The sequence below is a fragment of the Clytia hemisphaerica genome, unplaced genomic scaffold (assembly GCF_902728285.1).
Source record: "Clytia hemisphaerica strain Z4C2 unplaced genomic scaffold, Clytia hemisphaerica genome assembly, whole genome shotgun sequence".
Lineage (NCBI taxonomy): Eukaryota > Metazoa > Cnidaria > Hydrozoa > Leptothecata > Clytiidae > Clytia > Clytia hemisphaerica.
The window spans coordinates 69358-141446 of NW_027103473.1; the positions used below are offsets into that span (position 1 = coordinate 69358).

Consider the following 72089-nt stretch of genomic DNA (forward strand, 5'->3'; position numbering starts at 1 on the left):
GTGACATTTTTATTGACATTGTTCCTCTTATGGATAGATTATTTTACTTACTCTTATGAATGTATATTGTGTCAGCTTTTGTTATTTTTCATTTTTATTATTTTTACATGGTAACTCAATTTGTTCCTATTTTGGAATAAATGTGATTTTTGGTTCTTTACAATTTTTTAGCATCCATTTCTCTTTGTCCGTCACCTGTAACGTTTAATACATTCAGGAGAAAATTTAAAATGTTGTCAACAATTATAATCCCTTAACCCTTCCTGTTACTTACTTCAATATTAGGTAATTATGAGGTTTTCTGTTGATTTTGAGCATTTCATATTTCATTAAGTTTGACTAAGCATTTGATCCTAAAGTAGTCATTAGTGCGATTTCGATGTTATCTGATATAAAAACAAAATATTAAAAATTCTCAAAACAATTTTTCAAGCAAAGCATTTCGAAGTTTATTTCATCATCAGGCTTCTAAATATGATCTAGTATGTACAAATTCAAATATTTGTCTATACATCATTAAAATATAATTAAGTCGTAAAAGTAAATATACCTATGGGAAACAAAAATGCTGTAAATGCCCGAGAGACTACGCTAAGAAAAAAAAAAAGAGAAAGAAAGAAAACGCTGAGAGCAAAGAGGAGGGAAAACAGACACTAACCTATACCATTTCTGAACAGGACCAAGGTTTTTTAAATATGCTATGAAACATGCTTCTAGATTTTTTCTGTCTTTGTCAATTTTTGGCGCTCTGCACAAGATCTTCCATTCAAATTTATGCGAAATTTATGGAATGATAGTTTCTTCATTGATTTTGGTGCGAAAGGATTTAATGAAGCTATTAACTAAGCTTAAAGGGTATCCTGCTTTTGTGTATTTGTCTCTAATAATATTGACTTCTTTTTCAAAATTCGTAGAAATTCTATAGGCGCGGTGAAGTGCTCCATTGATTGCGTTTCGTTTATAGCGTTTCGGTGTTTTCGACGACCAATGAGGTAGTAGCATTGCAATTTTATGGTGCATTTCGGTTTCGAATCTGGAATTGGTTACTAGACTTTGGTATCAAGAAATTTGCTAGGCTTTGATTCAATCGTGAAACGGATTTTATCTGGTTTGTATTCATTCATTTTTGTTAAAAAATCATCTGGAACATTCTTCATTCTTATGGTAAACGAGTCGTCTACAAAACGTCTATAAAATTTAGGTTCCCTCGGGATTACGACTTCTTCCTCAAGTTTACTCATAGAGATATCTGATAAAATCACAGAAAGAGGACCACCCATTGTGCAACCATCACATTGTTTGTAAAACTTCCCTTGGAATATAAAGGTGCTCTCAGTGGTTAGTTTCTCCAACAGACGTGTAAAAATCAGCAGAGTACAAATTATAGGTAGTTTACTTTCTACGTAAATTTTCTGCACAATGTTGTTTTGATAGAAGTTGTCGATGTTGTTGAGCAGACGAAAACGATGAGACAGATTTTAATCGTATTTCGTTTGTTGTAGCTGTCGTAAGATAGGAATGGTCCTGCCAAATCCACTTGACTGTTGTAGAAGGCAGCTGCGATGGTTAGTGATGCATTGGACATCTTGCCCATTTCAACTTGAACCTTCTTCTTCTGAATGTGACGATAAATCTGGCATGATCGACGTACCATTTTCACGATGTCTCAAATTTGTTATCTCCATGATGTTATCTCCACTTTAGGTTTTAAACCTGAAATAGTCTAAGCATAAAGACCATTGTTTTTGTAGACATTAGTGTAGACTAAGCTCTTTTACAACCTACCTCGAAATGACTACCTTAGGAACAGAATATTAGGGGGGATCGGGCTCAATAATCCGAAATGATAAGCCGTCGTCGAACATAGAGGTCGTCGTCGCCGCGCATAGAGGCCGTGGTCGGACATAGAGGTCGTCGCCGGACATAGAGGTCGTGGTCGGACATAGAAGTCGTCGTCGTTCATAGAGGTCTCAGCCCAATTTTTTTCGGTCTTTATTTTATAAGTTCTGGTCTGGAAATTTGACAACACAGTCTTCAAAATAACACCTTATCGTATTTGTGTATAGCAAAGTCACGGCAGAAAGTCGTCTTCTTCGATAACATAGAGGTCTTGGCCAGACATAGAGGTCGTCGTCGAACATAGAGGTCTTGGCCGGACATAGAGGTCGTCGTCGAACATAGAGGTCTTGGCCGGACATAGAGGTCGTCGTCGAACATAGAGGTCGTCGTCGAACATAGAGGTCTTGGCCGGACATAAAGGTCTTGGCCGGACATAGAGGTCTTGGCTGGACATAGAGGTCTTGGCCGGACATAGGGACATAGAGGTCGTCGTCGAACATAGAATTCGCCGGGGCGGTTCGCATCAACGATTCCATTGTCAAAAAGTAGGTAAAATGGGCAGAAAATGGTACATATCGATTTTATGGATTTTTAGTATTCTGGCCAACCTGGTTCATACCAGTACCAGACCTCAAAACCTTACAGAAGCTAGTCAAGTCCCCAAGGGTCATATTGGAACCGTTTTGATGCAATAAAACGATATTTTACCTTCAAATTCAGAATTGAAAACCATCTGAAGCGTCATACAAAATTGCTTATTTTGGGGGTATTCTTTCCAACTTGGTGCATAGGATAGGAGGCTTAATTTTCGTTTTCAACCAAATTTAGTATGATTTTCGGAATCAGCACCCAAAAAATGTCCAAAATCAACTAAAAAATCTCAAAAAAAGTCGATTACCCCCCCTCTAGTTTAGGTTTAAAAATTTCTGGTGTTGATATACATTGTTTTATTATACATTGTTTTCTCCTCCTTTTCGTAACTTGATTTGTCATAACGCCCCATAATAAGCAATGATTTCGACGAGTTTGGGTCTCGGAGGAGAACTTAACCATTCGTGCAACTTCGTGCATATTCGTGCATTTGGTACTTTGCAGACCGGTCTGTAATACACACTCCCCTTTTCCGGAACTCAGGAACTATTGTACCTTTTGACTTGAAATTTTCACCAGTGATAGGTCTTGACCATCTGAGACAATGTGCAAAAGTCGGCCACCTGCGTGTTTAGCATTTTACAGACCGGTCAGTATTTCACCTAAAATGCTTACCATCTCCATAACTACTGGTCCGATCTCGCTAAAATTTTGGGAGCAAGCTTCTATTAACAATACTTATCAAGTCAATAGCATTTTCCAATCTTGAGATATAAAAATTTAGTACAAAAAAGGCAAATTTGGACCGGTCTGTAAAATACACGCCTACAGCAGGTGAGCGAAATTGACCCTGTGCCCCTCATATATATAATGTCAAATGGAGCTCCCGTACAAAATTTGAGGTAAAAATATGGAATGACAAAATTTTTTTAGAAGGTGTCAATCCATGATTTAGCCACACTGCCCAAGTTTCATGAAAAAAATTAAGTCTATCAAAAGTTATTAAAAATTTTCGGACAGGGCGGGGCTATAGGTCCTCCGAAGATGCACGACGGGTTAAAGTGTCATTGGGCTCTTCTAGAAAAAAAACGTTCATGGGGGTTAGAGGATAAATTATCTTTTCAGTGGACATTGGAAAATTCGCAAAAGTAAATGTCGTAAATTTCCCGACTTTTCGACCTCACGAAAGTCTCTGCTCGCGTTTGTACACTTAGAGTAATAAGATTCGTTTTATGTTTCAGGAAGAAAACAAGCAACATGTTATGCAGAGCATAGTTTTGGATGGTGTTTTCGGCAAGCGTAAGATTTTGTACGACCAAATTAGAGAGGGTCTAAAGATCACAGGTGTGTTGGAGATTTTATCCAACAACCCTGAAATGATGGGATACTTTTTCCTGTATGGTCATCACATCACAATTGATAATTTCTCCTTCGATGACTCCAGTGTAGAGTTGATACCATTTTTCAAGAAATTCATCGATGTCGAGTCGGAGGACACGGTATTGAAAGTTTGTTATTATATTTCGGGAAGAAGAGGCGTTTCTGCCACATCGAAATTGCATGTCGAATGTGAACATTCCGATGCATACAACGCTTCCACATGTGATGAAGGAATAACGATTCCTTCCGGAGTTAAAGGCAATTACGAATTATTCTCCGTTTGTTTGAAAGGCGTTATGGAAGGGCGCACTTTTAATGTAATTTGAGTATATTTTCCAAACGGACTTCTAGCTGTCCAATGTATTTAGTTTGGTCTTGGTGTTCTTTTTGGTTTGCTGTCATTTGGAAAGCTTTGATTATGTCTATGGTAATCAGACATACTTTAATTTTGTTCATGAAAGTGGATTTTGAGTACATGTTTTGTAATTTTGCTTCTCTTGTCGTAGAATAATTATACATCCGACGGCATTATCATACTTAGTCCATATTTAGTATATTAGATTCTTATTTTTAACAAAACTGAAGCTTTTTATGTTAATAGTTGTTAATATTTGTTAATATATGGGGCCGTCCACATAGTACGTACCCCCTCGTAGTAGTACGTACTTTTTCATTCACCCCCCCCCCCCCCCCGACTGAAAAAAAATTCAATTTCCAATAGTATGGTTCGAAAATATATTTCTTGTAGGAAACTCAATGTTTGAGAAATTTTTTTCTTTCTCCTTGGAGAATGAGTATACGAAGGGTAAAAGTTGTCCCCTTTTTCTAAGACAGAGAATGTGTAGAATACGTGTAAGACAAGAAAAACTTTCGTACGCAATGAAGTTCTCCTTTATCAAAACTTTACAAACCCTCGTATGGTACTTGCTAGTCACAGTCAAAAATATTTACCGTACATATGTATATTATATAGTAGTTTGTTATATTGAAAAACGAACAATATTTTTTTTCCTTTAAGATTGCGTATATGCCTTAAGGGAGAAATTTCGACAGAAAGAATATAAATTTATAAGCAATCGCCAAAATTAATTCTCGCCAAATTTATTTTCTTTCACACTAGTCTCTATTTCTTTAAAAAATCCTATTTTCATTCATTTTTTCAGCTAAAATATTGAACAAATAATATGCAGCTCACCGAATTGATTTTCGCCAACTTCAGAAATCTTAATAATCGCCAAAATGATTCCGCCCAATGCAACTAAATTCATTCGCCAAAATTTCTCTCTTAAGGTATCTTTATTTAAGAACGTCAAAAAGTTTTGTTAAAGCCTTTAGATGTTCTCAACCTTTCAAAGTTTTTTACGTTTAAACTTTATTTTTTAGCAAGTGTAAACCTTTTCTTATGTTAGTTACTGTTATGTCACAAGAAGAAATTGTTTTACTGTTTTAGACATCAAATTTTTGTCCAATTCATCATCATTTGCATGTGTATTTTACAAACTGGTCCTAATTTGCTTAGCCTTAGATTTTACGTCTCAGGACTGAAAATTACTTTTGAAAAGGTACAATAGTTTCGGAAAATTTTACAAACTGGTCCGTTTAGTACTAAATATCACCTAGAACCGTTTTTCGGTATATTTTGCCTTAATTTAAATTTAAACTGAATTTCCAGGGTGCTTTCCTATTTCAACAAATAGGAAATAGGTGGCTGAACTAAAATTTTGTAAATCAACTTATTGGTAAGCCCAGGAAAAACAGCGGATTGATCTAGAAAATACTTGCGGTACACATTTTTTATAAGCAACCGGGTTGCTAAGGGCTCAGGCCTCAAAATGGCCCAAAAAAATTAAGCAATTTGCTTAGCAATCCTGACGCCTCAAACCAAATTAGCAACTTTTTTTCCTCAGCAATAAAAAAAACTCGGGCACAATTTTAGAAGAGAGCCTTGCAAACATTCGAAAGATGCCTTTACTGTCCATTTTTAAATTGAAAAATTGTCGAAAAATTCAAAATTGTGCTTTTCAACTATTTTAAGTTTGAAATCTTTTGCCCTCCTGGATTCAAAAATCCTTAGCGAAAAATGGAAATTGCTTTTTAAAAAATTTGTAGACTAGGAGCTATTGACGCAAACGCCATTTTGACCAAAGTTTCAAAATAACAAAAAAACTTTTTAGAGTTGAAAACGAAGTAGCCAAGCAAGCTCGACGCTCGCTTGCTTCTTACTTCGCGCTCGATGGCAATTTCAAGACATCGAGTAAGAAGCATTAGCGAGCGTCGAGCTTGCTTGGCTAAAAACGAAGCGAAGAACCAACAGAAATGCCTGCAATGACTTATATTGAAAAAAAAATCATTACCCCATTCATTGATCATTGATTAATTTCCAAAACATCTGAAATCTTCCAGACGACTTTAGAGTCTGGCTGGGCAGAATAAAAATCAGAATGGCCACTTATCTGCGTCATCCAGTCTATCAAAAAGCTCTAAGTGACCTCCAGGCTAATGATCCCGTTGTTCGACGGCGACTTCTATGTTCGACGACGACCTCTATGTCCGGCCAAGACCTCTATGTTCGACGACGACCTCTATGTCCGGCCAAGACCTCTATGTCCGGCCAAGACCTCTATGTTCGACGACGACCTCTATGTCCGGCCAAGACCTCTATGTTCGACGACGACCTCTATGTCCGGCCAAGACCTCTATGTTATCGAAGAAGACGACGTTCTGCCGTGACTTTGCTATATACAAATACGATAAGGTGTTATTTTGAAGACTGTGTTGTCAAATTTCCAGACCAGAACTTATAAAGTAAAGACCGAAAAAAATTGGGCTGAGACCTCTATGAACGACGACGACTTCTATGTCCGACCACGACCTCTATGTCCGGCGACGACCTCTATGTCCGACCACGGCCTCTATGTTCGACGACGGCTTATCATTTCGGATTATTGAACCCGATCCCCCCTGATAACAGAACAGGGTATAATTTTTGAGAAATTTACAAGTCCAAAATATTCTCGATGAACGATTTAATGACCACTTTAGGTTTGACTAATCCTGGATCCTAAAGTAGTCACTGATGCGATTTCGATCATATAGCCACTTTAGGATCTAAAACTAAACAGAACAGATGACATTGCATTGCCTCAAAAAGGGTTTGTTGTTGTTTGGAAGGAACCAATTTGCGCACGAGAAGTATTATAGTATAAGAATGTAATCTTGCTAGCAGCTACGTATAAATTCTTTAGCGTAAACTATTATGTCTGCTATTCATTTAGCTTTTTGAAATAGTAGAAAATAATGTAGAAGGTACAAAATATCAAAATGAGCTGATTTGACTTTGAGCTAGTGGGAATCAAAAATCGATTTGGATCTTCCTGAAATAGCGCACCACGCTGAATCTAATGTTTAGCAATAACGAGTGCTAGTTTTGATGAACATTCATTTGTTTTTATAAAAGGGTTGAGCACTGCAAGCCAAATAACATTAGGAGTAACTTGTTAATGCTAAACATAAAAAAGGATTAAGGGTGGGAGAACAGTAGTTTGAATGTTTTTGAATTGCGTTCTTATTTATACATTCTTCTGCTTTGATAGAGTTCGACAGAATGAAAAATTCGCTGAGAACTTTATCGCTTAATTTGAAAGAGTTCGAAGAGAACAATAGTTTGTCTCGTAATATCGAAAGAATTGATCTCAAAAGAAGCAGTCATACATGAGTTAATCATAATTTGTGATTCAATTTGTGTATGTAAAAGCAGTGTCTCGTTGTTCGTTAAATCACGCTTTGCTTTGTATATCTCAATATAATTATACAAACGTTTTGGTAGCCCAACAATTTAACTTGAGAACTGTTTTCATTTAAGCTATCTTGAATCTAAAATAGGCGACTTTGATATTAATATTACTTTTAATATTATAAACTTCAACTTAAGACCGTTTTCAAACATCGGAATAGATCAGGCATGAACAAAACAACAAGCTTGTCAAAATTCGTAAAGGCACAGTTGGTTTGCTTTACAACCCCAAAGCCCTACTTAGATGGTCAGTCAGCAACCCCATCATTGCTGAGATGTGCGGAAGTGACCGTATCGCGTTGGATGAAAATGAAACTGATTTGAAACATCATGAAGATACTCCAGCATTCGAGAAGCAGTTTCGTAAGGATGTCAATTCACTTGTAGTCGCCGTTGAAGAAATAGGTAATCTGTTCATAGAAAAGGAAACAAACCCGTTCAAATCTCATCCAAAACTGTTCTACCGTGAGAGGCTACACACCAAGTAAAGCAGGCCGAGAAGACTGGTAAAGATCAATTTCAAATCTTCATCCAAGATCGACTCCAAAGGAAGAAGAAGTCCATGTATGACGTGATTCCAAAGAACAAGCTCCTCATTTTCAAGCAGCCCAATCTGTTCATGATAGCCAAATCCAAAGAAAGAATTCAAAGCTTAACTGCAGACAGCAGACTTTTTTCTCGCCTCTTTATCGCTTGCCAGTCACGAAAAGGAGATCTTCAAAACTTCTTTTTGCACGAGAATTATGGGTACCCTCTATTGCCATCTCAGAAATATGGCAGACTGAGGAAAATGCACTGCCAAGTCTGATTTTGTAACTTGTCTCAAGAAAGATGTTGGCGAACCAGACACGGAGGCACCTCAAGTCTACATGAAAGTTATCGATGGGCCAGCATTTTTTGTGAATATATGAACAGCTAAGATATCGACCACTTTCAATCGCTACTCCAACCAGCTGAAGATATTTTATGATCGTGAAATAATTTCTAAAGTAAACCATTTTGTTACCTAATCTGAAATTATTTTCTATCTCTTTATTTTCCATTGCGTCAGAGGATCTTTAATACCGTGGTTAGAGTATATAGTGTTAGTGATTAGCCCATTAGTATTAGGTTTCCGTCCGTTGTTTCAGTTTTGAAGAAAGAATAATGGCGAAAAGGTAGGGTTTCTTAGCGTAAATATTTTAATTGGTACTGTAGAAAGATACTGACTACTTTTGAAATAATGTCACAAGCGTCCACTTTGACGTCTATTTTTTATTGAATAGTTTTCATAAGCAAAAATGTATTCAGCATGAATTATCCTTTCCAACTTTATATACTGTAATACATGAGAAATTTTTTTATTGACGTCACAAGTCTTCTTTAACTTTTATTGACACCATTTTCAAAAAAAACTGTAAGCAAAAAAGTTGTTCAGGACGAAATTTCCTTTCCAACAGTATATAACACTTGATGGTTTGGATACCTTCAAAAATTTTCATGACGTCAGCAAAAAAGTGCTTATGTCAGCAGTCACGTGGTTTTCAGACGTGTCACTGTCAATTTTTTTGTTCAGAATACAATAGCATACCGCAGTGAATCTAAAAATAGACATTGATTTTTCTGTTTGACCGAAATTCAATCCCATCACCCTTCGCGTTAACTACGCCTGCATGCAAATTACACTCAACTACAAAGAAAAAGTAATGACTTTCACGACTTTTTAATTAAGGATTGTGGGATTGATTTTCGGTCAAGTGTTAAAAGTAATAATAATTATGACGTTTGCATAACGGTGTGCTATTGTGCATGTCTGTGCCAAGTTTCATGCTTTTTTCACAAACTGAAGTATTGTTATGATATTTTGGTCTAACAGACTAAACTATAATATTTTTATAATTATACGTTTTTTCCATTTGTTTTAAATTTTTCTAATTGTATAAATCAGACCAATCAAACATTCTGTCAAGAAATGAGAATTTTATGCAAAAAAGAACCAACAAACCAATAGACATACCCAGCCGGCACACAACGTTTTCAAAACGTTTTTTTAGGTTTAGATTACGTTGTGAAAAAAACGCGTTGCCAAAGAAAACGCGTTTTTTCATAACGCTTATAAAACGTTGTTGAAACGTTACAATCTAAACGTTTTTCAAAGGTTTTGCTAACAACGTTTAAGAAACGTTTTTTCTAAACTTGATTTAAACGTGATTTTGATCAACGTTTTTTAAACGTTTATAAAACGTTTTTTTGAGACGAAAGTGTAGTGCCCAAGATTTCTATTTGAAATATATAAATATAACCTCATCGACTCTCAGCTTTTATCCCAAGAAAATTTCTGAGACTTTACCTACCTGCTCTGAGATATAGGAGAGATATTCGATATATCTTTTTCTCTTTTACTTTATTGACTTCTCTTTAAGTGTTAAATATATTTTAATAAAACGCCCACTCCCTGTTTGAATACCTCGTAAGATCGCCCACCCGTAGAATAGAAACTTGTGAAATTCTCTCCGTCACGCCCTTTCCAAATTACAAACCACGCACCCGCTCCCCGTCCCATCTACTCGCCGCCCCCCCCCCCCCCATCGTCCGCCGAATTAACAATGGAATGGCTTCTTTTCTGGACAGCTTTCGAACGTTCGAACGTTCAAACGTTTGAATTCGAAATCACTTGTAGTTCAAAACAAAAATCAAACAAAGTAAAGGTTCTGTAAAAGTTGGATGTTTCATGCACGAAGACTGGAAGAAACTGGTTCTCTTACAAAAATCAACTAGATAATGTAAGTAGTTTACATTAAACTGAAAATGCTTTTGATATTTAAGTTAATTCTTAGAGGCTTTATCGGTGTAGCTTATTTCAGGTTTCAATTTCTGATGATATTTATTTTTGAGAGCAAACCTTGGAAAAATTTCGAAAAATTACGTAATCTTCAGTAAACTTAATGTTAAAACTTTTTATTTTAACTTCTTTTCCCTCAGATTCAAGCTGGAGTGTATTATTGGTTTCCTTATTGCAACTATCCTCAGCTGACTTTGTGTGGTCGCCAGCAGAAAGTACCGAAAATATGCTAGTAAAGGTAGGTGAAATGTAACAAGACTTTAATGATATCTTTCCAAAACTATGTTAATTTCTTGTTGATACCCCTGCATCACTGAGTGAGCTTGGTACTTCAAACTTCTGAAATTTGACTTGGAAACACCCCTGTCTCAACGACAATAATTTAGCAAAGTCCTTGGTAGAATACATTTCGTGAAACATAAAGTTTGGCCATGAAATTTAAGAAGTTTTTTCTTTATCCTCCTGGAGCATTCTTTTTCCCGTGGAAAGAAAAGATAGTTTTCAACGTCTCAACCGCAGCTAAAAAATCTTTAAACATCAAATTTACTATTCGTCTTTTATTTTTTCAGGATCGCAAATGTGTGAAGGAGACCAAAGAAATCGCAATCAAGATATCGTTTTTTAACACTTCAAATAGCAATCATACTGGAAACGTTTGGAATGATTATCACAAAGATGCCAGAAAGGAAGGACGGAAGAGAAAGAACATCAAATTTTTGATTTCATTACGTTTAATTTATACTTATTGTAGATTTTCATACCCAGAAAATTATATAGAAAAGAGCATTCAAAGAAAATTCAAATGTGCGTACGGTCTTTCTCATAATAGTGCAATGAATAGGAATTATTTTGGCAAAGAACGTCTTAGAGACGTGTTAAAACTAATCTAAAATAACTTTTCAAGACGTTTTTAAGTCGTCTCAGAAACGTACCATACCGAAATTAATAAAATTAAGACGTCTCGGAAACGTCATAGAGACGTCCATAATTCGTTCCAAAAAGACGTCTTTCAAGTGGCTAAAAGAAAACGTAGAAACAACGTTTTTCAAACGCCTTGCAAAAACGTAATCTATAAACGTTTGAAAAACGTTTTTTTGACGTTGTGAAAAAACGTTGTAAAGTGCGACAAATACAACCTGAAAAAAACGTTTTCCAAACGTTGTGAAAAACGTTTTTTAAACGTTTTTTTGCCGGCTGGGTAAAGTTTAAAAAGCCAAGCAGAAAAACACAGACACCAAAAACCACTCAAAAACCCAACCAATGCAATCTGGAGTCCCCGACTTGCGAGAGATGCAGCGGCTTTAAACATGTGTTAAGGACGTGCAACACTCAGCCTCCCCCAGATTCCATAACCCTGAACCGACCCGCAGTCCAAACAAACTAACAAAGATAGAGAAATAAACAAAAACTCCCACACAAATACAAAGAAAAAAAAAGGGTAGACAACAGACAAGAACAAGACAAACGACAAAATACAAGTATCAAAAAACCCAAACTTTCAAAAAGTAGGCCCAGAACCCGGTTCGACACCTAAAGTCCGTGCAGCCGTCTGCACGGGAAAGAACGAAAAAGAAAGTGACTGAGAAAACTAACATACAATACATAATATAAAAAAAAATGTTTTCAATTTTCAAAAATGCAGTTGCGCTAAAAACCCATTTAAAGATTCTTCGAATTTCAAAAAAGTCTCTGGAAATCTATCAAAACACTTAACAATTTGTTTTCGCAAGAAAGATCTTTCAGCTCCCTGATTGAGCATGCACTTGAAAAGTTCTGAAATTCTGGGCAGAACATCTTCAAAAAGAAGAGTGCATCTAGCAATGCATAGCACCTCAGAATATATAGAACTGTAAAAGATGATTGGTGGTAAATTACTACTATCTTTATGTGGCATTCTCACGATGAAAAAGGGAAAGGCGTCTCTCTTGTCAAACAATTTATAGCGAAAGATGTTATTTTCAATGCTTATATCTAGATCCAAAAACGTTGCATGTGTTCCATGATGTTCAACTTTCAACTGTAGCTCTTCTGGATAGATAAATGTATATAGAGGGGAACGTTTCGTTACAAGAGTCATAACAGTATACAACTTCGTTGTTATTAGATCAAGAGTAATGATCTAAATTTAAATAAGGAAATATCAATTCTTGTATATGTTTTTTTTAATAAGCAAGTATCTATCCCTTGGTCAGCCTAGTGTATGCTAAAGCTTTTAAATATGGCTTAGGGTAAACTGTTAGAAGCAGAAATCTGAAAATATAAAACTAAAAATATAAAACTAAAAACTTTTTTTTTAAAACACAACATCCTTATGTGAAAGTACAAAGATAAAATAGTTCCTATCCCGCCAACATATTATATCCCGCCTCATACAAAAGTTTTAATGTCACACTGGAGGTTCAACCCAGTCTAAACACTAGCTGTCAGATTCTGTTCAAAAACTCATTAATGAAAACAAAATTTAAATAGAAGTGAAGAAAAACTGAAGACATACGTATCGAAAAATATGTTTGCAATTAAATACTAACAAAAATGTTGAAAAGGTTGAAAATAAAACAGTAGATTGTGTATCGCAATTCAGTACAATAAATAAAGTACACAAAAAGTGCTCAAAGTTTCTCAACATTTAGAACAGAAGAAAATTGAATTGACTTAACTTTTTTTATTTTTTTTATTCTATTTATTTGATAAAGCAGGTTAAAAAAAACGCAGACTAAGCTGATGTGGACCTGCAACTAAGGACTATATTACAAATGAAAAATAGTTAAAATGTATTAAAATTATGTATATGCTGTAAATAGAGATAAAAGAATTATTAGTGCAGAGATTTCTGAAGGATAGTTAACCAGAGAAAAAAGTAAAAGCTTGATAAGCTTATGTGGCTTAAGTGAGATTTAGTTTTGTTATAGGAGTTAATTAGAACTAGACTTGAGCTAACCTAATGTAACCTATGAGTCATAAAAACCTACGCATGTGCAATATAAAATTAAAAGCTATGTATCTGAAAAAATAAATAAAATTTTAAAATCTAGGTCGTCAAAGTGAGATAGGGAAATTAAGCAAACGAATTGTTTTGTTTACCAAGAATATAGCTAGGACTTCAAAGTTTATGTTTCATAATCAAAGAATTTAATGTAACGCAAAGTTCATGGGAAATGATGTGTAAGTTGTTTGATAAAGATTAACTAAATAAATACATAGTCATCTCTAATAATGTATGAATTATATGTAAAAGAAAATTTATTGATCTTATCTCTAAAATCTTTCAATCTATTCCTAAAGATGTCAAATTTTGATACATTGGTAAGTTCATTCGGCATTGCATTCCATATCTTGGAAGCTCTATCTAACAACAAAAGTATTTTGATTTGTTGTTTTGAATTGTTTAGCAATTTTTACTTGATTGTCCCTCCGTTGAGGAGTAGATTTTGAGTTCAAAATACAAAACATATTTGATAGTTCTGAATCAATATTTCTGTAAAATATTTTGTGCATAAGACATAACAGTCTTCGTTTATACAAATATTCAATACTCATCCACCCAGCTGCCTTTAGTACCTCACCGTCAGACAAATGGTCTGGTGGTTGGAATATTCGTCTAGCAGCTCGTACGTGCAGAATTTCTAGCTTTTTCAAGATAACATCATTATTGCCCCATACTGTTATATTATAAGTAACGGATGGGATAATCGTTGCAAAGTAAAATTTTGACATGACAACATTACCAAGAATAACCATACGTTTCACTATTTTGATTTTTGTGCGATAGTGCTTTGAGAATTCATACGCATAACTTATGTTATGCTAGGGAAATCTGAGCCTTCATGCTTATAGGCCTTTCATGCTTATAAAGAAAACATAAGTGAAAAAAAAAACACTACCTAAAAATTTCCTTAAAGAAGAGAAAATTGTTTTCAGCTCTGAAGTTTGTACAAATATTTCAAAATTTAGCCTGACTTTGCAAAATACAAATAAAAAAATGTAGTGTTTCCGGAATGCGGGTAAAGTAAAAAAGCTTTCAAAAAAATTCAATAGAGTTTTAGCATTTTAAAACTTTCAGTTAAGATAGCAAATGTACTCCTTGTTATCAAAAGAAGAGTACCTTATTTAATCAACCTCAAGTGATTTAACAAATATAACAAATAAAATAGAAATTTACAAGTTACCTAAAATTGAAACAAAAGTAAATTCAACATGCCGTAGAAATCATGGGCATTCTAATGAAAAAGAATCATCCTTAAAACAAAATAAAAATGTATGAATCAAAGTTCAGAGTTAACTCACGCATTAGTGAAGCGGAAGGTATTAGGGAAAAGTAAAATGTTAGTGAAATCTTCTGTTAGTTCACTCAAGTACGTATAGTCTCTTGATAGTATTAACACACAACTACACGTCTGGGATCGTGACATTCTGTGTTCTTGATTCTCTGGGAATTCAACAATAATTGACTCTGACAGCAAATCTCCTCCAGTGACAAAGCGTAAAAACATAGATAAGTTTTTTTTTATCCAATGTTTTGAGGAATTTTGTCAAGAACCCGTACACTCGAATCTCGTCCAGCAGTAGAGGGATTGGCTAGAAAACACGAAATCACCTTTTTTACAGTTGGCATCTTGTTGTTGTAAAAATCTAAAAGATTTTTCTTGCAATCAAAGGGTGGGATCGGACATCTCTTTAGAACATCACCCAAGCAATTAGAGATGTACTTTGGTTTTTGAAGAAGCTCAGCGTGAGCGATTTCAGCCAGCAGATCATGAATATTGTCTTTTGAAGGTAGGCTTTTGAAGTTGTAGTCACTCAACAAATCAACCAAGTCAGGTTCTAATTGCTCGAAATCTACCCTTCCAACTTTTTCAATGAGATCCTTTTCGTCAAGTGACACATAGTTCTTAAAAGATGACAACAAATCTTCTTTAGTGATTTCGTTTTCTCTAAACACAGTGGAAAGCAAAAACACCGAGGAAAATCCAATCAGGAAATAACCAATATCTCGTTTAAGAAGGTACACAAGTATTTTGCCAGTGGCAGTCCATTCTTCCCTTGCCATGTCGTGACGAATCGTAGGAATCTTCTCCTCTCTTCCAGTGGCACTGATCAGGAGCTCTTCAAAAAATAAACAGAGCATTCTCTAACAACACCTATTCCAGAACGCTGTTCAATTTGACCGTTGGGTGCCATTATTTGTATATCCAGTTCATGTGTCAAAATGTTTGGTTCTTTGAACAGTTCAATCAACTGATTTTTTGTGTTCAATCTATTAATGACCTCATCTTGATCAAACTGTTGTTTAAACCTAAAATGGCCAAAGATAAATAAATTGAGAATACTTATGGTCAAACTGAAACCTTAATTTAGAAAACATTCTAAAATCAAACAAAATTGAAAGTAAATTCCAGTCAGATATTGTGTTAGTCCTTGAAAAAGGGTTCTCAAAAATATCAGCTGCAAACAGCATTTAAAGCCTCAAATGTAGTTTATGACTAGATTTTCAGTTCCAAAACAACCAGTGACAAAATGTCCTATGTTATTTATCTTTGACATCAGTAAATTTTACCTAAAGCTGCAATTCTATGTTGTCGCAAGGAATCTGGTGATAATGGAGGACTTGATAGAGGTGAATTATGTGAATTTGGTGCTACTTTGCTTGGACTAGGCGGTGGACTGACTGAAATTGAATCCTTTGGAGGTTCCAATTGACGTGTGGAAACAGCAGATAAACCAGAGTCGTTGGTTTTCTGCTGATCATTTCTTAATGACTCATCGAAAGCATCATTTTGAGAACAAATCGAGCAATCTTTATCTGGTCTCTTTGTACAGTGACAATTGTCACAAACAACAAGATCAGCCTTCGAAAACCTGTATTTGAAAAAATTAATAAAGTAAACTTGAATATGTAGACAATAATAAGTTATTGTTGCTCATAAACAACAAAAAGGGTTGATTTTGGTAAAAAAACCTCATTTATTTTGAATTGAATTTCACAAACTCAATATTAGATTGGCTGGTATTACGCGATTTTCGCGAATTTTGGCCCTTTTCGCGAAAGTAAATGTCTTTAGAAATTCTAGGAAGGGCCATTCGCGAAAGTTTATGCTCGCAAAATATTCTCGATAAAATAGAAAATCTGTAAAACTTCAAACTTTGAATAAAATGTAACGTTTATGGCACTTTTAAGCCTGCTAAAAGACTAATAAGTCAAAGGACAAATATTTCAAGCCAGTCCAAGAAGTATTTGTCTCTCGAAGCCATTTTTTCATGTTTAAATTCTCAACTTTAAGTCTTGATTCACGAAAGTTTATGCTCGCGAAAAATATTTTTCCGTTAAAATCGCGAAAGTAAATGTCGTGAATTTCGCGATTTTTTGTCCTCGCGAAAGTTTCTGCTCGCGAAAGTTTGTACGCCTAAAGTAGCCTGGATATCCAGCCCATAAATTTTTTTCTTGACTTTGATATTTCTTATGTTTACGGTCTGGTTTACCTAGATCGTCTGCATTCTCATCTGAGGATGATTATGCGAATATTCTGATTGGTTGGTCCAAGCGAATCAGAAATCTGAATGGTGGCACGTGTATAAGAAATTATATTTGGATGGACCGCACGGGCGATCAGCAAGGCGTAGGCCACAATTTAAGAAGTGGGAACCACCTAGAAAGAATGCAAAAAATCCTGTGCTGAAGGAGGAAGAAAGAATTACAAACTTCTTGAACGATTTATTGGACAATAAGAAAATCACCGCGAAACTACATGAAAAGTTTAGACCTACAGGTAGTCAGCCACCCAGATTATATGGTTTAGCCAAGGTACATAAAGATGATATACCTCTACGCCCAGTATTGTCAATGCCAGGCTCAGCGTATTACAAAATCGCCAAAAAGACTGCAGATTGGTTAAAAGTCGTCCCTGAGTGCAACGTCAACACCTCATCTCAAAGGATTTCGTCGGGTCTGAGTGAAATTGAACTACCCGAAGGTCACGAAATCATAAGTTTTGATATTGTGTCTCTTTACACTAATGTACCGGTCAATGAAACTATCGATGATTGTACCGAATTATTATTCTCTGGTAGATACGAAAAACCTCCTGTTGATAAAGAAACATTTAGAGAGATGCTAAATATTTGTAGTTGCGATGTAATCATGCTCACACTCAACGGTTACTATCAACAAACAAATGGGTTGGCGATGGGGAGTCCTCCTGCACCGATGCTTGCTAATGGTTGGCTCAGCAAGTTCGATCCTATAACCAAAGGAGAGGCAATGATCTATGAACGTTATGCTGATGCTATCCTTATGGATATCTTGAGAACTAGTGCCACTACAAAGCTTGAAAGCATCAACTCGCTACATGTTTCATTAAGGTTCACAGAAGAAAGAGAACATAACGGTAACATTACTTTTCTTGACATGTTGATTCAACGCAACGCGCGAAAACTGTCTTCTACCTGGTACACAAAAAGAACTGATACAGGTTTAATGATGAATTTTCTAGTACTTGCTCCAGTTAGGTACAAAAAAGCTGTTATTTTAGGAATGATTCACGGTATTTACCAGGCATGTAGCTCTTGGAAATCTTTTCACGAGAGTTTAGAAAAAGCCAAAACAATCTTGATAAACAATCAATATCCTCGATCTTTTTATGATCCTATCATTGAGAAGACGCTCAATAAAATCATCGAAAAACCAGAAAAAGAAGAAGATGATAAGGATCTCACAAAGTTCTATATTCAATACCGTGGAAAAGTTTCTGATAAATTTGAAAAATCGCTAAGGCAATTAAATGAACCATGCAAAGTTGTTTTCACCACACGCAAGTTAAAAACGATCCTACCTTCTTTAAAACCTAAGGTCGAAAAGCATCTACGAAGCAGTGGCGGCCTGGCAGGGGGTGCAGGGTGTGCAGTGCACCACCCAGAAAGATCTGAGAGGGGCGCCAAAAGAGCTTTTCAAAGGGGCGCCAAAATTTAGTTGATGTTTGATTGGGCGATTTGGCACCTTTCGACAAGTTTATAGCGCCTTCTATAAGTGCAATGTTTATTTTTTTTGCCTGCGGCGCTTTGTTTTATTTTACGCTCTTGCATCCTTTCTCTTGAATTTTTTCAAAAATACTATCAACATTGAATCGCAAAAAGTCAAAGCAAGAGAAGTGTTGTGTATCAACCAGGGGTTAAAGAGGATGCTCACCCCCCCCCCCCAAAAAATTAGAGATTGCCAAAAAAGAAAAAGATCGAAACTTGTTGATGCTCGCTGTGGTGTTTTGTGGTCTTATGCTGACTAACTTTCTCCTTTTTAGAAGATCTTTTAAGCTTTTTGACCTTTTGTATACAAAAAAATTTTGCCTGCGGCGCAAAAATTACTAATAACTCTTACTCCTGCCAACCTTCCTCAATCTTCGACTTTTGGGGCCTCTTTCATCCATTTTATCTTTAATCGACAGTAAAAGTAACACTAGTGCCGCAAAATTTTAAGATTATCAGGTATGAATTTTTCGGAAAAAGTTTTAGAAAATAAAAATATTGAGCAAATCGACTAGGTATAAAACTTCCATTTCAAGTATCAACAGCTCATGTTTTTTATTTTAGGAGCTTTATTTTTGATGCTAAATCGGTATAAATTGGGGCATTTTTAGACATTTTAAAAGTTGAAAATTTAAAAATTTTTCTTGTTCGGAAAACTATATGAGTATGACATTTCAAATTATAACAAGGAAACAGATATCAAGTTATCATTACCACCACCACATATAAATAAAAGTTTTTTTAACTCAAAGCACTACTAGGTCTGAAAACATCAATTGTGGACACGGTTGATGTTTTTTATCCACAGTCGATCGTTTTTATGGACAGTTTTTTCTTTTTCTTGACAGTCGATGTCTGGAAATAGACAGTCAATACTTTTCATGAACTGCCGAGATTATTTAATTGACTGTCGATATCTGATATCCACTGTCGATTAGCTGATCTCGGCAGTCGATAGCTGATCTCGGCTGTCGATAGCTGATCTCGACGGTCGATAGCTGATCTTGACTGTCGATTAGCTGATCTCGGCAGTCGATTCTTACCTTGACCGTCGATTAGCTTTTATCTCGACTGTCGATGGCTGATCTTTTACTGGCCAAGAAATTCTAACTTTCAAAGGATCAGATTCTTTTTTAGGTTACGTCATATCTTCCTTCGTTTCGAGCGTAAAAACTCCTACACTTCGTAAGAAAGGTCTAAAAGCCTGGAGTTGTTTATTGTGTGGACTACACTTTTTTTTTAAGAAACTAGTTTTACCAAGCAGCCTCAATGTTTCTTAAGAAATCGGCCTTTTGAGCCTTAAATGTTTCTTACATGTTTCTAAACTTTTTGACATAATCAGCCTATTTTTCATGCAAAGAAAAAGCATTTGTTTTGATTGGAAGGTTCTTAAAAAACCGAATTAAAAAATGCTATTTTCTAACATGTTTCTCAGTTTTTAGGCATTCTGAGCCTCCTGTTTCTTAAAAGTGTGTTTCTTAAAAAAAGAAAAAACGTGTAATTCTTTTCCTCACGCTACGAAAATTATGTTTTGTTTTGACACGTGATTACCAATTAGCCAATCAACATTCGGAAGAAGGGAGCTGAAATGGTTAGGATAATGGATAATTTGTTTGGATTACTTTATTCAACGGGCTCGGATGGTGCTCAAATAGTTGGGACCAAAGTTCGTAAATATGGATTCAAACGGTTAGGATTGGAAATGATTATCAAGGGGTTCGGGACTGGTCAAACGATTAGGAGCAAAGTGAAGAGAAACGGTGCACATGAGGATGCTCGAGGTCACTACTCAAGAAAACACAAGATTGGTATTTTCATCAAAGGATGCAAGATTTTTTAGCCGTATATATCCAGGATGTTTGCTGTTTGAGTCTTCCAATTTGAGGAAAGGAAAAGAAAAGGCAAAGGTAAATATTTTTTGACACTTTTGCTTTAAAAGGATAAACAGTTAAATATGAAATTCAGTCCAGAGATTTCTTTTTTATGGTCCTTAGCAAAACCTCCAAGTTTTTCAAAATTGAGATATTTAGGTTTGAGATTTACTAATTCTGCTTGAAAAGAAATAATTTTAACGTGATGTGAGGTAAGATAACCTCATATCTTTTCAAAAGTCATATATATTATATTGACTTCAGGGTGTTAGTTCCTAAAGAATATTTGGAAGACTTTGAGTGGAATCTTTTAGCCAAGTTTCATTTTTTAATTGGTTATTCCTTTTAAAGCAAGGCTTTATTTTTATTACCACACTCCTTACACAATAATAACAATAGCCTGATTAAATTCTAATCATACATATTGGGCCATTCAAGAATTTGTCTGTATGTAACAACACGCAAGGGCGGGGGGGAAGACGACACAAGAATTTCAAAATTACCAAGGCAAGAGAACAAACTATTAATTTCCATTAAAAACATAAAAAAAGAGTGGAATTTTCAATGCATTTTGCGTCGTTCGACAGGTGGGTTACAAATATTTTCTGTAATGGCCCATTTCAAGTATATACACATTTTTTTATAAAAGAACAAACTATTTTATAAAAGAACAAACTATATAAGAACATATAAGACTTTGATAGCCAAAATCTTAAGAACAAGTTAAGAATATTTTTAAGGTTTTGTGGGCTTAAAACTGATCACTCAGAAAAATAAACAAAGATACTAAAAAAATGCTGAATAATATAACATAGTAATAGTAATAACATATTAAACATTTTTAGGCTTGAAATTGAAAAGTTAAGAACATCTGAAGCCTTCAAAAATTTTGGACATATTGTTATAAAATGTGTAGCTATCAGTGAACTATAAGACCAATGCAAATATCTAACATAACAAAACGAATACCTTAAAGGGACATAAAAGTAGTAAAATGTAAACAATTAAAATCACGTGTCCAAAACAAACTTGTAAAACAATTGAAACAATCATTTTTTTATTTTGATTTTGTATCCCGCTGCATACGGTTTGTTTACAAATATCGTCAGTACTTTTATGTCCCTTTAAGTGGGTAAATTTTTGTGTGTACTAATTTTTGCAAGACAAGATTAAATGAGTTAAATTTCCCGAAATGACCTTCTTTATTTAATTTTGCGACTATATAAATTGTAACTAGAAAAGAGATGTGTGTTTTTTAAAGGAACAAAGGCAGACAAAGTCACTCAAAAGCTTTCAAAAAAATTTTAGGAGGTTAATTGAGTTTACAATTGAAATGAAGGGTTGAACTCGTAATATAATAATTTGATTTCTTTCTTTCATTTCGCGAACTTCTATTTTCGTGATTGTAAAATTCCAAATAATTTCTTGTGGACTAATTTTCACAAATCAAAGGCCTTCAAATTTTTTGCGTGGACTAAATTTTGCAAAAATGGCCAAAATTCACGAAAACTGCGAAAATTTATCCATTTTAAGGTACGTAATAAATAATAAATTGATAATCTCTGAAATTTAAGGAAATCTTTGAAACAATCCAAGTCACTCGTTTTCAACAATTATAAAAAATATTAGTTTAATGATAGATATTCTGATATCGAAGTATAAAAACAAAACAAAACAACTAAAGCTTAATGTGTGCTTTTATCCAATGAAATTCTTCAGACTGCTCATGCCCAATAAACCAAATGTTATCGTTCTCAATGGCAACAATCATTGGTCTTGTAAGAGAACTAAGCAACACAGGATCTTCAATAGTGCCAACATTATTCCCATACCATAGGCCAGTTTCTTGATCTTTGAAAGCATTGAAGCTTGTTATCTCTGCATATACTTCATTTTCAATTTTGATCAACTTATTGATCTGAACAAACAGTTCTTTGGTTTTAAAATAACAAAATTCTCCAACTTTATAAAAAACATGATCCTCAATCTCATCACAATCTTGTCCAATTTTCTTGAAACTTTTAGCTGTCAAGCTGTTTGTTTTGAAAAATGTTTGTTGTTCTTTGGTTAATGAAAACTCTTTTCCTCGATCAACATGTTCAATCACCCCTTCACGTTGAAAAACAGCATTACTCAGTGCACACAGGGTATTATTCCGATCGTATAAATGGCTGAATTTTCCCATGAACTGTGAAAACAGAACCCAGTCAAGAATCTAAAAGTGGAAGAAACATTATTTATCAATACCCCTATTCTATCAGTCTAACCATTTTTTATAAACAACTCCATTTTTTGTCATGCCTGGATTTGCTAAAGATTTTTCGAAATAATTTTTGCAGAAATTACTTTTCACTTTTTTCATGGGTTTTCGGCAAAATCCTGAAAATTTGAACCCACGAAATATAATTTTTGCCAATTTAATTGAAAAAGGTTTTTAGATATCAAATACTTGGGTAATCTTACTTGTGTAGTTTCCATGATACATTCCTCCATTTTTGATCGATTCATGACTCGTCTTGTTATCCAGCTATTCATCCTCTCAAAGGCGTACATCCAAAAGGCGTAGAGTGGACCATTATCCCTGATCTTGTTGATGATATGATGTAGTAAATGGGTTGTTATGTTCGCAATTTGGATTGTACAATCCCTTTCAAGTAAAGTTAGTGCAACTTCCATATCTTCTTCTAGTGCTGTCAGTTCTTCTTCATCAAACTGCCTGGCATGACTTCTAGCCAGCACGTCAAAGAAGAATACCAGAGTGCGCCGTTGTTTCAACTCCAGCATATCCTTCAGGAGATACGTCCAAACACGATTTGCGGTGTACTAGAAGTAAAGGTTACGACATGTAATTGTAATTTCAAATCTTTGTTATTGGGAACTCTTTGTGGACATGTTGAGAATGAACAAACTCAAAATTATTCTACAGCTCATCTGGTAGTCTATTACACAATATTTAAAACATCCAAAAGTTTGCTCCACCATTAAAACATAAAAGTCATTAAATTAATTCATAAATATTGATCTTATTTGCTACATACCTCTGTACAACCATGTGTATTTTTCAACGCAACTTTTGGTGCAGTGAAAACATCCCCAGTGAACCCAGAGCAATGACTTGGAAACCTTAGCTCCTTTTTACACCTGTTAGAAAAAGATAATTCATTCAGTTCTAAGAAATTAAACATTAGGCGTACAAACTTTCTTCACGAGCAGAGATTTTCCAAATTTCAAAGTACACCCTAAATCTAGGCAAAAGAGTTTATGTAAAAAATTTGTCTTTACCTGCTAATTAAGAGGGAACGATTTTTGTTTCAATACTTGGTAGATAGCACTCACCTGTGATTTCCAATGTTAATATCATTTTCAGTCAATGTTTTGAATTTTTTTGGACGACAATTCTTCTTCGATATGGCAAGTTCATCCTCAGCATATTGCATTTTCTGTTCATCCACTTTACCTAAAGTCAAAAGGAAAATTGCATAGTGTGCCTAGCAGTGCATAGGGGTCTGAACTCCCTTTTTTTCATACCAGTCTGTACCAGTAGGGTATAAAAAAGAAATTCTGCCCAAAGATATGGAAGGAATCTGGAATTTCAAATCGTCATATCTTTAGTTCTTGAAAATATTTGGAGATGTTACTTCAGACCATGGAAGGCTATTTTATTCTGCCCATCCAATTTTGATAACAAGATGATGCAAATTTATGTGATAAATATTTTACCTATCAGCCAGTTAATTATTGTGTGAACAACATCAGTGATCGTGTGCATACCATCTGGTTGATAATGTTCATGGTAGCGATGGTAGCTCAATTTCATGAAGCAGTATGTTCCTGAAAAGAAAATCAATTTCAGATGTAGTCTTTCACAATTTACTTCTACAAGTGACAAAAAATTAAGAGCCTCTAGCTCCCTGATGAGAACGAAATGACTAAATTAGCATTTTTACATTATATTATTATCATTTACCTTTAGTGCCTTTGTCTTTGGCGTAATTCTTTTTTTGGTTTTTTGATTTCAGAGATTCAAATTTCTTCCTTGTATCAGCTTCTTCCTCTGGTGTAAACGAAACAGGTTTTTCTCTGTTCTCAATTTTGCCATATGATTTGCTTTTCCGGAGACAATGAGTTGCTTCTAGATATCTGGAAGACGAATGAAAAATAGGAAAAGTCAAATTGAAATTAATTGTTGGGGACCTTTTGCAATATTTGGGGAAAAATCGCCATATATCACTTTAGAAAGAGCACCTCTACTTTATGATATTTTTTTTTCTAAAAAAGTCAGGAAAAGTATGGCGCAAAAAATGCTAAGAATTAACATTCTGCGGTACTCAAATCTAATTTAATCGACTTAGGTTGACAAATTATTTTACATACCTCCTATTGTCTTGGTAAACAGTTTTGCTCAATGCATGGCAGTAGCAACCTTCGATTTTACACCATGGACAAGGCATCCGACCACCAGTACCTATAAAAGAATGAGATAAATTTTAAAAACAAACAATTTAACAAATATTTTTGCAAATTTTTCATTTCTCTCAAAGGTGTGAAAAAGGCTTAAAATTTCAGGGTAGCTCAGAAACTTTTATGCTTATATAAAAATAGTGTAGAGCAAGAGAGAACCAATTTAAAATATTTTTTTTCAGATCTCAAAATTACCAACCTGGCTGTTGCAGAACTTTACCAATAGCAGGGAAGTCCAGGATGTACTGTAAAAGGCGCACTTTGATCTCAATAGGAGCAGCCATATACTCTGGTTGGTACATTTGACAATGGGATAGAACCATCAACTCGTCAACTAAGATGTCTAGGTACGGGTCTACATGAAAAGCTTCTTTTCGGCCATTGCCTGGGATTATGCCAACAAGCATGATACCACCAACTGACTTTCTTAGTGCACTGGGGAAGTTCAGCAAGGAAATCATCAGGGGCCACATGGAGTAAACTGTGTGCATAGTTTTGAATGGGTTGACCCCATCACTGCAGAAACTCATTGCACATCCATTTGATCCGTCAAATTCCCCATCTTTACTGAACCATTTTCCCCATCTTGCAGTGTCCCAAATATCCTTTATGTACCCATCTTTTGGGCGAACAGTGTGTGCATTTAGAATTCTAACCAAGTTCTCGTCTCCATATAGGCGGGCAATCCTCGGTCCTATTGGAAAATACTTAAATGTCTTTTGCTTGCTTCTGTCTTTGCCACATGTTGGACAGTTTGTGAGCGTTGAAAATTCATCACGGAAAACAAAACAGTCTCCTTCACAAGATTTGAAGGTTTCAATCGGGATCAGAAAATCCTTGATCTTTGCTTTGGCTTCATCATATGATACACACGATTCATTAGGCTTTGGCAATTTGAAAAGTTTGTCACATCGGAAACTTTCAGAAACTGTAGCTTTTGCATAGCTTGGGTGTGAAACAAACTTTCTGAACTCTAAATAAATGTGGTCTAGGACTGAGATGTCAGACCCTTCAAATAAATGTGTGGTTGCAGCTGGATGGTCATTGAAGAGGGTAGGGTAATTAGGACATTCAATTGTTGGTAGTTGATTATATTGGTCGGATTTGGCTATATGTAGCAATGCGTCTTCACTTGCGTGTCGATAAACTGTCTTAGAGCAGCGGATACGACCATTACATCTATGGCTGCTGCAGAAACAAGCGACAGCTATAAAAGAATTGAAGTTGAATTCATCTTTTTTTACTTTCACAGCCATTCTACTTGAGAGGAAATCAAAGACACAAATATCAAGAGCTACTCTATGGCTTCTACCAGAACTGTAAGATTTATTGTTTAAAACCCTCACGTGCTTCACAGCTTTTTAAATTTATGCCTTCTCTCCCCGGACAATATACATCCTCCACCCGGGGTGTACGAACATTTCTAGAAGAACCCAATCGAGTCTAATGCTTAAATTTTCATAATATCTGAGTCTAGATATGCTTATAAGTCTAATGCTTATGAAAAATGTATTTATATGTTAAGAATATTTCACCCTAAATTTTAGTAATTTCTTAAATACTTGATGTATTGCTTATTGTTTTAGGTTTCAATACCCGTTGTCGAAATGCTTCACAATCAACCTGGCAATAAAACACCAAGTAAAACAAGCGATCAAAATTTCATACAAAATTAGTGATTATCGAGAAAACTGGGTAAGTGAAGGATATAATTGTAATCTTAGATTTACCTGGGTTAACCATAATCGTTTATCTCTATATTTTTATCTCCACTCTTCAAAGCTTGCATGTACTTAGCAAAATCAGGTCAATGGAACTTAATTATGCCACCCCTCCCTATTTTGTTAATTTCTATCTGGAGTATCCACCCTTAGGTAAGGATTGAAAATTATCGGTTAACCGGGAACTGGTCATAGTGTATAGTAGAGGCCACTATGTCTTCCCGTGTGCAGCAGCTTGTGCAAAGGGATTTTATGATTGAATATTGTTCCTTGAATGTAGAAGATTTTTGTTCACTGGAAGGTATTCTTTCCAAAAAACCAAAAAATTTTGAATTTTGGCAAATTTTTATTTTTCGATGACGTCTTAGTTTTATATATTCATTTTCAGATATAGGTTGTGACCTTTTTCTTTATCAGTATTTCATGCTCTTTCGAATGAAACAAGAATTTTTCAATTTTGACGACCTTTTATTTTGGTTGCCATAGTAACCAATGACGTCAGTTTCCATGGCAACCGGTGGTCACACCCGGCCCCACCTCTCAAATTTTGATCTTCTACATTCAAGGAACAATATTCAATCATAAAATCCCTTTGCACAAGCTGCTGCACACGGGAAGCTTTTTCGCGACATAGTGGCCCCTACTAGTATAAGACAGTATCACTGACTAGTGATAATAGAATATAAGGAGAACATTTATTTATCACTTATTTTCCTTTAGATAACAGTGTTGGAATAGACAGCTTTACGTACTAATGACGCTCTTTTTCGTTTTGATATGACGGCAAAATGCTTTATGATGCTTCAAATATTTTTATTGTATTATATTAGTAGATCACATATTTATTTTTATAAGCATAAAGTTTATAAGCATATAAAGGTAGAAATTTGAGTAAAAGATAAGCATACGACTTCACGAAAAGCACCAGTGCTTAGAAAATTTGTCCCCGTTAACCTACCCTATTATTTTTTAATCAGGGCACTCTATTTTAACACCCTCCTTGAGTTGTCGAAAGAACCTCAAATTTTGCAGGTATGTTCCCTATGAACGATTTTGGGCTTTTAAATTTTGTAATTTCTCGGTTTCCCTATTATTATTCAGGAAAAACGATTTTACCCCCGGTTAAAAAAAGGTTACCTTGCAACAAGAAAAATGCCTAAATTGAAAAAGTCTTTAAGTCCAAAAAAATTTTTTTACTTACTCTTAGGTGCCAAATAAACGCCACCCCCCCCCGCTTGTTAATTCTTCGAAAATTTTCGTACTCCCCCCCCCGGACCTTATTAGGACGCCCCCTCGTTTATTAATTTTTAAGAATATTTTCAACTATCAAGGAGAAGGCACCCTATTTTGCTCTAAATAGCCTTATTTTGGGTTTTCAGAAGTACAATTTCCAACCCCACGGCAATTAGCCCCCTCCCCCCGTTTATTAAACTCTCGAAAATTTTCAACCCCCCTGTTTATTTGGCACCTAAGAGTAGGCTATCCCCCCTCTAAGCATTTTCAAGCTGAAATGCCTAGATAATCGTTGACTTTTATAATGTACCTTAAGGGCTCTGACCATAGTAAAAAATCAGTATTTCAGTTTAATGTCGATATTTTGGCTGAAGGTTCCTTTTAGGAACTAGCAAAAAACTGCGTTTACAGAATTGTGGAATATTAATTCCTTCGTCAGATATTTAGTATCAAACTTTGTGTATCTAAAACCTCATCTTTTAAAATCAAAACTCTCTATAAAGTATGCATCAAGCTAATTACGGCAGAATAATTACAAGCCAAGCCAAGACGCAAAATGTTCTTGTAAATAGCTCATCGCTTACACATTGTATTTCGAAGTTAAACAGTGTTCACCATTAATAAAAGTAAATTCCCATAATAGCAATGAATCATTTATTACTTTCATGATCATAAAATTAATTAATTTATGCAATGATGTCATTAAGAATAATTATAATTTAAATCTACAATTGTTAAAACCTAAAACCGCCAAATTAAGTTCCCACCAAAATTTCTTTTTTCCGCCAAATTAAACTTTTTGAAAATATGATCTCTTTTAAGGTGTTTTTCAGCAAACGCCAAATTAAATTCCCGCAAAATTTAGTTTTTTTGGCCATCCGCCAAATTAAATTCCCGCCAAAATTTCTTCCTTTAAGGTATGGTCATGACAATAGATCTAAAAGGATTAGGATTAAAAGTGAATCCATTTTCGAACACTACTGTCACTTATCAAGAACTACTCTTAGTAGGTGCCAAATAAACGCCCCCCCCCCCCCCGCTTGTTCAATTTTTTCTTGTTATACGCATTAAGGCCGGGGAAAATATTCGTCATTTTTCCCCGATAAGGTATATAAGAAACCGATTTTTGTTATTTACTTTCTCGTGTAAGAGCTTTATAAAGATGATTCATAGTTGGCGGAGGAGCGGAATCGGCCCTATTTTTGGACGGAATGACGGAATTTTGCGAAAATTAGACGGAATTGCGGAAATTGGGTCCTCCGACGGAGACGGAAAATTAGACAATTTTATTGCAGAAAAACGGAATTCAGCAAGAAGTTTTACGGAATTTTAGAATTTGCAAAAAACAATCACAATTCGCACCCCCTGACAAATGATATTAATTGGTCCGATATTAAGGAGGGGGTAATACTAGGGTTGAGGGGATACGGGGTAGCCAGACCTCCAAACCCTGGACCCTTAGAGATACTGATTTTTACTGAAATGGTGACCCTTAGAGAGACTGAAAAATTCCCTACCCTTATTATTATAGAGAGCCTCTTGGTTGCGTTAAAATTGGCTTGACACGAAAATTGGAGTTGCTTATAAAAAAATGTTCAAGGTTTACTACTCAGGGAGGCATGTTTTTCAACTTCTGTTAAGGTAGAAGAATATAGTAGTGTTCATCTCTATCTGTCTACAAATTCTTTTATAAGAACATTTTATTGCATTTTTAACCTAATTTTTCTTTGGAAACTGCATGAAATTGTTCACAAATGTCGAACATTCAAGAAAATTGGAGTTGCTTATAAAAAAATGTCGAATGCTCTACGTTGGAGGGTTACTCTTTCGAATGTATTACGCAATCAAATAAAAACAAACGTTAAAAAACAAGAAAAAAAGGGTTTACGAATTTGAAAGCTGACTGTTCTGGACTGTTAGTAGAACCCTTAGAGAGACTTTATTGAAAAATTTCCTTCAATTTTGAAAAATTCCCTACCCTAATTATAGAAACTTAGTTGCAATTTTTACCTCAGTGGGCAACACCAGGCTTGACACGAAAATTGGAGTTGCTTATAAAAAAAATGTTAAAGGCTCTACGTTGGAGGGTCAGTCTTTCGAATGTATTACGCAATCAAATCAAAACAAGAACGTTAAAAAGAGAAAAAAGTAGATTTACGAATTTGAAAGCTGACTGTTCTGGACTGTTAGAAGAAAGATGAAAGAAGTTTGGCATATTCTTGGACATCATCAGTGAAGAAACCTCCATTTTTACTGCTAAAACAGAAGCATTTCAAAAAGTTAAGTATACCTCTTTTATTTGAATTCATTTTTCAGGAAACCATATTCTTTTGAAAAAATCTGAGACAGTTTGTCGAGATTGTCTTGATTGTGTAAAAATTTTTAAAGAAATGCATATTTCAGAATTTTTGAGCTGTTTTATAGCTCCAAAATCTAATTTTAGAACAATTTATCAACAGTCGTTGCCTTAAAGAATAAAATCGAACGATCCCTCGACTGTCGATAAGGTAAAATGGAACGTTAGAACACATTTATCGACAGTTGACACTACTAGGTCAAAAAACATTGATTAGGCTCATGTTCAATGTTTTTCGCTGACTGTCGGTAGCTTTTATTGACAATCAACAGTTTTATTGGACTGTCAATTACAGATTATTGACAGAAAATATTTTCTATTGACTGTCAATCCATTTTCTTGAAAAGTAAAAGAATATATTGACCGTCAATATTTCTTTATTTACAGTCAATTTTTTGGATTGACTGTCAAGTACTCTTATTGACAATCAATATTTACATGTTGACAGTCAATTATTTTGATGACAGCTGGTTTTTTACATTGACTGTCAGTATAATATCTTTTACTTGGATTATTAAACCTCTTTTGTTAGAAAATCAAACAAACAAAAAAACAAAAGAAAAACTACATACTTTAAATTTTTGATATTTTATATGATTGACATGTTGATTTTGCATCAGCGTAGGTGGGCATTTGTTTTGGTTTCGACGTCTGTATGAGCCTTGATTTCAAAATTATTGTAAGCCGAATTGACCCAAACTTTTGAAAAGATAGCAGTAAAGTTCAAAAATTAACCTTTTTGTACCCAGTTTAACATCGGAGTCTCTTTTTAACGAGCATAATACAAAACGTCCCTCCATCGTTATGACCTTTTCCTGGCCTGTTTTCTTGTCTACATAACTATTAATAGAATATGCTGTGGAAAGGGAAAGAAGGTGTTCACTCCTTTTCCTTTTATTCTCTTAAAGTGTGCGATATTGTGTGAGGCTGAGTTTGTTTATCATTTTCCACTTATACGGAACATGCTCTATCAACGTGACAAATAAATACAGCTCTTTTGATTGGTCGAAAGATCAAATTTCCAAATAAACAAGCCAATCAGATTTGACAAGCGCGGTGTTTGGAGCTCAATGGTTTAGGATCTTAAACAAGCGAGTGTTAACCATAGTATTTCCCAATCTCGCAGACACACAGAATTTTTAAAATGGCACCACTTTTCACCATGATGATGAACATTGGACATTTTTGCAGCAAAAGAGCATTCTGAAAAGGTGATATAAAGACAAGGTAAGGAATCATAATTTTTGAATTTATTATAGTACTTTTCCTTCATGTATATTTTGAAAGTAGCCTCAGGAACTTTTATAAAGTGTTATAATATATTAGCTATAATAACAAAATCAACAAGTCACATATATATAATAATATGGTAAAAAGGTTAGCTAGATGGAAAAAGCCAATAAATTTACATATTTTTATTGAGAAAAAAAATTGTATCTCTGAGTTTAGAACTATAATAAAACAAAAGCATCATGAACAATTTTTTCCACAGTTTAATGAGGAAAGAGATATTTTGTATAGGTATACATACGAAATGAGCTGAACCTTGACAAGCTCTCAAACAAACTTGGTAAAAACCTGCTTGCCTTTGTCGAAAGATCTTTCATATTATCAAAACAATAAAAATGTTTGCTAAATAGGCCAGAAAAATATCAGCTACGGTTTACCCAAGAACAACAAAAATAAGAAACTTTTTCCTTTGTTTGAAGTGTGTTGTTAGCTATATATATAACAACATCCAACGAGGCTAGAAATTCCAGCGTCGCATATATTCAGCGTGAGTTGGAGAATTTTTTTTTTATTGATATCTGAATACAGTTTATAATTAGGCGGCAATCACAAATATCTTCGTTTCGCGTCGCCCGACTGACTCTCGAAAATTGAGTCGGCGAGTCGGTAAATTTGTCGGACTTTTTCTGTCGGTGACGTTTCCTTCGTTCAAAAATTTTATTATTGCCGATTTTTTGTGAGCGATTTCTAGCGCATTCGTGGCATTTTGACTTTGTTTATCATTACATGCCCCATTTTGGGTCGGATGTCACAGTGTTCAAAGGTCATAATTTTAAACCACCCATAACACGCGGTTGTTTTGGCTGCTGGCTGGCTGGCAGTTTCCTTCAAGAATACACTCCAAAAATGAATGATGGAGGTAAGAAAACCCGAAAATTTTTATGACCGACCGACCGACCGACTCACTTTTTAGACCCAACGAGGACGCGAAATGAAGATATTTGTGATTGCCGCCTTAGGCATAAGCTTTTTGCATCATTTCCAGACTGGCAAATTTGAAAACTTCAAGTTAGCAGTTTTCGAGCTAAATGACGACGTCATGAAAGTGCAAATGACGACGTCATAAAAGTGCAAATTATGACGTCACTCAACTCTGAATCAATTTTTCATTTCCGTAAAAGCTTTTTTTGAGTTAAAGTTAACCGGATTTTTTTGGCATTACGTGGATTTTCTTGGTAGAAAAAAGTTTTGAATCAAGTAAATAGCTAATTAAAAATTCTTTTGTGCAGAAAAACCCAATTTACACGCTTTTTTTATAAGAATGGTGTTTTTTCATTTATAACTTTAATTGTAGAAATTTTAGCGAGACTAATTTCTCGCCCAATTGTGAGATCGCTAAAATTTATCCACGCGAAATTTTATCAATAGAAAGGGTTTCAGTGCAAAGAAATGCTAGAAAACGAATCCAATCAATAATGTAGTACGGGTATTCGCTAAAATTTATCCACGCGAAATTTTTTGAAATCGTGATTTGCTAAAATAAATCCAAAAGAAATCAAGATATTCCTGGCTCGCTAATATACGCTAAAATTAGTCTCGCTAAAATTTCTACGATTAAAGTAACTTTTGGGAGAAAATTCTTAGGGTTAGAAATGACGTCACAATTTGCACTTTCACGAAGTTATGATTTAGCTAAATTTCTAATTTGAAAAGTGCTTACTCAAATTTGTTTTTGATCAGGCATCTATATTAGGGCAGTGAAAAAGTTAAAAAAGAAGTTAGATATCACACCAGAAACACTAGTTTAAATAAATTATTACAAGCTAAAGTTTAACGTGACCTTTGAACCAGTCAAATTCTTCACTTTTTTCATGACCAACAAACCACACTCTTTCTTCTTCGATTGCAACTACCAGCGGTCTTGACAGGCTTTCCAATTCCACAACTTTTTGGCTGATTTGTTTGTTCTCACCATTCCAAAGGCCCGTCTCATAGTCCTTTGAAGCGGGAAATATCCCAACCTCAGCATAGTTATCATCATCAATTTTCACAATCTGCAAAATTTTTACAAAACAGTTTTCCTTTTCATTGAAACAAAATTCATTTACCCCATACATAATGAGATCCTCAACATAGTCAACTACCGGTTCAATCTTTTTGAATTTCTTAGCAGTGTCAGTGGTGGTGTCAAATTTTATCTTTTCTTGGTCAGAAAGTTCAAAAGAGATCCCATTGTCAAAATCTGCAATAACTCCGTCTCTCTCAAGAGCTTGATTGGCCATTTGGCATAGGGAATTGTCTTTGTCATATAGATGGTTGAACTGCCCAAGGAACTGTGAAAACAAGACCCAATCCAGAATCTGAAATAAAGTGATATGAAGAAGTTATTTTTAAGATGCTGACTACTGTACCCTTATACATTGTATTCTCTTGTTCAAAAGTAAATTATGCTTTATAAGGTTGTGATAATTATTAGGGTAATAATATAGAATACAATTTCTTCTATTTCTAGTTGAATTTTTAGACCTAAATGTTAGGATCTGTTTAAACTCACTTGTACTGTTTCCATAACACATTCCTCCATTTTTGAACGATTGAGTACCCTTCTTGTAATCCAAGAATTCATTCGCTCGTTAGAGTACATCCAAAAAGCGTACAACGGTCCGTTATCTCTTATCTTGGTGACTAGATGTTTCAAAATGTGGGTTGTGATGTTTGATAAATAAATGGTGCAGTCCCTCTCAAGGAGAACCAAAGCGATGTCTACATCTTTTTCAAGGGTATCCAATTCTTCTTCGTTGAATTTTCGTGCATGGGTTCGAGCCATAACGTCAAAGAAGAAAAACAAACTGCGGCGTTGTTTGACTTCAAGGCTGTCTTTCAAGAGGTAGATCCAGATTCGATTAGCTGTATACTAAAAAAATGGAAATATTTTTTACTGTGATACATTTTGAACTACCCAAATTTTACACCCCCCTGCATTCATCGTTGCTTCCTGAGTTTCAGGTCAAATATTAAAGAAAATCAAACTTTTTTGCTTTGACAAATTGGAGAAGAGAAGTAAAATAAACATGAGTGTTAAAAATGTTTTTAAATGACACGGAAATCTCATTTAAGTCACATTTTGGGGGTCTTTGCAATGGAGATTAGACAGAAAATGAAATGCCTCACCTCAGTCCAGCCATGAGTGTTCTTCAATGCAACTTTTGGAGTTGTAAAAATATCACCAGTAAACCCAGAGCAGGTAATTGGAAAGTGTAACGTCTTTTTGCATCTTAAAAGAAAAAATAGTTATGGAGAATTATGGAAAAATCTGAAGAAAGCAGACACATTTTTATATTGAGTAGAATCCTTACAATTTATACCGAATTTGGTAACTTGTATACTTACTGTAATGTTTCCCTTATAAAAACCTATTCAATAATCTTGGGAATTGAAGAATATAATATATTGATTCTAACGAGAAGTGTAATTTTATTTCAAGTTTAGATTATGAGTTATGAGGATTTAATTTTATATGAAGATTCTTTGGGACACACTGTATACTGTGAGGTCCATTTATTAAAATTAGCGTAAATTGTTATCGAAGAAAAACATGGAAAAACGAATATCAGAGAGACTAATTTGTTTTCTTAATTTCTTTACCTTTCATTGCCTTTTTCGATTTCGTCTTGAGACAGAGTTTTGATTTTACCACCATGGTAAGATTTCTTAACAACGCCCATTTCATTTTCTGCAAGAGATAGCTTTGATTCATCGACACCACCTTGGAATAAAGAAATATATTTGTCTAAAAATAGGACCTGAACGCAGTGCTCAGGGGTAATCACTCTTGAATTTTGTTTGAGATCTTCTTTTGCCTTTTTTTCAACTGTTTTGTAATATTCGGGGATACGTAATAAGATATTTTCGAAGTGAATCACCAAAAGTACTTTTCTAGATATTCCAAGTTTACTGAACTCTCCAAATACTCTTTTTCTGCTCTCTGTTTATTTCAATTTTGGTTTGTAATGAAAAAGCCTTTTCATTTTCTTGGATAAAAAATAGTCACGAAATAGGAGGACCTACCTATCAACCAATTGATAATGGTATGGACAACATCTGTAACAGTGTGCATCCCGTCAGGCTGGTAATGCTCGTGATATTTGTGGTACTTCAGCTTCATGAAACAATACGTACCTAAGAAAATATATATATGAAAACATTTTATTTTTTCATACTGTATATATGAAACCTATTCAACTATTTAATTTAATTGGAAGCAGAGAGAACAAAACCCACAAAACAAAAGAACAAGACATTTAGGGTCTGTTACAAAAATGTTAACATTTTCATGAAAATATTTTTACTTTTCTCAAGGTATAAACGGTTTAAAGAAAAGTATGTCTATTTTGTCTGCCTAAGAAGCTGCAATAAGTTAAATAGAGCTTACCTTTAGTGCCTACTTCTTTTGCATAGTTTTTTTGTTGGTTTTTTGATTTGAGGTTTTCATACTTTTTCCTACTCTCTTCTTCTTGCTCTGGTGTAAACGATTCAAAACTTGCGTTCTTCTCCATCTTTTTGAATGTCTTACTCTTTCGTAAACAGTGAGTTGTTTCAAGACTTCTAAAAAATGAAATTAAAGTAATCATATGGATTTCATATATTGGCTTTTTGGTCTAGATATGAAAAAAATTTGTTTTCATCTACAGCGCCACCTTAATACACGTTTTTTTTATTAGAACACCTAAAATTTGGATGTGCTTATTTTTTCAGCAATTTTCAGCCTAAAATGTTCTTAAATGCGTTCTTAATTTTTCAGACTACTCTATCTATAATATCATGCAAAATAAAGACTTAAAATTGGTAAAATTTGGACAATATTTGACTCTCGATTTTAGAAAATCCATCTCTAAGTTCGGTTAAAGCTGCTTGAAAAGAGAAAAAAATGTAGTTTCTTGTCATTTTTTTCCAAACTGAGGCTGGGCATGTTCTTACGATGTTCTTAATTTCAGCCTGAATGTTCTTATAAACTGGGTTCTAATAATAAAAAAACGTGTATCTTAAATACTTGAAAATGTCCGAAGGTTTCTTTATCAAAATCTCAAAGAATTTTGTTTATTATTTACCTTCTGCTATCCATGTAGACTGTCTTTTTCAGTGCATGACAATAACAACCTTGTACTTTACACCATGGACATGCCATCCGTCCTCCAGCACCTGAAAAAAATATTAGGACACCCTTTTCCGGTTAGCCGCTTCGTATAAAAAGTCACCGAAATTTCGAGTAAACAAACCACCCCAATGGCTAAAAGCAAAAACATAAACAAAAAAAATGTAGTATGAGTATGATAAAAGTGTGCTTTCTGTGCTCTTACTCTGGACATTTTTTTGTTTATGTTTTTACTTTTAGCCAATGAGATGAATTTGGGTAATTTTTTATACAAAGCAGCTAACTGTAAAACCTTTTTTGAGTATTTGAGTTTGTGGACTATACGCTCCAAAGTTCGCATATGGAGGCAAAATTTCTACCAAGAAATTCTTTAAAAAATCATTTTTGCTAACTTTCCCTCTAGCAATGCACTGATAAACAACCTTATTCATCACTCACCAAATTAAGTTTCCCGCTTATTAGAATTAAAAATTAAATGAGTTGAGAATTTATTACAAAGTTTTTCCTGAAGGTTCATAATTTTTGGCTTAATACTAACCTGGTTGTTGCAATACTTTTGCAATAGCCGGGAAGTCCAAAACATATTGTAAAAGTCGGATCTTCATCTTCACAGGTGCTTTCATGTACTTGGGGTAGTACGTTTGACATTCTGCCAAATTCATCAACTCGTCCACAAGGATTTCAATGTAGGGGTCCAGATGGTAAGCTTCTTTTCTTCCATTTCCAGGTACGATCCCAACCAGCATGATCCCACCAACAGATTTTCTCAATTTTATTGGGAAATTCATAACCGAAAGCATAAGGGGCCACATGCTGTAGATGCAATGCATGGCTTTAAAAGGATTCACCCCGTCACAATTGAAATTCAAAACCAAACCATCATCATCACCATCAAATTCACCAGATTCACTAAACCAATTGTCCCATCGTGACGTATCCCATATGTCCCTGATATATCCATCTTTTGGGCGAACTGTGTGGGCGTGCAGAATTTTAACCAAGTTTTCGTCTTGGTACAGTCTAGCAATTCGTGGACCTATCGGGAAGTATTTGAATGTTTTGCCACTAGATTTCTTTGATCCACACTTTGGACATTCATTTAAATTTGCGTGTTCTTTACGGAAAACGATGCAGTCTTTTTCGCAGGCTCTGAATGTTTGTATGGGAATCAAAAAGTCTTTAATGCAAGACTTGGCTTGGTCATAAGATCCAACAGCTTTATTGTTTTGAGGCAGCTTGAATTTCTGATCCGATCGAAAGCTTTCAGACACTGTGGTTTTAGCATACCCTGGATGCGAAACAAATTTTCTCAGCTCGATAAATATATGATCGAGAACTGAAATATCAGCGCCATCATATAACGGAGTTTTAGCAGCCCAATGAGTTTCGAACAGTTCAGGATAGTATGGAGTATTTACTGAATAAATAGTGTCCTTTTCTTGGGGTGTATTTCTCACATAATGTTTGGCGTCATCTCGGGCGTGTCTTTGAACTGTTCTCCAGTAACGGATTTGACCATTGCATCGATGACTTTTGCAGAAACACTGCTTACCTAAAATGAAAACAAAAAGAAAAACCTGAATATGTTACATAATAACTATTATTTATTTATTTTTTCAGGAATTATATCGAGCACAAGAGCGGTTATTCTATCGTCATTTCAAGCGAATCACAGAATGCGGTGAAACGAGGAACGAAAAATAAGGATGAATTAATGATCGCAAACGGAAAAATGATCGCAAATGAACGAGACAAAACAACGTGCGGAAGAGTAATGGTTGTACATCAGTGAAGGAAAGAAATTTGATTAAATGATTTCGATTTGGTGAACGGAAAAATGCAGGAAGGAGCGCACGTTGTCAAAAATCGAGACCGTAACAGCTGTTTAAGTCCTCTGGATTGATCCCATATCTATTTGAACATTCATAAAAGACTTCCGCAAAAGTTAGCTTCTTTAAATGAGGAATGTTTTGTGGTTTTGCAAATTTCGTTAGAGGGAAATTTGGAAAATCGCGCTAAAAGTATACAGTATAAAGTCTATCCAGATATAATTCACAGTGGAAACAAGAATGTCTGTAACTTTTGATAGTCAAATATAATTGCCAAAATTTTTTTGCTTGTTTTGGAGGATCAAAAGCGCTATATCTGAACATTTTAGGCAGAAAATTTCTAAAAAATAAGCACATCCAGGCTCAGCCAAATTTTAGGTGTTCTAATAAAAAAAAAACTTGTATAGCGCTTTTGATCATCAAATACAACCAATAAAAAATTTCCCAATTGTATTTGACTATCAAAAGTTCTTGTTTCCACTGCCAATTATATCTGGATACACTTTAATAATAATAATAATAAATATTTAAATAATAAGGCGATACCAATTTAATATCTTGTTCTACAGGCCCGACCGAACCTATTTTTGCTAAAATCAAAAAATAATAATATTGTATTTCCACTACAATATATTTTACACACTAGTTATTTTAAGAATTAAATTTGAATAAAGCTGAAAGTTAATTGAACAAGAAATTGAAAAATTTAGAAAATCAAGCATTTCATATACTAAAATTTTATTTTAATCTGGATCGAAGATAAAAAAAAGTGAATTTTTGATCCAGATATTTTTTGGAAAATATTTTCGGTACCTTACCAACCCTGATAAATGAAAAACTTATTCTTATTTTACCGACCGACCGACCGACCGACCGACCGACCGACCAACCGACCGACCCATATAGATCTGCCCGTAGAACAACAAATTAAATTGGTCTCGCCTAATATACATATTTGAAAATGCACATAAATAGAGAAGTCTTAAATTTAAATAGATGTTTCTAACAGACCGGAATAGAAAGTGTCCGAAAATTAAAAAATTACCAAATTTAAATAGTAAATTTTCAGCAAATTCACCTAATTTTTTATTTTGAAAAGTCAAAATTTTTTAAATTGTAGAAAACATTTGAAGTAGTTTACACATCTAGATGAAAAAATCGAACACAATCCCCTCTACTAATGTGTCGCACCCGTCGAGGAGTAGATAAGCTGAACGCATCAAAGTCCTGGAATTTTTATGCGTGCATTTTTCATTGTTAACACTCATTTTTTGTCCGATGTATTTTCAAACCATATAAGAGGAAAATTTCAGGTTTGCGATGACAAAATTTTGTTGCCATTTTATTTGGTCGGGATATTATTATTAAATACTTCCGCCTGTGATATTAAATTGCCTGAAATTTATTTAATTTATGTCGATATTTTGATGTGTAACTTATATTTTTGTCTGTATCCAAAGAAGATCGGAGTAGTTTTGTTACTTTAACCGCAGATATTTTTATTCTTACGTTTTACCTCCCTGATTCTGTGAAAAAGTAAAGATCACCTGAAAAAAAAAGAAATCGAAAAGATGTTCGTTCACCTAAACTTGGGTTATAGCCAAAAATTGTTAAGTTTTTTGACTAAAAAATGCCTGTTTTTTGGCCACTTATTAGATTGCTCTTGCAGTAAAAGTTCACAAAAGATCCCTGGTACCCGAGGATGAGGCACTGATAATTTTCGACAAACTTTTCCAAATTCTAAACTAATAAACGGACCCTCTGAATAGCGGACTTCACTGGTACTTCAAGTCCATACCCACCACCTCGATTTAACCTCTTGCCAGTCACTCGAGCTCTTTTATGGCCTAGTCTCTGCAAAAAATTACTTTAGACCCCAATTTTGTATTTTCGACACCCTGGGATGGCCTAATTTCAAAGTTGGAGCTCCGAGATCAAAAGTTTCTAAAAGGTGGACACTTCTAATTAGCGGACACTAACCCCTTTCCCCGACGGTGTCCGCTAATTAGAGGTTCCACTGTATATCTGAATCAAATATTACAATATCGTTTAACTACAAATAAAGGCCTTCTTGAATAAACGGGGAATGGGCTACAGTAATACATATCCACAAAACTCACTTAAAGTTAGATAGATCAAAGATATTTCACGTTTATTTTCAGTCATCTGTTTAAACGGTACTTTTAAAAGCAAGAGAAAGAACAGAAATGTTTTCGGACTTAAAATATTCACTCAATTTTACATGGACAGCCTATGCTTACGAAAGAAAAATTTCCAAGTTCAAAGTTAAAATTTTGAGATGATGTCATAGTTTGATTGCGCAATCAGTTCTAAATGCCACGCCCTTTTTGTGACGTGCAGGCCATTGCTCTCCTTTTGGGGGGTTTTCTCTCATCAGCTACGTTTATTCCTCATATAAATAGAGCCTTATTTTCGAATTTCGAATTTCGAACAAAATTTCGAATCAAACATTGTTTTCAAATGGTGCCATTGTTTTGAATTCAAAAAAAATGAGCCCACTTTTTGAAGAAATCCAGAGGAACAGACTAAAAAGGATGGAAACAATTTTCTTGCTTCGATAACACTTACAGAATAAAGTTAAGTATTTTTTTACCTTTTAGTTTTCCTGAATCCATTTTATTTTGCCATAACGTGGTCCTCAAAACTCAAAGTCTTTTTTAAAATGCTACGTGTTATGGTTTAATTTCAAGTTTTATAGGGGTGAGGGGATTATAGAATTAAATATTGACAATCAATTAACTTTCGAAAAAAATATCAGCAGTCAATTTATTTTTCGAACGATTTATTGACAATTGATATAGAAATAGAAGGTTTTATTGACGGTCAATAAAAAAATCGAATCTTTTATTGAACGATCGAATATTATATTGACCGTCAATGGATATCCGGACATTTTTTGGGAAGTGCGCAGGCTCTAAATTGTAATCTTCAATTTCGATAATCTTCGATTTTTTTATTTCACGTCGATCTTCACACGAACACCATGTCTTCTTTACCTGGCCAAGCACCAACACCAACACCAGTCTTCAACCCAGCAATGTTTGTCAGATCATCACCAACAACATCAACGGGTGGTCCGTCGCCAGAATTGCCAATGATCGAGCAGAATTTTCAAACATACAGCCATCTCATAAACTCACACAACCTTCTCAACTACATGCAACCACTTCACCAATTATTATTATTATTATTATAATGTAACAAAGTTCTAGGCGCACGAGGGCCTCTGGAACTGATCGTGATTATACAACGTATTTTACAATTGTCTTGTGTTGAATCTTTTCGGGTGTTTACTCCATGCAGTGTTGAGTCTTTCTTTGAAGACTTTGACTGTCTTTGCTTCAGCGACATCTTTTGGCAATTTATTCCAGGTTGGAATAGTTCGATAAAAGAAGGAATTCGTTTGTACACCACGGAGTCCATCGCTTCCAAAGTTTGGAATCATCTCAAAGTTGTGCCTTCTGTGTGGTCGCGTTCGACGGGCTATCTTGTTTGGGATGGTATCTTTTTCGTAATAGTTGATGTGCTTGTAAAGTTGGACCATGTCACAAAAGTGTCTTCTAAACTCGAGCGTAGGAAGATCTAATTCACGCAATCGTTCTTCATAAGACATATTACGACATTTTGAACAAGTTTTGTTGCCCGTCTTTGTACTCCTTCAATCAGATTTACGTGTTTACGTAGAAACGGAGACCATACTGACTGAGCGTACTCCAGATGCGGGCGAACAAACGTACAATACAATGTTTTAAATGTACTTGTACTCATGTTTACAAATCCTCGATTGATTATGCCAAGTATCGCGTTTGCTTTTTTGACTTGCTTTGCAATGTGTTCTTCAAATGTAAGTTCTGAGTCAATGAGGATTCCAAGATCTTTTTCTTCAAAGACGTGTTCCAATTGGCGTCCATCTAGGGAATATGGATGAGCATGTTTGATGTTTCCAAACTTTCCTAGCGTCAGAACGTGACACTTTTCAGGATGGAATTGTAATAGCCAGTCTTTCGACCATTCTACAAGTGTGTCTATATCATTCTGAAGGGAAACAGAGTCTTCGATGCAGTTGACTTCTTTGAAGATTTTGGTATCATCAGCAAACAGTAGGATCAATGAGATGACCTTCTCAGGAAGATCATTGATGTATAGCACGAACAGTATTGGTCCCAGTACACTACCCTGTGGAATACCACTCACTACAGGGTCTGTAGTCGAGAAGGACTGGTTCACTTTTACTGATTGTGTTCGACCTGTTAGAAATTAAACACTCAACAAACACCACCTTCCAACAACCGCCCAACTCCTAAAATTCAAATTGCACGACCATCAGAGCAAATAGAAGAAGAAACAATCAATCACAATCAGAGCTAACATTTGAATTCCTGTTGGAATTTTACAACAAGTACAAAGATATTGTCCCGTTTTGTCGGTGTGAAACTGACTTCACGTACACACTTGAAGAATTTAAGAACAAGAACCATCCCAACAATTATGCTGCTCATATAGTGTATTTGGTAAGTTCACATCCTTAAACTTTAAATTTTTTCATCGTCTTTTGATCGTGATCGATTGTAGGGTATTGGAAAATTTATTTCAGTTCACCTCGCCCCCTTACTACGACCTAGTGATAAAAAAAAAGTCATTCTTTCCTTTTCCTTTTCTGCCGAATTTGGTTTATTTATGAAAAACGTGAAAATTTGTCTTAAGGGAATTTTTGGGACTTCTGGTTTTACCCTTTTTCCTAAACGATGTCCTGTGTTTGTCCTTAACCCTTGTACTATCTTCAAGAGGTATAAAACACCCCTGTCTCAGTGCCCCGGTGGCATGATTTCAGTACATGATTTTTTTCAGTACATGGTTTCAGTACATGATTTTTTCCTACGTCACTGCAGTAATCAAATTTTTATTGCACTCATTTGTAATCATCCTAAATGGCTTGGGAATTCAAGATATGTTTTTTATTGTCGCTGTCTTTATTCAATTTATATCTCAATTCACAAATGGGTGCAATAAAAATTTGATTACTGCAGTGACGTAGGAAAAAATCATGTACTGAAACCATGTACTGAAAAAAATCATTTACTGAAATCATGCCACCGGGGCACTGAGACAGGGGTGTTATAAACGATTCATTTTTTTTTTTCAGAATGTTGCTAATAAAGCTATCAAGAGGTTTCAACTCAACGAAGGAGATGAAAACCATGGTAACGAGATAGAGAAGGCAAATGCTCTTTACTGGGTAAATGTTAACTTAAATTCTGTGTCTCTGATTATGTCGAATTCTTATACGTATCCTGCTCTTAAATTGTTGTTAGAAAGAGCTGTCACTTTAAGCGAGCATTTGCACTCAAAACATTTTTACTATCCATAGGCTAATAAATAATGCGCTTTTGCTTTCTTTTTTTCTATAGCTAATGAAGGCTTTAAAGATGGAAACCACGGACAAGCATGCGAGAAAGTTCTTCAGCAAACGATTTTCAGCTCTTCTGGCAACCAAAAAGCACCAAGAGAAGGAGAAGTAAGTATATTTTGATATATTCTATTTGTTGATCTATTGTTATTTCAAATTCTTAATAATCATGGTGTAATCTTTCCATATGAACAATACCTTAATCCATGATGAATTTGAATAGGTGTGTCAATCAAAGAAAAGATTACATCATGAAGAATATAAAAATTGCATGCAAATAGGGAAAACCCTAAGATCAATTAATATTTTTCCACTTTTTGTTTAACATTTCGTAATTTTTATAAGAATCAGGAAATTTAGACTTTTGCTGGGCTGCAGTTATTCTTTTGCTGAATTTTTTTTGAGTTATTTTGCTTTTCATACGTTGGTATAAACTACTTAAATCTGAGGCCAAGACTTAGATATCTATCGTAGGTATAGCCGAATTTCAGCTTTGTGTCTTGTATAACAATGTTCTTATAAAAATACGTGTAATTACCTCAGTGTTTTACGAAAAAAAATTTATGCTTTAAGGATGCAAGCCGAACAAGAAGGAATAAGCCTTTACCAATATCGCCAACGAAGAAAGCTGGTAAATCAGGTGAAGAAAAAGAGAAAGAGAAATACCGACCAACCTACCGACGATCTCGCCACCGACCAACCTACCGACGATCTCACCACCGACCAACCTACCAACGATCTCACCACCGACCAACCTACCGACGATCTCATCACCGACTATCTCGCCACAGACCAAGTTACCGACCATCTCGCCACCGACCAATCTACCGACCATCTCGCCACCGACCAACCTACCGACCATCTCGCCACCGACCAACCTATTGACCATCTCGCCACCGACCAACCTATTGACCATCTCGCCACCGACCAACCTATTGACCATCTCGCCACCGACCAACCTACCGACGAAAGCAGCATCTATCTAAAGAACGTCTATCCTCCAAAAATCAAAAAAGGTGATATCGCTGCTGTTGCTTGGGAAACGGAGCTAGGATTTTGTGAGGTGTGTGAAGAAATCGAAGAGGGGGAGATGAAAACGGTGGATCTCAAACAAATTAAAATGAAGGATGGGGTACTAATGCTTACGTGGAAACGCAAGGTTTGGAGTCTTTCTAGCAACTTTTTGTTAGGGACTGTTGAGTTAGACGCCGACAACAAAGTAGTGGATCTACAACATCATGAAGAACATTACCAGGCGTACTATGAGAAATATCTTGTTTTTCATCCTTCTTCTGAAGACGAAGACATCAGAGAATAGGTGTTTCCTTTGTCTTTTCGTCAGAGCTCTTAAGAGAATTTAACAACCACGGTCTGTAAGAATCAGCGTGTCTGAATGTGATTTGCTTTTTTGGATATTTTGTTATAATCAATAATGTAAGAAATTTCACAGTCTGACTTCAAACGGTTGTCGTTTTATGGCAATTCTTTGAATTCTGGTATTTTTCTGAGGGAAGCAAGAAAATGGGGGTTTAGTACCTTTTCAGTGTACTAAATTTTCAGATTAATCTTCACAGCCAATTTTGAAAAAATATCACTTTACACACTTTCCTGATACAGTACGACTCTTACAGACAGTGGCCCTTATAGTAGTTCTTGTGTGTGGTTCACTAAATTTGCAATGTTTATCAAAGTTTCTCTCTGTGTAATCTTTGTATCGGTCGGTACAATTTACATAAATCTCTTAGGGTCGTAGAAAAACAAATTGCACAAGTAACGTTCAATACAATATAGAAGGGTCGGAAATGTTAAAACCAACAAATTTTTGTAATGGTCGGTACAATTTACATAAATTTCTCAAAATCTCTTAGGGTCGTAGAAAAACAAATTGCACAAGTAACGTTCAGTACAATATAGAAGGGTCGGAAATGTTAAAACAAACAAATTTTTGTAATGGTCGGTACAATTTACATAAATTTCTCAAAATCTCTTAGGGTCGTAGAAAAACAAATTGCACAAGTAACGTTCAGTACAATATAGAAGGGTCGGAAATGTTAAAACAAACAAATTTTTGTAATGGTCGGTACAATTTACATAAATTTCTCAAAATCTCTTAGGGTCGTAGAAAAACAAATTGCACAAGTAACGTTCAGTACAATATGGAAGGGTCGGAAAGGTTAAAACCAACATTTTTGTAATGGTTGGTACAATTCATATAGATTTCTCAAAAGGTAGGAAAGGTCAAAAGCCCCGAAGTGTATTTTTTAATGACGTCAAAAATAATTTATTGAGGTGTTGCCAAACAAACTAGTTCTGAGGGTCTTAAAAAATATGTGCACATTTATATCCATAATAGTTTTAATTTACCTAGGGAGTTCATTTTCAAATATTTTTTAGCTTTAGTGAGAAGAAAAGTGATTTGATTTCAATGTGTTCCATTTTTTAACTAATATTTCATATACTAAGCTATATTTTTCTTTATCCTAATATATATAAATATCCAATATTTGGAACAAAAATATAATCTATAATAATATACAATTTTATAATTTTATTTGTACCATATACAATAGCATTTTATATACTAGCGCATAGTAGTTCCACTTTTAAGTACATTCAAGTTTTATTTATAAGTATTCAAATTAACTTATATTGATCAATATTCATGGTCAAAAAATTGCATTTTAGTTGTTCCAATTTTATTTGTAAATATTCGAATGATGACCAATAGATTCAAAATAAATGACTATTAACATTACGGTCACCCAGTGTCTTGTACAATCTTCTGTCTGAACTTCTTTTGAAGCTTTTACGTAGCTGTTTATCTTGAGTGCGTGCTAAATTAGAATAATAACGTTCAGGATTATCTTTTTTACGAAAAGAGGCCTAAAAAGATTTAACTTGATTCAAAACTGAAAAGTAGTTTTTTTTTTAACATCGAAACTATCTTACCCTCGTTAATTCTGTTGTTTTCGCTGTGTTTAGTCATCCTTGATCAAGAATCCTTTATCTAAACAACGATCTCTACCTTCTGGGAGTTTCACTTGGGCGATCTCCAAATACTATAATCGAGAAAAAAAAACATAAAAACTTAGTAAGAATATTTTCTTTCTTGGGATGGAGGTTGGTTCAAAATTTTAGTTCGAAACAACTGCGAAGGAGCGTACTTTTTTTTTTCTGAGAAACATTGAAACATTGTTGTTGTTTGATTGGCTCGCTCATTGTTTATGGAATTGATTCTACCAATCAGTACGTTTCGAATGTAATGCGTAGAGATAAAATTTGTAAACAAACTAAAATTGAAAAAAACTACTGCTGTGATGGTAGGCAACTGCTTTTAGCAAGATAAAGGGAAATAAGTAAGTAACTGTTTTGTTGATCAAAAAAAATAAAAGTCAGTAAATAAGGCTAAATTTATTTTTATTCTTTATGTAGTAGAAACTGTAAACAAACTTTTTACATATAATAGTTAACATCATTGTAAGGCAAGACATCAAGGCAAGAGAATTTTTTAAGAGGGATTTAAACTAAAGAAATCATTAAATCGTCCTCTGATGCTTTCAAGCTTGACAGTCAATGTAAAAAACCAGCTGTCATCAAAATAATTGACTGTCAACATGTAAATATTGATTGTCAATAAGAGTACTTGACAGTCAATCCAAAAAATTGACTGTAAATAAAGAAATATTGACGGTCAATATATTCTTTTACTTTTCAAGAAAATGGATTGACAGTCAATAGAAAATATTTTTTGTCAATAATCTGTAATTGACAGTCCAATAAAACTGTTGATTGTCAATAAAAGCTACCGACAGTCAGTGAAAAACATTGAACATGAGCCTAATCAATGTTTTTTGACCTAGTAGTGTGATATCCAATCGAACGGCAAATAGAACTTTTTCTTGGCAGTCGATAGTGAATCGAATTATCGAATTTTTTTCGGACAATTTTTGACGTGAATTCAAATCTTTGTTTCATTATTTTATTTCACGACTGGATTTCAACGCTTAAAGATGTCTGCCAACCAACAACAACAACAAATTTTAACATCACCACATTCGTCAGCCGGTATTTCACCAGAATTTTTACGCCAAGTATCCAGCTACAGAGCACTGCTGCAAGAACCAACCAACAACAACTGGATCATGCAAGCACTTCATTCCGCCACTCTACCTAACAACAATCAGCTTCAACAACAACAACAACAATTACACACCCCTCCAGCAGCTTCCCTCCAGCAAACTATCGATTTCAATTATTCGGACGATGAAGATCAAGAGACTGCCGACACGACCAAAGGCAAACCATCTTATGACGAACTTTTTGAATTTTATGCTAAGTGGAAAGATGTTGTACCTTTTTGCATGTGTAAAGAGGTAACCTACGATTACCGGGACTTCATTGACAAAAAGTCGCCAAAATACAGTGCTGCACACCCTGTTTACGTGGTAGGTTTCACCTTTCTCCCTTCAAAGCCCTTTGTGTTAAAATTAAAGTAAAGGATTCCTTTTTAAGAATTTCTGGGATTACATGTTTATTTTATAAGCATTACACTTGTAAGCATATCTAGGCTCAGATGGGGGAAAAATTAAGCATATGCTAAGCATTATCTCGAGCCTATGAAAAAGTATTTGCTACTTTGTAGTATGGGTGTAGCAGCATATAAGCAGTATTAAGTATTAGGATATAAGCATCCCTCAAGCATTTTTTCAGCCTAATAAACTTTCGACCTAAGCATCTCTGAGCCTGTTTTCGGATTTTTGTATGCTTATAAAAAACATGTATTTTGGTATTTTATTTCACGGTTTACACGCTTTTTTTTATAAGAACCAATAAATTTTGTGTCAGCCTGGACTGTTCATAAATTTTCGAATTTGTTTAGTGTCTTTTAGTAATATTTTATAAATTACTAGTAAGATTTTTTTCGCTTTGCTGGGAGGAATTTTTAGAATATTATTGAATGTTGTGACATTAGTTTCATGGTAATTTTCACTTGATTCTCTTAAATTAGCAAAATCATACGTGGAAATCACGAAAAAATGGCAAGTAAACAAAGGAATTTTCTGTCAAAAAGGTCTCCATTTAGTAAAGAATTTGATTAGCAGATAAAATAGTTGATCAACCTGACACCGAGGCTCTTGCGTCTACCAAAAATAACGAACAACCTTTTCTTTTTTCTAGAATATTGCTAATGTTGCTCTGGATCGATTCAAAATTGGTATTGGTATGGAGAATGTGAAGAACACATATTACAAAAAGAAAGCTGTCAATTGGGTATGTTTTAACACCCCTGTCTCAGTGCCCCAGTGGAACTTTTTCTCAGGAATTCCTATAATGCCAGTGGTGATGGTTTTGGATCTTTTCAATGCAATTTCAAATGGGGATTTATAATTATAGGGCAATTCCCCAGTAGAATTGAAATTCTGGTGCTTTCTATTTTACCAGGACGATTTTTTGACCATGTTTTCCAGAGGGTGTGGGGGTCCACCGGAACTATGATACAGGGATGTGTTTTAAGTAGAGTTTGTTTAGTAGCCTTTGATTGAGTATTCATTTGTATTTCATCTTGTATATTTATATATATATAACACTTTCTTTTCTCTATACAGATAATGCAAACCTTGAAAATATCGGCCAAGCAACACCCGGACGCTTCAACCGAACTGAGCAAGAAGCTTTCGTCAATATTAGCTGGGAAAAGATATTCTGAAAAAGAACAGTAAGTCTATTTCTACCACAGCATAATCACTTACTACTCAGGGAGGCTTGTTTTTTCAACTTCTGTCTACAAGTTCTTTTATAAGAACATTTTATTGCATTTTTAACCTAATTTTTCTTTGGAAACTGCATGAAATTGTTCACAAATGTCGAACATTCTAAGAACGGTTCTAGTCTTAAGATTAAAACTCAAGATTATTTTTCAGTTTCATTTTCCAAAATTTTCATTTTTGGAGTCTGGGAAAAGGCTTTTCATCGAAACTGTAATATTTCCTTTTTTTCGTTTCTTTTCAAGGAAAGAGGCTGATTCAGAGGGTGTGTCTGTGTACCAATACAGACAGAACAGAAAAAGGAGGAGGCAAGAGGAGGCAAATCAAAACCAAACATTTACGGACGAACAACGGGACATAATCGAGCAAGCTGTTCAAGAACTGGCCGAACAAGAACCAATTGAGCAAGAACTAATAGAGCAAGAACGATCGTCCCTCCTATTAAAGTCATATCCACCCAAAATTTCAAAAGGACAGTATGTTGCAGTGGCTTGGAACACGCGCCTTGGATTGGCTGAGGTAACGGAGGACGTTGAGGAAGGAGAGGATAGAAAGGTGGATTTAATCGAAATCAAGACAAAGGCGAATGAACTTATGTTTAATTGGAAAAGAAAGACTTACGGCGATGTGGAAAGTAAGTATATTTTGGGAGTTGTCCAGAAGGATAACAATAACCAAATTACTAATATTGCGGAACTTGAAAGTCATTATGAAGCCTATTTTGATAAGTATTTTGCAGAACCACCTAAGGATTCTTCTGAAGAGTAATTTTGCTCGAACAAAGTGCTCTTCAAGTTTAGTTTAGAAGGTTTGACACTGTGAACACGACTGTGAAAATTTTTCCTATGGTGCTGTCTCTGTTTCCACTTATCATAATGGGTCTGTAATGACTTTCAAGTTTTTTTTTAATATTAGTAATTTGGCTATTGTTATCCTTTCATGTTGTTTTACAGTAGTCTACTTTCCACAAAAAAAACTAATTAGTTCGCTTTCATTTTCGGTTGTCTTGATTTCAGAATAAAACTACTTTTTCATCCTCTCTTTCCTCATATCGTTGACAAAAAGACCCTCAACTTAGTGCTATACTTTCCATTAGAATAAGATCACTCTCACTTTTGTTCGGCCTTATTGATTTTGTTTTTGGTAAGAGCTAATAGTTGTTGTTTAGCTTGCTCAATCATGTTTAGTTGTTCGTTTGTAAATTTCAATTAGCCTTTTCGCGCCACTTTTTCTTTATCTTAAATAATACAACCCTGAAAAGGTCTCTTGTGAATTATGAAATGGTTAAAATCTTGTTCGTTTTTTACTACCGTACTTTTTATACAAAAGAACTTAACTGATACACATAATGGCAAAATGTGCTTTTATGTGACCGGAAGAAAAGAGAATGTCACTTTTTATACAGTAACAACTTATTTATACCACTTTGATTTGAAATTTATTTAAATCTATTAACATTCTATCATATATTATCTATAAATAGTAAGTACAGGAAGTGGTTCACTTGTGCGCGGATTTTCCGCTAAACAGAGTACTTTTTTTGCATTCAAGAGTCTCAAAAATGCCAACATTAAGAGAGACAAGTATCCCATAAGGTGTCTTTAAACAAAATAATTTTTGAACATTTTGAGAGAGTCTAACATTTCCGTCTTTTTTCGCAAATTTGAGTCTCACATAGGATCAATTTTAGGGATCATTTTAGAATACTCTGGGATTATATATATACTAATGCCATAATTTTTACAATTTTTATATATTATTTTATCAGTTCCAAATTTATTTTATATTTCATAACTTATTATATAAATTTGTAAATATATTTCATAACTTATGATATAAATTTGTAAATATATCAATCAAATCAAAATATTCAAATTAATTTATAATAATCATTATTATACTCTAGCAGTTCTACTTATCATAAATAAACGTTCATCATGATCAACGTTACCAATTTGTCTACGTTTTTTGTTCAAAGTCGTGAATTCCAATCGAATTAATATCATCCCATTAGCATGATCTGAAAACAGGTGATCATTCTAAAAAAAGAGTAACGTCGTCAGATTAAGATAAATTCTTTAAAAGTGAAAGTAAAGAGCAAGACGCAAAGTTTTGTTTATCTTGTCGAAATCTTTTTTTTGGCCTTAAATTACGTTAAGCTGTATCTTAAGTCTTTGTAACATCGTTTGAAATAAAAGATTTTACCGTTTCGTGTGGAGAAACTCTTCATCTACTTTGGATTTATTTATCGTTCGATTACAGGCTCTTTTCTCCAAGTATTTCGAATTCACTCATCTTTCGATTGCCGATTAGTGGTCTAAGAAAGTAAGAAAATCATTTTAAGATCAGACTCGTGGACAAGTATTAAAAACCCGTTATAAATTCTGATTTGGGATGTATGGACAATTCTTTTTGTAAACAAACATTTCGCTTTTCGCAAGGCGATAAAATTAAACGACGAGAGGGAGAAAAATGGTTTCAAATTAATTTCCCAATTCCGCTACACTCTATATGATAGAATTTCTTGGCATTCAAGATCAGCTATCGACAGTCGAGATCAGCTAATCGACAGTCGAGATCAGCTAATCGACAGTCGAGATCAGCTAATCGACAGTCGAGATCAGCTATCGACAGCCGAGATCAGCTATCGACTGCCGAGATCAGCTAATCGACAGTGGATATCAAATATCGACAGTGGATATCAGATATCGACAGTCAATTAAATAATCTCGGCAGTTCATGAAAAGTATTGACTGTCTATTTCCAGACATCGACTGTCAAGAAAAAGAAAAAACTGTCCATAAAAACGATCGACTGTGGATAAAAAACATCAACCGTGTCCACAATTGATGTTTTCAGACCTAGTAGTGAAGTTTCCGGGCGTTACTTTCAACCAGTCACTGCTCTTACAGTTTAATATTTTCACTTAATGATTAATGATGGAGGGCGCAAATAAGGACAAAAACACAGGGGCGCCAATTTCATGTTTTGCACCACCAAGAAAATTAAGCCAGGCCGCTACTGCTACGAAGCAGTGTAGTTTATCTCTTTAAATGTCCGCGATGTAACTCGCGCTATGTCGGACAAACCGTTCGTCATCTGATTACACGCTTTAAGGAGCACACAAGGAGTCAAGTGGGAAAACATTTCATTGATTGCGGTAGAGAGATATCCCTTGAGGATGTCTCCATAATTGGTATGTCATCAAAGAATGAACAACACTTAATGACATTGGAAGCTTTGTTTATTAAAGACTGAAAACCTGAATTGAACACAAAGGACGAATACAAAAACCGCACGTTAGTGCTAAAAATATAATTGTTCTTTTATTCATTTTTAATTTTTCGTTTCGCTTTATGTATTGGTTTCAAATTTTTTGATTTCTCGATTTTTTAAACATGTTTTTAGTATTTATGGGAAGGTTGTTGTATGAGGATGTTTTTTACGAAGTTGTATATGTTTTGAATTTTCTACTGTTTTTAGATATTAAATGTGATGATGGGAAGAATCTCCCGAAATATAATATGAAAATAAAAATAAAATTGTTGGTCACACCCTTTTCAATATCTTTATTTTGCTTCATTCTTCTTTTATGTTTGCCATTTTTGTAGTGCTTTTCTCCAAAATTCACTTTGCACTTTCTGTCTAACAGACTTTCCACCACACTGTCTATATTTTATTTTTATGGTCAAGGCTGCCATTCTAAATTGATTCATCACTTCTGGGGTAGCATCTTGAAATTATGCATGTCATTATTTGCATATATTTATTGCCGACCCAAAAAAATATCAGCGTTTTGATTGGTCGAGAGCATCGATGCTCGAGAGCATCGAGATATTTGCGATATTTCATATTTCTCTAGTATGGAAATATGACCGCGTTGACTTTTGGGGGACTGGGTAAGCGGCGGGAGAAAAATCAAAACAAAGCAGCCGAAAAGAACCGATTTTCGGAGAAACTAACTTCGGAGTCAAAGGGAAAAACGCAACAAAAATATTTTCAGATTAACTTTTACTAAAATCAAATCTGATGAACTAAGAAATTATAAAACTACTTGAGACCACCCAAATATTTTCAGCTTTTGGTATAAAATTCGTCCGTGTGATAACCAAACAGTTTTTTATCAATGCATACAAAAAAACTTGAGATTCTTGAATGTTTGCCAATAAGATTTCTCATAACATAGCAAGGGAAGTGAAATGTCTTGTATTAAACCAAATGACGAGTGATTTTTATAAAAGTTTTCTCCTAATTCTCGTTCTCGACGAGGTACGTCCTTGACTTTTCAACTCAACAATCATCCTTCTAAAATTCGAGACATTTAGAGCTTGACGATAATCAAGAAAATATCCAAATTGTTTTGCTCTTGAAAAAATGTTGTTCTTCAACCATTATTACAAGCATACATTTCCATCATGGAACTCCTTTCCTCTGCTATTCTTTTCCATGCATCGAAACAAAAACATAGAAAAAGACTGAACGTTATCAATAAGATCAATCTGATTAATCCAATAATGAAAGGTTTCTTCTCTATCGAAACAATACTGTACACCATCTGCATTTTGAATTATCAATCTAGAAACTTTCAAATACATCTCTGAAAAATCTTCAACTCTTCAAAACAAAACTTCTGGACCGAAAATGATCGAAAATGCTTCTCTGTTTTGTTTTTGTGTGAATATTTTCGGCGGGAACATATCGAATGTTTTATTGTTCGAATTTAACGTTCTAATTAGATTTTCGAATAAAAACATTCGAAAGTACACAGAAGAAAGAAGCAAGGCGGAAGTAAGTTTTAAAACAAAAACAAAAAGAAATTTATATCAGGACAATTTTTTTGAGTCGACAATAAATTAGTTATCACATGACTTCTCGTGCAATACTCGATATTTTACTCGTTCCGAAATTTTACCGATATTTTTCCTCGCCTAAAGGCTCGGAAAAATATTACGGAAAAATCTCGGAACTCGTAAAATATTTCTCGTATTACACTCGAAGTCATGCGATAACTAGTACTTATTGCAGCCATGGGATGCAGGAAAATCTGTCAACAGGGGTTCACCTGATTTCTAGGTGAACCAAGCTCTATAATTTTAGAACTTTGTCTGGCTGAGGTAAAACTTATTTTTTCTAAAATTTTGAGCTTGGATATCCAGGCTAGACTGGTATACGGACATAAGAAGTACTTAGAAAAATCCCTAATTAAAGAGTTGGGGAGGATTCAAGGATTGAACCTAAGATTGTTAAATTCAATTCTATAACTAGTGTATATGTATAAGAATTGCGAAGCGATCCAGGCAAGTCACTCGATTCGCAAGTTGCAAGCAAAATATTTATAGGGTCACACACTAGAAATTGCAAGTTAAAATAGATTCATATCATAATCAATTCGTAAATGTAAACCCCGCGAAACCCCGACATCTGCTGAGGACCCTTCAGGAAGACCGAGCCTCTTTAGAGATACACTCAAACACTTCAGATGTACAGACTTACGACGTTTACTTTTACGGATTTGAGGAAAATTATATGATTTTTTCATGAATCGTTGTGAAAAGTTCAATAATCATTTGTCCGCCCTGAGCCTTGAGTATTTTTATTTCTTAGTTTTTGTTTTAGACTCGTTTTACTTCCGGTTTCGAACTCTTTGCGTAAAAAGTTCTTCCTTTTATATACTTATTTCACAACTCAATCTTATATGTTCATTAATAATTTGGTGATGTGTGAACAAAGTTCAACCAGGTATAGCAGAATCAATAAGTTACTAATTTGAGTGATGTAATAAAAGTCAGCCAGAATTACTACTTACGTGTGAGGACCATTGGTTCCAATCAATCTAAACAATGAAATAATTCTTTAAATTATTTTCTCCGACAAATATGCCAGAATATACGAAATGCTAAAAAAACAAAAAACACAGAGGTTATGCTGGTGAACGGGTCTGTAATTTGAGGAATCTACTTTAACTAAAATAAACCATATTATCAATGGTAAACAACCTTTTACATCAATAAACATGTTCCTACATACATATTTTTTAGTTTGACTGAAAATCAGCAATTCTTTGAAAAAAAAAGTGGAATAATCGATAGGAATTAATAGCTGATATATTCAGGTTTTGCAGAATTTAAAAGACTTACTGTTTGCCTATATTTTTATCAGCTTTATCAATCTCACTGTCAGAGGAGTCTGAATGAAATTCATAGGGTATTAGATATATTCCTATGCATAGCCTACTAAAAATACGGCCATATATGTCACATTTTTTTTCAAAAAATTAAGAGGCCTAAAAGATTTTACTATCGAATCGCACTGTAGCCCACTGTAGACTTGAAAACTATTTATACTTTCTCCTTAATTATATTACCTATTCATTGACAGTTATAGATTTTCTATTGTTATAAAAGATTTATTAAAGAAATAGCTTCATTAAAAATTCATTACATACAAAGTAAATAAACAGACAGGTACTTTACAATAAAACAATATGAAAGAAAAACCGAATATTTTGTGCGAGTGTGTGCACAAGAGGTTATCGTAGTTTGTTGTGTGAGATGTGTGGAGTGTAGTGTGTAGGAAGAAATTAAATGGGATATTTTTTTCAAATGGATATTTCATGGATTATAGATATACTAACTGACTTTTTCATTTCAGAAGGTTATTTATATGATTATATGAACATAAAATTATGGTTACCAAATGCTCTACTACAACGAAATGCAAGACTGGGTATTCTTGTAGGCCACAGGCCACGAGTCTACTGGTAAAGGATATCTACATTTCATTTTTCTTTGAGCAAACGTAAAGAGGAACTGATGAATAACAAATGGATTCACCCAATCGTGCTCACTGGACTCCAATAAAACATACAGTTTTATGTGAACACACAGTATTCTGAGTATAAATGATTGACACGAAATCGCAAGAGGGCTTCACTTTCACTCAACTGGGATTTAGGTTATTTAGACCCTGTTGTTCCAACAAAACATTCTAAAGGGCTACATACACTACACAATATATTGTCAGGCAATATATTGATGATATATTGCTGAATGTCGGCAATATATTGAAAGGTGTCTGCAATATATTGTCAGCTCGATTTGCAATATTCCAACAATAAAGGGGGATTGTTTACAGAAAGAAAATTTCTTTTTATAATAGAGTACCAGTTGTTTACTTCGTACATTACGGTCCGCAAACCATATTGTTGAATATTGTTCGTCAATATATTGTGTAGTCTAAGCAGCCCTTAAGGAGCTTGACTGAGCTTGAAAATCGGTTTACCAACTACATACAATAACTTGTAAGCCCCTTGTAAGCATGCATCAAACAAAACTCACAAGAAGACTATTTAACAAGGAATTCAAATCCAGAATCATTATTATATGTTAACTCGATTGACTTTAAACAAATCAAATCTCCATCAGAATTTACTTTTCAGATTTGAAGACACTGTCGTTCTGTGGCTTTTATACGGATTTACTTATGTTTTGGTTAGATGGAGTCACTAAATTTGTAGTAGTGCCAGTGATCGAACGATATTGTACTAAGAACGACAAAAGCTAGGTACATTCCTGTTGCAGAGTAAATGGAATTTAAGTTTATGAATATTTCTACCTATTTCTGTCTATATCTAATCGTATTTTTGCTTTGTGGACTTATGAGAGATCAAAACCTCCTGTATGTACTTTGATGATTCACACCCTTGAACGCCACTAGCCCATCACGAGCTGCTATCGTAAATAATCAGCAGTTGTAATTGTTGGCTACAATTTGGCTTTTAAAGTACGTTTTCAAAAGTGACCCAATCGAACGTCGCTTTTCTCAGTATCGTCAAATGAACGGTGGTAAATTTTTGGTGCGTGAAATGATATTACTTTGGAGCATTTCAGCATAGCATTTCAAGCTTAAAAATCAAAGAGGGTGCTAACTTCTTGGAGGATGATATAAAGTGATTACACGTATGAAATTTATGCTGATGAGGCTGTGAAGCTATGAAGTAGTAACCGTAGTAGTTCTGGTTTGCTTTTGCAGAGAAAAAGTGTTTGAAATACTTTTGGAGTCTGCAGGATCTGTGCCAAAGAGTGATGATGTCTTCATTTTAATGTACAGTAGTATGGTTCAATGTGATGTTATAGTTCCACTTTTGATTTAAATTCAGGTTTGACTTTGGCTCCCAAAAGCCAGTTAAAAATAATCATGGAAGACTCATAATTCATCATTTTAAAGCTAAAAGAGTTCACAATAACTTGTCTTGCAGCCTCTCGAACACTCTCGTTTTTAAACATAATATTTTCATTCTCCGGTATTTATGTTAATTATTCTGTATTGTTTGTTGGATATTTTGTTTACTGTATTTTTCTTTGTGTATTATAACAGAAGAAAAAAAATCAAAATATTAAAGAAATATGGTCTACAAGCTTGTAAAAACAAGCCAAAACCCTGTGCCTTTCCAGCAAATACGACCAAGATTATAATAGTCATAGTAATAAAGCAACAAATATTAGGCCTCTTAATTTATATATGGCCGTATTTTTAGTAGTGTACTGTAATGTACTATGCCAGTATATCCTATTCAAAGATCCTCTTTATACTTTTTTATGGTGAAATCAATATCTGTACCAGGTATCTTTCTAATAACATCTCCATTTTTGTACACAAGTTTAAAGTCATTCTTACTCTTCCCTTCTAGAGCTTTCTATTATATCTTTGAAACTTTTCAAAAATAGCTGTTTTCAGCTGATATGCATCCCAGTCCACTTTGACAATGACTGGAAGTCTTGTCGATCTCACTTGCTTTACATTGTCATCATCATCCAGGCATGTACATTCATCAACTTCTCTTCCATCCAACTTATTCTTCTTTGGCATTGACATTTTCACTTTCTTTCAATACTTTCTTTCGTTTTTGGTTATCGTTAATCCAGGTCTCGTAAGGCATCGGGGTCTTTGGTGGTTCAGCAGATGCATTTTTTAGACCACACTCATGACAACATTTTCCAATGAGAGTAGTAGAACAATGGAAACAGGAATTTGGCATATTAATTTTATTCAATCTAAAAGATACCGTCAACTGCTCTAACTTGGGACTATCTGACAAAACACGGGACGGCAATTCGACCACCATTTTACCGAACCTCCAAAGTCATTTGATCTGAGTTAATGAACAGCATATAAAAAAATACACAATTTCTATTTCGCAGCGAGTAGGTTTTTAAATCGAAATGTAAAAAAATCCGTAGTGGATCCGCCATTCCTCCAAGAAGACCCCTCACACAGGTGCACCACTAGGAGGTGCACCGTCGTCTAGGTGCAGGTTAGGGATGAGCACCAGTCTGGCTTCGCCAGCCTGGTGCTTATCGCTTATCCCTAACAAAACGATGCACTCGCCTAAAATTTTCCCCACGCGGGCTCGTGAGAAAACCACGTCAAAAACCACGACTTTTGTCTTATTCAATGATTTTTACCGCAATTATTATTTTAAGGTATTGAATATTATCAAAAGTATCAAATCCTATCAGACGTCTCAAATTTTATCAAAAAGTTCCGGATTTTTTCAAAGTGTTCCATTTATGATAAGTATCGGAAGGATCGAATCTTTTCAAAAAGCATCGAATCTTATCAAAAGCGTGGAATCTTATCAAAAGCATTGAATCTTATCAAAAAGCGTTGAATCTTATCAAAAGGCGTTGCATCTCACTCATAAAAAATCGTAGAATCTTATCAAAAAGCGTCGAATCTTATCAAAAAGCGTCAAATTTTATCAAAAACCCTTGAATCTTATCAAAAAGTGTTGAATCTTATCAAAAGTATTGGTTTTTTTTTTATTAAAAATCTTCGATTTTATGAAAATGATCGATATCAAAAGTATTGGATTTTATCAAAAGCTTCGAATTTTATCAAAAGTACCAAATCTCATCAAAACTATCGAATTTTATCGAAAGTGTCAATTGTTATCAACATTATCACATCTTATCTACAGTATAGAGTTTTATGAACCCTGGTAAATTTTATCATAAAGTCAGAAAATCAGAAAAAACTGATGATGAAATCTCCAGAAAATGCCGAAAACTCAATGATGAAATCTCCAGAAAATGCCGAAAAACCAGTTTTTCGGTATATTTCCGGCATTTTCGGCCGGAATTGAATTATTTTCGAAAATCGGTCTCCTTCCCAATTTAGCTACTGACAAAATTTCATGAAAAAATATAAAGTACAGCTCAAGAAATTCAAGAAATACCGTTTTTCCGGCGAAAATCGGCTGTTCCGGCGATTTTTAGAAAGTTCCGGCTTCAAAAATCAATTTTATTGAAAATTGAAACATGCTTAAATGGTGGGCATTGCTATTGATAATGTTTTTGAATGAAAAAACAACCAATTATATGGAAAAAATCTTGAGAAAATGCCAAAAAAACGGTTTTTCCGGCATATTTCCGGGCTCCGTCACATTTTGGGCATTACCATTTTGCATCATTGTGCCAAAAATCAGAAAAACTAATGAGCCAATCTCGAAAAAAGCAGGTAACAGACGGACGGACGAACGGACGGACGGACAAAGGGTTAATTTATAGGACCTCCAGGTAGGTCCAAAAAACCTTGAACCTGTTGTCTTGGTGCCGAACCCCTTAAATTGGGCCCAAAATGTTCCAAAATTGACCAATAACTCCCAAAATGGGGTTCAGCCAGTTGTTTCCAATTTCAAAAGCCCCTTCCAGAACTTTAAAAAAAGATTTATGATTTTCTGTTTGTTATTTGAGAAAATCAGACGAAAATCAAATATAAAACGTAGAATATCAAACCAACTTCAACTTAATACCACCGTGAAGTTGGGTCACCGTAACTTTCATCAGTGACGGGAAACTTCCATAGCCATCAAATGACTGACCAATCAAAGCAGCAAATTTCAAAACAAATGAATTACGCAGCTCCGCTTAAAGGTCTTCTCTACCATTTTTGTTTTGATTTAACTTTGTCTTTTAATAACCAGTCAGGTCATTCATTTGAGGGCTATGCATGTCAGCCTCCACTGATGCAAGCTACCCGATCTCATGGTAGTCAACTGGGTTGTATAAATAAAGCGATTGATATTAGCGTGACAAGTTACAGAAAAACTAAAAAACTAAAAAAAAAAAAAAAACTTTTTGTTTTAGAGTTCCTATTTTTCGAAGAACAGTGTGTCCCTCTTTGTGGTTGGCAAACAATATCATCAACCAGGATGCGTCCTTTCTTATTTCCAAACCTTATTAACAAAGCTCCCAACCTACCAGTCAACTGGTGCCCCTACAAGTCAAGGGATCCCAGGAATCATAAGTTAAGTCTCAGGGTACAAATACCCCTAAAGAAGAAGGCCCTATATTGTGATTCCCAAGGTAAATCAAGGCAAGAATAATAAAAATGAACATCACAGGTACACCCCTGGATGAAAGTCACAGAAATATATATGCGGAAAAATTTGCCAAAAATAGGGAATTTTGATGCCCCAGACCCTTCTTGTGTTTGCCCCAGACCCTTCTTGTGTTTTCTCAGCTTTCAAAAGTAATTAAATGTAACATACCCAATTATGAAATTATAAACAAAGCAAGCAAGAGGTCTATTATTAAACTGCCATGACAAACTGACATGCAAGAGTGTATAAAATGACCACCATAATTAGGTATAAACAACTTCTAAGAAAATGGCAGTTGAGTGAAAACACGAGGCACAACAAAACGAAAGTGGCTAGCACGGGACTCGATAACCCTACAACAAATAACGGGATAAAAATAAAAACTTAAAAGTAAACGAGATAAAGTCTCTACAGTGAAGTTCGTGTGTGCCTATGGAGCCTCAACGGGGAAGTTCAGCGCGCAAATTCTGAACCAGATCCCAACGGTCGGCTAGAAGATTTTTTTGTGTACTTTTTTATTGTTTTGCGTAGTTTTTATTTTTTCTACATAGTTTTTTATTTTTTTTGCATACTTTTTATTTTTTTGCGTATTTTTTTAACCTGTGTATCGAAAAATAGTATTTGTGCAGTTCTCGGCCACCGTACTGGGTAGAAGAAAAATTATCCATTTTTGGCTATACCACCACGGTAATAAATAATATGATGTCCACGGGTTTCGAATTAGCATTTTGCTTAGATTCTATGTAAATTTTTTCGGGTGCGAGATTGAATTCGAAACCCGTGTATGGTGCGGGTGGTCACTATAAATAGATTTGGCGGACAACAGATTTTTAGGTTCAAAATCGGATTGAAAAAAATAGAAAGTACACCGCCCTCTAATACAGTGTGCCCGGAAAAAAGAAGACAAAAATTTATATAAAATAAAATCCTCAAAAACGTCTCCCTTAAGTATGGGATTTTACTACAGCACAGATTGTTTAAAAGATATCCAATTCCCGAGGCAATTCAATTATTTTTTGACAAGAAAAAGCAATGATATACCTCATTATAGTACGGTCTAATTCTTTAAAAATTGTGCACAAAAGCGTACAAGCATAAGACAATTGTAGTTCAGGGGTCAAAAATGGATTTAAAACTCAGACCCGAAAAATTGGCACCTGTTTGTTCAGGTCAAAATTTGTGAAAAGACGTTTTGCTACATTTGAGATTGTTGCTCAACTTTCAGTAGAAAATTTAAAAAGGATCTTGACTTTAAAAAATGTAAAAAACATTTAATTATTGATACAAAACTATACAGACATAAGGCAGAAATTTTTCATTCAAATAAATTCTGCAAGATGAGTTTGTGACAGAACACTGTAAAATGGAGTACCGACTTTGGTATATAATAATGACTTTAATTAGAGCCCTCTGGATATCCTCTTTTATAAAGATGCTTATCCCCTGAATATCGTACATTTTAATTTATTGTTAATTAATTTACCCCCTAGATATCTGCTCTCCTTTAGATAACTAACCCCCTGGATATCTACTTTTGGACAAATATCATTAACCACCTGGATGTCCGATATCCTCCACCGGGAAGGGGGCACGGACTATTTCTGGAAGAGCCCAATGCATAATGGACCAAATGATAAATATAGAATGGAAATAGAAAAGGAAATAAAATAAATTCCAAAGATTACAATTGACTTACTGAGATTTGATAATTAGATACCAATTTAGCCTTTTTACTACTGTTGGGATGATATACGTGTCGACTCTAAAAAGTCATTATCGTCATCATCATCAAAACCACATGCATCAGTGTTATCCTTATCACCAATGGTAATCACTTCATGTCTCTTGTCAAGTGGTGCTTTCTTTAAAAATTTGTTTTTCAGTATAATATAGATATTTTTACTGTCTTTTCCAAGGTAGCTTCTTAGTCCCATTGAGTCATATTTAAAAGAAGAGGTGGTGATATGTCTCTTGTACATACTATTCCTTCCCTCACGTTTGAGGAAAATGAAATCTCCAATCATCTTTGGTGACGATTTGGTACATTTGCAAACCAGATCAATAATGTTTTGCTTAACCTACTTTGAATCACAATCCTCATAAATCACTTTTGCACCACTAGCTACAACATCCATGTCCGTTTCAACCAGAACTATGTTTCTAATTCAACAACACCATCAAAACAGGTGACTTCATAGTCGTACCTTTTCCTAGTCCTTTTTTGTCATTTTTTTTACCTATTGTTATTCCGGGGGGGGTACTAGGGCAAGATGGGTTATGGGGATGCTCCGCTGGTCAGGGTACCTTTTTTAACCTCAACAAGTCCCAGGTAGGGTCGCAAAAATACCAAAATAGAAAAATCAGTCCCTCGTAGGGTGCCTATTTTTGGAAAATTTGGGGAAAAAGTAGAAAATTTGAGAACATTTTGGAATTTTAGTCCCATTCAGGGTCACTTTTTCGCAAATTTCGAGTCCCATGTAGGGTTCATTTTTCGAAGCTCAGCGGAGCACCCCCGTCGGTCGACAAGGGTAGTACCCCCCCCTGGGTTGTTATTATAAACATTGAATGGGTTGTAAGAATTTCCTTTTGTTGGCTGTTCAAATCCTATGGAACAACCAGGTTCATCATTTATCAAATTTCGAATCTTTTTACTTGTCATTTTTCTTTTTTATAGCTAAAAGTAGATTTAAGAAACTTTTTGTTAATTCATAAGTTATTTTTTTAACTAGAGGGTTTATGTAAATAAAGAAAAATTTAAATAAAATTACTTTTTTACAATAGGGATGATATAGGTGCTGGGAAGATAGTGTCTTGAAAAAAGTAAGGAACCAAATATTCATTGTCAATAGAGGTATTTTAAAACAAATTATTCAAAAGTCTATACACTCAGTGGCGTTGTGGGAAAATTTTTCTGGAGGGGCCAAAGTCAATTTTTTTTAAATGGCGTCCCTCCCCAATTTTCCAAAGTGGTGCCCCACCCACCATTTTCTAAACTTTTACTAAATTCATTTGCCTAGGCTTAATGAGGAAGGAAATATTTATTGGAGAGGAGTAGATTTATCTTTGATGAATGTAAAAGGGAAAAACAGGCCCCACCATGGTTGGCGCCGACTAGAAAATCTTTTTAATCAACTGCCAAGATACCCTAAATCACTAAATAAACATAGACAAATTTGACACTTGTGCTAGAGTGAAAATAAAGTTAAAGGAACAATGTGTTATGCGAGCGAAGCGAGCGAAAAAATTGATGTTTTATGATTCCAATATTGTTGTCAGCATATTGGGCTTAGGGCGCAGTTAGATTTTAATTTAATAATGCTATATTGTACACATAAAAACCAATTAACTGTATTGCGAGTGAAGCGAGCGAAAAAAATTGCAAGTATTTTAAAATTATCTCAGTAAAATTGGTCCTGGGCGCAATTTAAGGCGCATAAAGTATGATTTTTAAGATTGGGGCGTTTAAAAAATCTCTTTTGGCGCCCCTTGCTCTTCGGGGCCCCTTCAAAAAAGCTCCGCTGGGGGGGCCATGGCCCCCTGCCACAACGCCACTGTATACACTCCTGTGCTTTAATTGTAGGGGGGGTCAAATAAACATATACTCTTAGGTGCCAAACGAACGGGGGGAGGTTGGAAAAATTTTCAACTTTTAATGAACGGGGGGGGGTTGGAAATATTACTTCTGAAAACCCCAAAACATGGTAAATATAGGCAAAAATCAGGCTGTTTTGAGCAAAATAAGGGACCTTCCCTTTGACAGTTGAAAATATTTCAAAAATTGATAAACGAGGGGGGTCCTAATAAGGTCCGGGGGTTGGAAAAAAATCGAAAAATTAACAAGCGAGGGACCCGTTTATTTGGCACCTAAGAGTAGGTGGTACTCAAGGAAAATAACCATAAAATGGGGGGCTTTAAGGTATATCATAACCTTCATTGACACCTTTTCTTTTTTGGCTCATAACTTCAGAAGAACAAAAAATGATTAGATAAAAAAAGTAATTATAAGTTTTCTGAACTGAAGCCGGTGAAATTATCTATATTTTGTATTCTGTACATTTGTACAGGTTGGTACTATTTTCAATTTAATTAGAAATACTAAGCACAGAAGAGTACTCACAAGAAAATAAATGTGTAATGTTTGATATAAAGAATTCCGAAGAATCACAAAACTTTCTAAACTTCAAAGTTTGCAAACCCTAAGCAGTCTGAAAACCATGTCAGTAACAGGAAGTCCATCATATTCACTGGAAAAAAACTTTTGAACTCATTTGTTCAGAATAAGATTCAAAACTTTGGTTTTCAAGCAAGGGAAGATAAATGTCAATACCAAAGTTTCCATCATCCCATTCTAGATTAATCTCTGTAATTGCATCTTTCACAGAATCTGGCATTTCAACATCTTCGATCTCAACCAATTCATCATCCATGTACTCTAAAGATGATGCCATTAAATCAACACCATACATCTCAATATCCTCATCTTCTAGGTTATCTAAGTATGTGGCTACTCCTGCTTGATGATGATTGTTCTTATTCATCATAGCTTTTGTGAAGATCTGATAGGGTGATTTATTCCTTTCACTTGATTTATTCCATCTTTCAGAAAACCCGGTCCAGAGAGGATTGAATCATTGGTAAATAAACCTTATGAATACAATATATGTCTATGTTGTTACATCTGTCTAATAGTTCTTGTTCTTCCAGAAAATGGAACAAAGTAATATAATGGTTCAAAACACAATGTGTTGTGTCATAATGAAGTCTCTCTATTCTTTGATTGTGAACAGAGGGACCTTGAATATAGGCACTATGTTGGTTTCAAAATAGTCAAAATAGTCGATCAAGCTCTCCAGGAAACGTTAGATTTTCTCGATATTAGAGTTTTCGCAGTATATCAATGGTTCAGGTCCTGTTACCTAAGTAAGTAGTAAATTTTTACAACAATCTCACCTCAAAATTGGCTGTTTCATCATGTTTCGGGATGGGATCATTGGAAAGATAAAGATTTCATATTTGTTAAAAACGAACACACTTCGGTGATCAGAGTTGAAAAGTTTGATTTGAGTTGAGTTTGATGATGAGTGCGAGAGAGCAAAACCGTCCAGCCGACCGGACAGGAAGATATTAAATTAGCAAATGATGTTCTTCGGAAAATAATTGTTTATACATTGAATGCTTACATGTTGTTTTCAGACTTTGATAGACCCAGTTTCGAATTTAACTATGAAGTTTTATAAGTTTTATATATACTTATATTTATAAGAACATCTATGTCATCAACTGTCATCGTTTAATCTTTTTGTTTCGTGATAAGTTGTGGATGGTTTTAGTCATTGTTTTTAACATATTGGATATTCGTAATATCCCTCTTTATCATAGAGGTTGTGGCTAAAATTCAATGATCGATATTGAGTCACTTGAACTATGACTTTAGTCGGCCATAGTCATATTAATTTTTTCTTGTGATTATGGATATTACAACTATCAATTACAGTCGATGTACTTATAATTTGTTGTTAATTTCGAGGGAATTTTCATAATAGATCAAGGCTACTTTTAGTCAGCACCTCTTAAACCGAGTTTAATTAAATTAGGATTTTGGTTAGCCAAGTATACTTGAAAACTGACTGGTAAACGCTTGGACGTGACGAAAAACAAGACACGTGTGAGGTGGAGGTTGGCCGTACTTTTCCTTCACAGCAAGTCATTAACTTCACTTGCCCTCAGTTGGTTAAATTTTTACGGTCAACCTTCATGGAGCAGGTTGAAATTCAGCTGGGCTCCTTGTTCGTTGATGGCTGTCTTTACGGTTCCCGCCAGATCCTAATGCTGTTCATTATTCTTTGCAGTAATGACGTAATGCTTCGATGTCGCAAAAACACATTTCAATACAGGTTAACTGTATTTACCATATCAAAGAGCAATGTTATTTCAAAGTCTGACCCCAAATCAAAATTGCACTTAAACCATTTCACACCATTCGATTTGCTTAGTTTATTAATGAAGTTCGAGTGCCATCGAAAAAGCTAAATTCGTCCGTGCTTGAATGAATGATTTTGTCTATTGAATCGTATCACGGTTGGTCTTGTTTATTTTTTATTAATTTATAAATCATCTAAGGCGAGGTTAAATTGATTAGTTCTTTTCCAGGTAACGCTACAAAATAGAACATAAGAAGATAACTTCGTGCCTGAATAATGGTTCTGATTCTGTCTTGTTTTACATCCCGATTTTTAATATCCCAACCTATTAACATTCAAGATTACAAGCCTATTTTTTAGTCCTTTTTTAACCGATTTTTAAGTGCCAAAAACGACGTTTCAAAACCTTGTGATCTGCTTATTTGCTCATATGTGAAATGCAAGTTTACCAGCCTATTTTTTAGCTTGCGAAAACCAATTTTTTGGATTGAAAGGACTTAGTTCATAAGCTTATTTCTTCATTTTTCTTCATTGTACGTTTGTATATTTTTTCATTGTTTACCACGGTAAATTTATGCAACAAAAAAGAAATAAGTAAGCAATGGAACTACGAATAATTACGACCGTAAAATTATGAAAAAGACTAACTTACATATTGTTCATAATGAGAGTGAAAGTAAATCCTAACACCCTAACAGAGAGTGAAAGTAAAGAATACACAAGAAACATTTTTGCTCTCAGTTTTAACAATCATAATCGAATATAGGAATTTCTTTCTTAAAAGTAAACAAGAAGCCCAGAGGGCATGAAGGCCCAGCGAATAAGAATATGAACTGAACAAGACTTGAATAGCAGAGGGGATTTGAACCTGGAGTCCCTAATACAAGTTATAGACGCCTTAGACCATTCGGCTATCTCTTTTTTACAACAACGAGAAATAATTCATAATATTTAATCTTATATACAGATGTTAGTTTTTTTCCTAACACGTGAACAACTGAACTGTTCACATGATATAGACGATGTTATCGTCCGTTACAGTGATAGTAAAGGCGGGAAAAAATGGCGGTATGGCGTTATGGCGGTATACGGAAAAAAATCGGCGGGAGAGTTTCGAAGAAACGACTGGCAACTCTACCGACTGTTAACTCTTTTCGGCAAAAAGCCCGTTTGCGAATTCTCTTCGGCTTTGGGCTTTTTTCTTAGATAGTGATTCGTCTTAGACTATAACATAGTCTACACATGATAGAGAAATGTAAAAACAACTTTTTTTTTAAAAGAACATCTTCCTAAAGAGAAGAAGGTTTGTTACGGTTATTTCTGTGTAAATCACATTGTTTTTCTTAAAACGTTCTACGTCTGTTATATTCTTATAGTTTTAATAGTTAATTGTATTTTCTCCTTTTATGTTTTTAACCAATAAAGACGATTTCAATTGTTTTTTATTCTGTCAATCATGTTCTTAGCCTGGATATCCAGGCTGTAAATTATTTCACAGTCTAGTTTTAGATATTTTATGTTCTGATTTACAGCCTGGTCTCCCTAGAGCGATTTGCATTCTCATATGAGAATGCAGTCCGCTTGCTTGCGCTCACTTCGCTAAAACCGTAAGGGCCAATCTACATGGTGTTGAGCAATTCTAAAGCAAAAATAGGATAGTCCTCCAGCTGCTAGTGAAGATAGGGCTTTCTGTTACACGAAAACATGAAAAAGAAGAAAACAGAGGCAAGTTCATTTTCCAAGAAAACATGGTTGGTCATGATAATGCATGCAAACTTTTTTATGGACTTTGGGTGTAATCTTAATTGTTTTTAATAGTTTTAGATCTTGTAAGACTGCTTTTTATTAATTTCTGTTTTGCTGCCCTGGGTTGGCTAGGAAACATGGGTTTTCACTTTCATTCTCTAGGGAGACCAAGCTCTATAATTTAAGAACTTTGTATGTTGAGGTAAATTTTGTTTTTTCTTAAATTTTGAGCTTGGATATCCAGGCTATCATGTTCTAAGAGCCAATCAAATCCTTCACAATATGTACTAGCCTGTGCTGTGCTTGAAAACGCGTACCGCCTAGTAAATTGTTACACACTGACACCAGGCAGAATGCTAATGAAAGGCCCAGTACGCTAAAGCTAGCTGGGCCAATGAAAGAATGGCGAACAATATGTTTTGAGGACCGTAATGTACGAAGCAAAAAAACAGGTGCTCTATTATGAGAAAGAATTTTCTTTCGGTAAACAATTCCCCTTATATTTGTTGATTCAAGTTATGAAAAAGAGAGCAAGTACAGAAGGTGAATGCATGTGGCTTCTTTAAATATAATTTGTTTAACCTTGCATAAATGATATTTTCAAAGATAATTAAGTTTCAGCGAATGAAAGTTAGTAAATTACCTAAATATTTTATCATGATTAGCATAATTACACATGAATTAACATATTTTATGCACGGATCGCGAATCGTGCATCGTAAATCGTTAGATCGTGCATCTTAAATTACACCAACCCTTAACCTTGTGGTGGAATTTAACAAGCTTACTTTTGAAACTTGTGAAAACAATTTTTACATTGCAAATACTAAATTCACAAATTTGCCATAGCAAAGAATAAAACATACACAGGATTTGCAAAATCCCAAATCAGACCAGGACCCTGCCGACGCACCGGACTTAACGAACACCGGACACGCGAAAGTCCGGTGTAAAATGAGAATTTTTTTTACCACCGGACAATCTCTACACCGGATTAAGGAAGTCGGATGTCCGGTGTTGGAGAAGGATATTTTTTTCCACCGGACAATCAAAACACCGCACATGACCAGTCCGGTACGTCCGGTGTTTTTAATTTTTTGTTTCGTAAATGTCCGGCGTCCAAAATTCCCTGTATGCAACACCGGACTGACACCGTCAGTCATTGCGTCAGGTGTAGCGAAAGGATACTTTTGCCACCGGACAAATACACCGGACAGTCCGGTGCGTCGGCAGGGTCCTATCAGACCAAAGAAAATGTTTTTGGGGTCGGAAATAGACTTTCCCAAACTTGGTGTCAGAATGGTTATTACCAATACTATTTTACATTGTGATTGTCAATATCCCAAGTTATGATATATACAATTAACAAACTTGTGAAATTGAATTTTACAACCTATTTTTCTCAAGCGTGTGAAAATTCATTTTATCATTGTGAAAGTCAAATTTACGATGACTTTGTGAAAAGAAAGTCTCAATGTGAAATAATAAAACCCAATGTTCACAATATCCCAAACTTTATTTCACAAACTAAATTTTGAAAATCCGATTTTTAAGGCTCGGAAACGACGTTTCACAAACTTGTGATCTGCTATTTTTTTTCCTATGTATGTTATGTATTCTATCTTAGTTTTCTCAGTCATTTTCTTTTTCGTTCTTTCCCGTGCGGGTGGTTACACGTCATTTCGGACTTTAGATGTCGAACCGGGTTCTAGGCCTACTTTTTGAAAATTTGTGTTTTTTTTAACTTGTCGTTTGTCGTTTGTATTGTTCTTGTCTCTTTGAACTTGTTTGTTTTGTCTGTTTCTTAACCCCTTTTTTGTTTCTTTGTATTTCTGTGCGAGTTTTTGTTTATTTTTCTATGTTTGTTAGTTTGTTTGGACTGCGGGTCGGTTCAGGGTTATGGAATCTGGGGGAGGCTGAGTGTTGGACATCCTTAAAACATGTTTAAAGCCGCTGCATCTGTCACTAGTCGGGGACTCCAGATTGCATTTGTTGAGTTTTTGAGTGGTTTTTGGTGTTTGTGTTTATGTGATTGCTGTGTTTGTGTTTCTGCTTGGCTTTTGAAACTTTATGTCTATTGGTTTGTTGGTTCTTTTTCGCCTAAAATTCCCATTTCTTGACAGAATGTGTGATTGCCCTTACGGAACTTCCACGCGTTTTAAATGCATCAAATTTTTCATTGAAATTTGAGTTTAATTGCAATTTAAATGTAGTGAAACCTGGGCCTGGACAAAAATGTTAAACGAATTTAAATCGCATTGCTAGAGTAAAAACTTTTCAAATAAAATGCATTATGGAACAGCATACAGTATGCACTTTAATTGTATTGAAATAACATTTGAAAAAATAGGATATATACCGTGAGTGGTCCTAAATCCGACAGCCCTGCCTAAATCCGATGGGGTATTACAAAGATAGAAACTAAAATAACTTTTTGCTGTGACGCAATGAAGATACCAAAGTGTCAACTAAACTGAGAGATTTGATACACTGAACCAATTGAACCAAAACATTAATTGCTTCTTAAACAAAACAGAATTTTTTATTACAAAATTGTTAACGTTTTAAACACGAGCAACGGATTCAGAATAATAGAGGTAATTATTTTTACAAATCGCGCTTTTTTTATCACATTAATTGACATCTTGACATTTTATACTCATCTTGTTAGATGTTTTGTTTCGAGAGTTCTCCAATATAGTTTATTGAGAATTTTTCTTCATAGCAGTTATTCGGGGGGGGGGGTCGGATTTAGGCAGGGCTGTCGGATTAAGGACCACTCACGGTAATTCATTAGGATTTCATTTAAAATGCATTTACTTTTTTGAACAATTTTATAATTTTTAGATACTTCACAATTACAAATACATTTTTAACTTGAAAAAGAGAATTGAGGAAAATTATAAATACATTTTTAATGAACGGCGTCAAAATTAAAATGCACTTTAAATAGGGGACAAGATTTCAAATGAATTGAAAATCCAAATTTAAAATGCCTTTTCAATATCCGAAATATTTCTTACAGGAAAGATTTTTCATAAGAATTGAGAATTTGTAATGCATTATTTTTCTTTTCTTTGTAAGAATACCACTACCAGTATTCGGGTCCTTCCCAGTGGGCACGAGACGTTTTTGAGACGTCGATCTTATATCGTTTTTGCGTCATTGGTGCCGTCGTAGGAATAACTACGTCTCTAGAGACGTAGTTTTCCCCGACGCCGGTGTGCAGTTCGTATTTATGACGTTATTGAGATGTCGATAAACAATACGTCCCGAAGGGATCTTTATGCTGACGTATTTAAGACCGCCTCTGTTGAGACGTCGACGTAGGGGACGTTGTAAAGACGTATTAGAAACGTGGTATTACAAAATGAAAAGTTTAGAGAAACTTTAGCTTTTTCGATGAATTTGTTTTGCTTTTCGGCAAATATGTATAGTTTTGACTAGATGATATTCCATTTTTTACTTGTCTCTTTAACATTCTTATTAATAAGCAAAGGAAAATTAGTTCAAAGCCAAATATTTCATGTCAAAATAACGTCATGTTCTATTATCA

At 34.7% G+C, this 72089-nt stretch overlaps 4 protein-coding genes and 2 long non-coding RNA genes across 6 annotated transcripts; 5 read left to right on the forward strand and 1 right to left on the reverse strand.

Moving 5' to 3' along the window:
- The first annotated feature begins 10261 nt into the window (after window positions 1–10261).
- LOC136798383 (uncharacterized) lies at window positions 10262–11227 on the forward strand. Its single transcript, XR_010845380.1, has 3 exons — window positions 10262–10365; window positions 10565–10662; window positions 10994–11227. It is a non-coding gene; the product is annotated as an uncharacterized lncRNA (long non-coding RNA).
- Window positions 11228–17262: 6035 nt separating this feature from the next.
- Window positions 17263–18387, forward strand: LOC136798398 (uncharacterized). Its single transcript, XM_067055005.1, has one exon. It carries the CDS (start codon window positions 17263–17265, stop codon window positions 18385–18387), a length of 1125 nt encoding a protein of 374 aa, XP_066911106.1.
- Window positions 18388–20218: 1831 nt separating this feature from the next.
- Window positions 20219–27403, forward strand: LOC136798384 (uncharacterized). The gene is made up of 4 exons (XR_010845381.1): window positions 20219–20344; window positions 26022–26088; window positions 26356–26464; window positions 27211–27403. It is a non-coding gene; the product is annotated as an uncharacterized lncRNA (long non-coding RNA).
- Window positions 27404–33225: 5822 nt separating this feature from the next.
- Window positions 33226–35130, reverse strand: LOC136798419 (uncharacterized). Its single transcript, XM_067055027.1, has 3 exons — window positions 34955–35130; window positions 34481–34583; window positions 33226–34223 (listed from the first exon to the last, which is right to left on the reverse strand). The coding sequence occupies exons 1-3, from the start codon at window positions 35032–35034 to the stop codon at window positions 33843–33845; spliced, it is 564 nt and encodes a 187-aa protein (XP_066911128.1). The 5' UTR covers window positions 35035–35130; the 3' UTR covers window positions 33226–33842.
- Window positions 35131–42449: 7319 nt separating this feature from the next.
- Window positions 42450–45216, forward strand: LOC136798420 (uncharacterized). The gene is made up of 4 exons (XM_067055028.1): window positions 42450–42822; window positions 43455–43547; window positions 43720–43826; window positions 44292–45216. Exons 3-4 carry the CDS (start codon window positions 43723–43725, stop codon window positions 45034–45036), a joined length of 849 nt encoding a protein of 282 aa, XP_066911129.1. The 5' UTR covers window positions 42450–42822; window positions 43455–43547; window positions 43720–43722; the 3' UTR covers window positions 45037–45216.
- Window positions 45217–47728: 2512 nt separating this feature from the next.
- Window positions 47729–50292, forward strand: LOC136798399 (uncharacterized). Its single transcript, XM_067055006.1, has 4 exons — window positions 47729–48163; window positions 48897–48989; window positions 49325–49434; window positions 49729–50292. The coding sequence occupies exons 1-4, from the start codon at window positions 47729–47731 to the stop codon at window positions 50249–50251; spliced, it is 1161 nt and encodes a 386-aa protein (XP_066911107.1). The 3' UTR covers window positions 50252–50292.
- The last annotated feature ends 21797 nt before the right edge of the window (window positions 50293–72089 follow it).

Excerpts from the sequence above, each read along its gene's own strand:
- LOC136798398 (XM_067055005.1), top strand. The coding sequence starts at position 17,263 with ATGCCAGGCTCAGCGTATTACAAAATCGCCAAAAAGACTGCAGATTGG.
- LOC136798419 (XM_067055027.1), bottom strand. The coding sequence starts at position 35,034 with ATGGGCGTTGTTAAGAAATCTTACCATGGTGGTAAAATCAAAACTCTG. Across the intron at positions 34,584-34,954 it reads ATCGAAAAAGGCAATGAAAG|ATGCAAAAAGACGTTACACT; the intron begins GTAAAGAAATTA and ends TTTTCTTTTAAG. Across the intron at positions 34,224-34,480 it reads ACACTCATGGCTGGACTGAG|TATACAGCTAATCGAATCTG; the intron begins GTGAGGCATTTC and ends CCATTTTTTTAG.
- LOC136798420 (XM_067055028.1), top strand. The coding sequence starts at position 43,723 with ATGAAGGCTTTAAAGATGGAAACCACGGACAAGCATGCGAGAAAGTTC. Across the intron at positions 43,827-44,291 it reads AAGCACCAAGAGAAGGAGAA|GATGCAAGCCGAACAAGAAG; the intron begins GTAAGTATATTT and ends TTATGCTTTAAG.
- LOC136798399 (XM_067055006.1), top strand. The coding sequence starts at position 47,729 with ATGTCTGCCAACCAACAACAACAACAAATTTTAACATCACCACATTCG. Across the intron at positions 48,990-49,324 it reads AAAAGAAAGCTGTCAATTGG|ATAATGCAAACCTTGAAAAT; the intron begins GTATGTTTTAAC and ends TTCTCTATACAG. Across the intron at positions 49,435-49,728 it reads AGATATTCTGAAAAAGAACA|GAAAGAGGCTGATTCAGAGG; the intron begins GTAAGTCTATTT and ends TTTCTTTTCAAG.